This window comes from Salvia hispanica, chromosome 4 (genome assembly GCF_029641045.1).
Source record: "Salvia hispanica isolate PSC_SH4W2 chromosome 4, Shi_PSC_v1, whole genome shotgun sequence".
NCBI lineage: Eukaryota > Viridiplantae > Streptophyta > Magnoliopsida > Lamiales > Lamiaceae > Salvia > Salvia hispanica.
Genome location: NC_142695.1, coordinates 22134363 through 22204094, shown reverse-complemented (window position 1 = coordinate 22204094; position 69732 = coordinate 22134363). Strand labels below are relative to the sequence as shown.

At 38.4% G+C, this 69732-nt stretch overlaps 6 protein-coding genes, 1 long non-coding RNA gene and 1 other non-coding gene across 12 annotated transcripts; 5 read left to right on the top strand and 3 right to left on the bottom strand.

The window, feature by feature from the left end:
* Nucleotides 1-33530: 33530 nt before the first annotated feature.
* HEMG2 (Flavin containing amine oxidoreductase family) lies at nucleotides 33531-41457 on the top strand. 4 transcript variants are annotated; one of them, XM_089069629.1, is made up of 19 exons: nucleotides 33531-33674; nucleotides 33736-33778; nucleotides 34100-34235; nucleotides 34355-34420; nucleotides 34575-34625; nucleotides 34702-34758; nucleotides 35011-35081; nucleotides 35851-35887; nucleotides 36171-36236; nucleotides 36416-36456; nucleotides 38622-38751; nucleotides 39282-39461; nucleotides 39609-39683; nucleotides 39993-40116; nucleotides 40202-40310; nucleotides 40415-40489; nucleotides 40599-40705; nucleotides 40835-40954; nucleotides 41171-41457. In XM_089069629.1, exons 1-18 carry the CDS (start codon nucleotides 33596-33598, stop codon nucleotides 40948-40950), a joined length of 1563 nt encoding a protein of 520 aa, XP_088925755.1. In that variant the 5' UTR covers nucleotides 33531-33595; the 3' UTR covers nucleotides 40951-40954; nucleotides 41171-41457. The 4 variants fall into 4 exon arrangements, with proteins under 4 accessions (XP_088925755.1, XP_088925754.1, XP_088925753.1 ...); XM_089069628.1 differs by having other exon boundaries at nucleotides 41087-41457; XM_089069627.1 differs by having other exon boundaries at nucleotides 41054-41457.
* A 1585-nt stretch (nucleotides 41458-43042) lies between these two features.
* Nucleotides 43043-46112, top strand: LOC125194850 (cytochrome c1-2, heme protein, mitochondrial-like). Its single transcript, XM_048093067.2, has 8 exons — nucleotides 43043-43169; nucleotides 43786-43854; nucleotides 44279-44499; nucleotides 44623-44902; nucleotides 44994-45065; nucleotides 45289-45405; nucleotides 45533-45598; nucleotides 45694-46112. Exons 2-8 carry the CDS (start codon nucleotides 43795-43797, stop codon nucleotides 45808-45810), a joined length of 933 nt encoding a protein of 310 aa, XP_047949024.2. The 5' UTR covers nucleotides 43043-43169; nucleotides 43786-43794; the 3' UTR covers nucleotides 45811-46112.
* A 1471-nt stretch (nucleotides 46113-47583) lies between these two features.
* Nucleotides 47584-50475, top strand: LOC125194849 (Leucine-rich repeat protein kinase family protein). Its single transcript, XM_089056206.1, has 6 exons — nucleotides 47584-48970; nucleotides 49052-49176; nucleotides 49307-49550; nucleotides 49637-49836; nucleotides 49902-49994; nucleotides 50069-50475. The coding sequence occupies exons 1-6, from the start codon at nucleotides 47584-47586 to the stop codon at nucleotides 50300-50302; spliced, it is 2283 nt and encodes a 760-aa protein (XP_088912332.1). The 3' UTR covers nucleotides 50303-50475.
* A 553-nt stretch (nucleotides 50476-51028) lies between these two features.
* LOC125194380 (uncharacterized) lies at nucleotides 51029-54389 on the top strand. Of its 2 annotated transcripts, XM_048092565.2 has the most exons (8): nucleotides 51031-51931; nucleotides 52025-52812; nucleotides 52882-53089; nucleotides 53159-53323; nucleotides 53397-53570; nucleotides 53663-53821; nucleotides 53897-54010; nucleotides 54092-54389. In XM_048092565.2, the coding sequence occupies exons 1-8, from the start codon at nucleotides 51380-51382 to the stop codon at nucleotides 54323-54325; spliced, it is 2394 nt and encodes a 797-aa protein (XP_047948522.2). In that variant the 5' UTR covers nucleotides 51031-51379; the 3' UTR covers nucleotides 54326-54389. The 2 variants fall into 2 exon arrangements, with proteins under 2 accessions (XP_047948521.2, XP_047948522.2); XM_048092564.2 differs by having other exon boundaries at nucleotides 51029-51931; nucleotides 53663-54010.
* Nucleotides 54390-54448: 59 nt separating this feature from the next.
* On the bottom strand, nucleotides 54449-55848 carry LOC125194382 (P-loop containing nucleoside triphosphate hydrolases superfamily protein). The gene is made up of 4 exons (XM_048092566.2): nucleotides 55460-55848; nucleotides 55231-55371; nucleotides 54910-55086; nucleotides 54449-54792 (listed from the first exon to the last, which is right to left on the bottom strand). Exons 1-4 carry the CDS (start codon nucleotides 55781-55783, stop codon nucleotides 54643-54645), a joined length of 792 nt encoding a protein of 263 aa, XP_047948523.2. The 5' UTR covers nucleotides 55784-55848; the 3' UTR covers nucleotides 54449-54642.
* Nucleotides 55849-59396: 3548 nt separating this feature from the next.
* Nucleotides 59397-61334, bottom strand: LOC148927480 (uncharacterized). Its single transcript, XR_016129060.1, has 2 exons — nucleotides 61276-61334; nucleotides 59397-59816 (listed from the first exon to the last, which is right to left on the bottom strand). It is a non-coding gene; the product is annotated as an uncharacterized LOC148927480 (long non-coding RNA).
* A 2989-nt stretch (nucleotides 61335-64323) lies between these two features.
* LOC125196417 (uncharacterized) lies at nucleotides 64324-65965 on the bottom strand. The gene is made up of 6 exons (XM_048094925.2): nucleotides 65701-65965; nucleotides 65555-65632; nucleotides 65401-65476; nucleotides 65253-65326; nucleotides 65100-65170; nucleotides 64324-64530 (listed from the first exon to the last, which is right to left on the bottom strand). Exons 1-6 carry the CDS (start codon nucleotides 65743-65745, stop codon nucleotides 64488-64490), a joined length of 387 nt encoding a protein of 128 aa, XP_047950882.2. The 5' UTR covers nucleotides 65746-65965; the 3' UTR covers nucleotides 64324-64487.
* An 817-nt stretch (nucleotides 65966-66782) lies between these two features.
* LOC148927479 (signal recognition particle RNA) lies at nucleotides 66783-67081 on the top strand. Its single transcript, XR_016130044.1, has one exon.
* Nucleotides 67082-69732: the final 2651 nt, after the last annotated feature.

The window sequence follows — 69732 nt, the reverse complement described above, 5'->3', positions numbered from 1 at the left end:
GGAACAAACATGCCGCCCAAATGATTAAGAAGAGACATTTCAAGAGTGTTGGCATTGCATGAAGTACAAAGGGCCACAAGACCATGAATACACCCTTATTTCAAGGAGACAAACGCCAAACCACAAGAGAAACCCCTAGGAATTGGAGCTCAAAACCGTCCTATAGAAAAGAGATCTAGTATGGAGAGAATGGGGCCGGGAGTTGAAAGAGGTCGATACCAAAATTTCAAAGTTTGAGAGTCTCATCATTAACCTCCACTTCAGATCAATGGCGCTCTTTGCACCCTGGCTCATCATTAATCTCATTTTTCAAAGTTTCGAGTTAATGTGTTTTATTTTCTTGTATTCTATTCGTTTATTATTCTTGAGATACTCTATTGTTTAGTTGTTTGAAGAAAATGGAGTTGAGATGCTACTTTTTTGCTTTGGTACTATGTTGCTTTTTCAGCTTTGTTCCTTTAGGTTAGTTTAGAAAATGTGATATCCTTTTATTTCTCATGCATGTCTATTCCATTTTAGAGAATTTTGGTCTAGAATCGTCAAAGTTAGGTGCTCTTGCTTGTTTGTTCCACTTTTGAATTATAGTGTTTATTTGTTTCACGTGTTATGTCAAGTTAGATGCTCTAATTTGTTGTTTTTATGTTTTCCAATCTAAATGGTCAATTTATGTAGAATCCCATATTTTCTCTTTCCAAGTCAAGTATGTAGCTCTTAACCCACAAATGTTGTGTGGCGAAACGATTTCCAAAACATCTAGGCATAATGTTGCTTCTGATCCATCCATGTGTGATTTGATTCTTAATTTACTGTACTAGGCTATAGTATTTCATGGGTTAATTGTAACACCTGTCCTTTTTATGCCCTAAGACTTTTAGAAAATTGATAAGGCTAATTTCATGCATTGGTAATGGGGTTAAATTCTGTAATTTCCCAGGTCTGACGAGTTTTTGTAAGCCAGGTGTGTAGAAAAAACGCCATGTCCAGGAAGAAGAAAAAAACACCTGGAGAAGGAGGCTGGCAGAGAAAGCGAGCAGGAAAGAAGAAGAATTCACCAGACGGATGAGCATTTTTGGACAAGGGCAGAATGGGAAGAACAAGTAAGAGTCTAGAAGCTTCGTCCTTTATAATTAAGAGTACGCGGTTTACATGAAAGAAATCCATCACCTTTAGCTCTTAGCTTAGCTTTCTCACTCTCTACTCACACACAATTGGGGAAAATCAATTTGGGGGTTTACGGTTCAAGATTCATCGGTAGTTGTGTAACACCGTCTCTACGGGAGGCGAAGATACAATTTATTTCCCGCTTTTAGTTTACATTTCCGAATTTTCCGATTCTTCACTGTTCGAAGCTCGGCCGTATTTTGTTAAATTTCCGTTGGATATTGCACTCTTTTGCTATGGAATTTACTGCTATGGTTTTGTTTCATGTTATCGCTGCATTTTCTGTTTAATTTGGATGTTTTTGTGATTGATCTGAGTTTGGAGTTGGATTGTGTGGAGATCGTAGTTGATCGTTTGAATCCGGTTGAAATTGTGTGAACGGAGATGGGGATTGCTGTGGTTTGCCGAAGGAAGCTTGGATTCGGAGTGGATGAAGCATCCAGTGTTTGGATCTATTCACAACTGCATGGTTTTGATGTTTAATTTCTGTTTTCTCATTTACCTCGTCTAGTAATAGTAGATCTGCTTAGGTTTTAGTATTGATCGCATTAATCGGTTTAATTTAGCTTGCTCTATTTCGTTCTGTGTTTTTGCTCTGTATTTCCTCTACATTTCGTGATCAAGGTTTTTGAGAAGATGAAGTCACTGTTAGTTAAGCCTTTAGTTAGTTAATCTGCAGCTTTTCATTCGTACCCTGCTATTTTGGGAAATGGTCCCCACGCTCTGTTTTTCCTCTGTCTAGGCATTTTAGGAATTTATTCACTAGGTCTGGTAATTGTTTTAGCTGGAAAGTGATCTTGAGTACGTCTGGTTATCATCATGCATGTTTCCGTTATTTTTGCCTAGGTCTAGCTGTTAGAATAGAGCATTTCATTTCCCGAGTCTAGGAATCTAATCTCAACCCCAAAAATGCGTGGCAGCAGCCAAAAACAGTGTCTAAGTCTTCTTGCATGTTTACTTACGCTTCCATCTCTGTGGGATTCGACCCCTACTTCCCTAAACTAATCCTTTTAGTGCAGTGGGTTGAGGGTTTTGAAAGGTAGGAAGTGATTGTGTGCCCAACGACAGGTGATTTCGAGGGTTCTCTGAGTTCCTAGACCCCGTGGTCTAGTGGATTCTCTGGATCTGAGAAGTTTGAACATATTGACACACTCGCACAAGAACATTCCCAGCATTTCTTTCAAATGGCGCTGTTGTCGGGGATGGATGGCGTAGTTTGTTTACGTGTTTAAAGATTTGGCGTATATAGTTTTAATTTCCTTTTATTTGTTTTTCCTTTACAGTTTATGAGCAGAGGCTTACGGTTTAAAAAATACTTTCCATGCCCTCCGGATCTCGCTCAATAGTCACACTTTGAACCCCGATACCTACACAAATGGATAAGAAGCGTGTTAAATCAAGACGAGACGATCGACGAAATCACATCACATCAAACGCGCCTATCAAACGACGACTCACATTTTCCAAACGACGGTTGTACTTGGTGAACGTCTTTTTAAGCGACAAGACATAATATTCTTGCCATTTTAGGCATAAAGAATGATTGACGTGACATGACGACTTGCCTCATCTGGCAAAAAGTCCATGACCCTAGGACAATATATTTCCTTCTTAAACCAAGCTTTTAACCATGCAAAACCATGCATCTCTTCCTCTATAAATACAACACAACTTCATCACCTACACTTTTGCTTCACCACTAAAATCTCTAAACAAAATTTCATCTCAAGTAATGATGCTAGTAAGTGCTTGATGAAGAAGGATTAAGTCTCTACACACTACATTCCTCTTTTTTCTCAAGGTATTTATTTATGTTTAACCATTTGATTTCCTAAGCTTTACATCACATTTGCTTTTTCATCACACCATGTTAGTAAAATTCATCCAGTTATTCTCATCTTTATCAACATTTATAGGCCGAGCTTTTCTCACAATTTGTCATGCTCAACTTAGACTTTGAACATAAGACTCATATTCAATACTCTTTCTATACTTGTTCACAGCATTGAACCAACCTTGAAAATAAGATCTCATGTCAAGTTTTACAAATAAATTCGCATGCTTATCAACCGTTTTATGCTAGAGACAACCAAATCTTGAGCAATTAGGGTGGCCTTATGTGAATCATTTCGAATACTTAGCTCTTAAGAGTACTTCATAAGCACCGAGCTACCCTAAACAGCCGCCACTACCTCTGTCGGTGCCGTTGCTACTGTCTCCGGCAGCCACGCACACCTCGCTGCCCTCGTGGCAGCCACACACGCGACGTTGTCACAGTGGTAGCCATCGCTGCTGCTCCTCGGCTTTGTTCTTCGCGCCGAACTCCCGCCGCCACTGCCCAACTGCGGCTGGTCTTGCGCACGCCGGCGAGGCGACGACACCCCGACACTAGTTTGACCAAGAATGAAAGAGGATATGAGTTTGTGTGTGTTAAAGTATGGAGTGGTTTGTGATAAATAAACATACCTGAAAGTGGACGGGGATGGCGGAGATCCGGCGATGGGCAGACGCCGACGACGAAAGCTTCTCTCCGGAGTGCAGCCAAGTCACCATTTGGCCGAGAAAGAGAGAGAGAGAAAGATCGAAGAGAGACCGAAGAGAGAAGGGGGAAAGGACGCGACCGGCGGCCGGTGTCGCTCACTGGCGACGCCAAGGCCTGCCGGGAGAGAGTGGCGAGAGAGTGCAGAGAGAGTGAGAGGAACGAGATGTTGAGAGAGAGAAGGGAGGCTAATTCTTTTTAGTACAATTAGGGCACCACACTTTTGGACCTTCTTGTGGGTTTATCTTTTATGTTGGGCTCCTCCTTGTTATGGGTCAAGTGTAGAAAAGAAAAAAATATAAGAATGAGTTGGCCTATTTATTTTGTCTTTGGGCCTAGGTGAAAGAAATGGACTTTTATTTAATTAATGTTTTACTCTCCTTAATTAGTTTCTTAAAGATAGGAATTTATGAGCTCAATGAACGCTCTCCCAAATAATTGCCAATTACATTTAAAGTCTCTTATAAAATAGAGAGCCATAAGTTTAATGGAATGAAGTTATCTTGATCGAACCCCGAACATATGATGCATATTCTATGTAGGATCCTTGCATGTCATGCACCTTATATATGTTCTTAAGACTAATTGAATCAATATCCTCTTTCTAGAAGGGTTTGTTCGTGGAGTTTGATTTCCGAGGTCGAGCTTGTGTAGAGTTTTACTTGGAAGCTTTGAGGTGGGCTTTATTTCCAACACATTAAGAGTGGATAAAATTATCAAATATATGAAATAATTTTTGTTTGATAAAATCGTACTTACTTTCTTTTTAAATGTTATCGTGCCATAAATTATTTATTTTATGATGCCTATTTGTTTGACGATGCCAACTGAATGAATGAATCAAATTCGGACTCCAATAGGACCAAGATCCTATTCGAGTTAGTTTATACAAAGGAATGGACCGTGATTCATTGTAAGGGTTGGCCAGTCAATGTGATCGTGGAAGGTGGCCTCCTTCCCGACACACAATGAACCATCAGATATGACGGATTACTGGAAATGAACTTAGTCTGATCAGACAATATTTATGAAAATGAACTTAGTATTCTCGGGCCTTTAAGAAAAACCCACGTGTGTTACTGTGATGGCATGACAATGATAACTTTTCTTATATGTGTAACTTTCGGCAATGTGTTCACTGAGAACCCCGTACTCAGCCTTGCATGTATTTCTAAATGTGCAGGTTGATCAAGTGATGAAATGGTGGCTGAGTGGAGTTGGTGGTCGTCTCATCTCTTCCGTAGGATTTTCATGGCATGTGTCTTCATACATATGACCATGTGGTTACAACTCCTTCATGATCAGTAACGAGTGACCTGTGATAAACACTCTTTTAAATCCTCATGATCTTTCGTTGTCTTGTGAACCTCATTTTATCTTATGAAGAAGTATATGTGTGTCTTATTGTTAATTCTTTTATCCCCTTTCTATCCCCTATTCTTAATTCCCTCCCCTAGTCACGATTTACCGAGCAATGCTATCCTTAGCAAGGTGCGGTCGTGACAGAGTGGTATCAGAGCATAGGTTTTTTGCTCTGTAACCGTGAGTCCTTCTTTGAAAAGAAAAGTCCAGAATTGATTCACTAGACTAAGTTAGTAAGACCGACCAAAATTCAGCACTTACTTCATCGCCCTCAACCTGAAGGAAGGTAATTTATTCTTCTTGTGAGATGTTTTTTAGAATTTTAATCAAGCTGATGAAATGATCACTCTTGAAATGATAACTTAGAAGAAATAAGTATTTGTGTGATCCTCGCTTTCCCGAGCGATGCGTTCTTTTATGTCAACTAGTATTAACACTCGTGCTATGCACGGTGATTTTTATTTAATGTAAACAAATTCTGAACAATAATTTAATAGAAATAAAAACCAATATTGTTATGTACACTTAAAAAAATGTACTTCTCCCTTCTCACTCTAAGCGAAGCTTTTCTTATTCGTCACAAGATTTTATACGCTTTTATTTTGTGAATTGAATGGATAAGTAATAAAGTAAGACATACAATAAAGTAGAAATAATTGTGTTTCCATTTCAGAAAATGTGTTAATTAGAATAGAACATATCCCATTTGTATACTAACTGTTAGTATGCCTTGAATCTGTACTGTTTGTCGCTAGCCATACGGGAGTCTCTTTATCTTAGTAGGTCTACCCGTCGTTTGTGTGTCTATAAATATAGGCGCAGGGCACATAACTATGTGATCCGAAAATAATTTGAATACAATTCGTTATTTGTTTCCAACCTGTGGATGTAGCCAACTCAATGCTTTTGTTTTGTCTAGTTTATACAATTTCTCTATTATGTCACAACACTAACACTACGACCCCATTTATAGAAAGTTGTCTCCAACTCATTATCCACATACATCAATTTGTTTACAACTTATACCACTACAGCCCACCATTACAACTTACTAAACACTAATAATATTATGGTTCTCACTGTCCACTAACACCACTTAAATTATAGTAATAATTTAAGCACATAAAGTCCTTTATTTTGTTTTATTTCATACTATGTACTAATTTTGAAAGTGTGCAGTTGTTTTCTTGTTGTTGAAGTGATTTACAATTGAATTGTCAATTTATCATACAATTTTTTGCAAGCATTTATTTTTAAAGCACGCAAATTTTTAAATGATTCGTTCATTTACTCCACATGTTTCAGAACTTATGTATCATCTTAAAGCATACTAACTCAAATGAAATTATGAAAGAGCGAATTGTTTTTTTCACGTACTATAAAACACAAATCACTGCAACTCTGTAACATTATTAAAATTTGAATCTCAAATTACAAAATTAATAAGAATAAAAACTATCAAGCAAAAGAGCATAGTCATACACATTGTATCGGAGAAGTAAATATAAAAAAAAAATATGAACAAAACTATTGGGCAAAGTAAATTATCACCGGCCACCAAAAATAATAATGATACGTCCAACTGTTAAATGTCAAATATAGAAATAAAACATTAAATAATAATTACATAATAGAAGTAGTACTTATTACACTAAAAATTTATATTGGACTAACTTCGTATTAGTAAATTCTAAATGGACTAAGGTACGTGGAGGCTTAAAAATAAAGAGGTCCATTAGACTGCATATAAAGAAGAAGTGTATTGTGTTCAACGATTACACAATATTTGCGACACCTCTAATCTCTGAATACCTATTCCCACAAAAAAACTCACTAATATTTTAGAGTTAATCTAAAGCTGTATACTACTTTTTAATTTTTATGTCTTTAACTGCTACGAAGAAGCTACGAGCGTTGCACATTGTTTAGGAGTCCTATACCTTAACTAATGTGCAATTATATTTTTGATTGATTGTAAATTACGAAATTGATCAAAAGCTGATAAAATCTATCTCAAATGCTTTGCACAATACTTAATATCTGCAAAAGAAGATATATTATGAGAAGTTTTTGAGCTTTTTCACCATTCATAAAATAAAATTTAACCAAAAAAATTTAAAGTTGAAATGACGGTAATAGCTAGTAAGTCCCCATGATCTGACAGCTCTTACATGCCATATAAATTTCTAACTTTTGGATCCAGAAGTGATAATATATGTTTAACATATTATGTAATAAGATAATAAAATATTTCATGATGTTTAACTTTATGCCAATGTTATGAGATTCTTGTTAGAAGTACAGAGGGATATGTAAGATGATAACAAACGTTGTTTAGTACCACCATGAACTTTGTCGCTCTTTTCGCAAATTCTGTATGCCTTGATGAACGAATTCGAAATACATCTGTTCTAAATAAGCATTTCCCGATGCTTATCCTATGACAAGTTGATCTCACGCTTACAACCTGAGGCACAAAGTTCTTCGATAATGAACGCTAACCCCGAGGTGTACGGCTTTGGCCAAGTGCACCCTTTGATTTCTCATAAAAGAAGTATCATTGTGTATACTTAGCCAACGTTCTCCCTTACTTATTGTTTCAGTAAAACATCATGTGTAGATGAATCAACGGCAGACGGCTCGCAAGCAAGTCACACCCTAGGCTATCGATGATGATGCGATACTCACCTATCAATCCTACAGGCCTCGTCATGGGAGGCACATAATGAGAGTCTTATGCAGGTTTTATGAGTTGTGGGAAACAACTCACAAGTATGGCATCACTGGGATTGACGGCATGCGTCATCCGATCCCCCTACTACCTGACGATTAGGAGATATGGACAACCAGGTTAGCAGATGATTACATTCATCGTCGGCCCGACACCCTAGAGGATGAGGGAGACTTCCCAGGCTTCCTATGTGCCATTCTTGAGCAGTATGTGCAGTACCAGAACGTTCCGCCAGCCTCCCCTGACATCCTAGCACCGCCCCCACCTCAGTGGGAAACTCCGACCCTCCCTATTGCTGAGCCCCAATATGAGCACGAGGCAGGACCTTCACGCACATGGAGATGGTTTTACCCCTGGGCTACGACCGACCCCAGGGAGTTTGCTAGTTTTCCTAGCCAGGAGCATGACCCCACGTGGCGGGGCAAGGCCCCCATGATCGCTGCCCCAGACGACGATGAGTACCTGATAGAGTATCAGGCAGATGATGAGGTATCTCCACAAATGAGGAGTCCTTTTGAGCCCAGAAAGTTCTTGGGGGTGCCTGGCGGGCTACCCCACCTCGATGACGTGGACACCGACTGGGACTGATACTATCGGGACAGCTACGCTGACATCATTAGGGCTGAGATACACCACAAGGTTTGGGCAATCCCGGACGCTGCGAAACCTCCTCCCGTGCCAGGGGTGTTACCAAAAGAAGTCGCAGATGACCCGATTGCGATCAACAGCGACGAGGACTTTAAGGGAAGCTCGGGGTTGAGCTCTCTAGGCTCGGATGACGACTAGTAGAGTAGTTCTAGTTATGTACCATTAGCAACGGACCCTTTAAGAGGTCGTCCTGATGCTAGTTATTTTATTTTATTTTCTAGTCCCTTTGTGATGTGAAAACTATTTCATCCTATGGTTTCACGATCTTTTTCTATCGATCACTTAGAAATTGAGACTTTCGTATGTTATGTAGGAGGGTCAGTTATGTAAAAAAAAAGTCCTCTCTAGAGACAATTTTGGCTTGATATGTATATTTATATATGCAGATGTTTTATGCTTCCGATCATATCCTGTTTATATGTGATGTTATTCTTCCTCTTGTTATTTATCTTCAATTTGGATTGTGTACAAGAGACAACACGTGATTTTGATTTTTTTTATGAGTCTCTCAATAATAATTTTTTCTATAGAATGCTACCTAGGAGGGTTGGACGTCCTAGAAAACGGGGAAGGGGACACAGTGGAAGAGTGCCCCAAATCGACGAAGGAAATCATGAAGATTGGCACGAAGTTACGCCACCCCCTCCATCTCCATCTCCACACCCGCCTCCACCACCTTCACCTCCCCCACCACCACTTATGCAAGTTCCGAGAATTGAACGCAGGATTGAAGAAGTCATTCTCCGACATAATCTACCAATCTTTAACGGACTGGGCGACCCGGTCAAGGATGAGACTTAGGTGCGTGCAATGGAACGAATATTCAACTTCTTGCAATGCACAGATGGAGAGCGCATGACATGCGTGACTTGCCAATTGACCGTATCGACCGATTTCTAGTGGGAGGCACGTAGAAAGTGCTGGGGTTTGGTGCCCCTTGCACAACGGAAGACTTGTACAAAACTAATAAATCAGATACGGATCTATTTGACCGATTATGCGATTAATCAATTCACATGTTAAACAGATAATTGCATGCTAGAACGCAAATAATTCATGCTTAGACAAATAGAAATCCTAAACATGATTTCTACGATTTAGGGTTACCGATTTTGATTCTCCAAAGAATCGTCGATTGCTCGCGCCTTCTCCACGTGATGATCTTCAATACTAGACCACAGAACTTCTGACTGGTTCCCGAACTGTATCTCGATATCAGGGTGGGCTGATCTTATCAAAATACTAGGACTCGAATAAAGAAGACAGAAAAATCTCACGGAGGAGAGCTGAGAGAATTTTCGAGCTCCTCTAAAAACAGAGGGGGACGAAATTTCTACTACTAATTAATTGTCATTCTGTCTCTCATTTATTCTCCTATTTATATTAAGTTCATATTGGGCCAGTCAAGGATCTATGGAAGGTTTTGGATATGGACTCCCCCAATTAACTTTTTACTAATTAAATTGAACCCACAATTTAATACAAGCTTATATTGGAATATTACGAGCAACCATTACAGAAGTAATATTGAACTCTCCCCATCCAGATCCGAAATTACAAGTAATCCCGGTTTCCGTTATTTATATTATTTATTTTCCGCGCTTAAGATATAAATGTCCATTAATTAACAAATGTCTGCTATGGACTTAATTAATTAACATCTTATTAATTCCAAGAGTGGACTTAGCAAGAAATATTTATTTATTATTCATAGAGCGATAAAACTCCAACTGGCCAGTTTTCCGAGTAATAAAACCTTGTTCGAGCTCCTGTTGAGGACATTATCAAACGAGACTCACCTCGCGCACGTTTCAACATAATAGTAATCCTAGAACCGCTAGATATTAATCACCACTACCCAATATATCAGGATTTATTGGGTTGCGAAAACCCCGCACCATTTGATAAGTCAAAGTAGTGCATAATCAATACCATATACTCAATACTAACATATGTAGATTAAGAAATAGTATTTTATCAAGACCTAGTCTTTCAGTAGATAGCATAAAGACACGTCTTGCTGTTAGATCCGTTCAGTGCTATACTACACCAATGTTATCTTATTTCAATAAGGCTTAGAAATATGCGGACTGACATTGCAACCTTTCACGATAGGTAGTCTAAGCCTATCTAGGTTGTGAAATTCTTCTTTTTCTTTTGCAAAGCATTGCATAGATCTGACCGTGTTACCTTAAAGTGGACGACGCCCACAACCAGTCTACTAAGCAAAAGACTTAGACTTTGTTTACTTCTTATGCATTTAAATGTTTGTAAAACATCTTATAAATGCACAAACAAACACCATGTAATAATAATAGTGATTCTATTCATGCGAGACTGCTCGAATAATACTGAATCGGGTTAAAAGTGGATTATAGAGTTTTACGTATACAAGCAAGATTCTATTCGAGCAAAACTTGCTCGAAACATGCTTTTCAGTATACCAAACCTAACAGAAAGACCATGACCCCGGGCCAGATTGTGAACTTAACCTGGGAGCGGTTCAAAGCAGAAATGTGTGATAAATACATTCCTAAGAGTTACCGAAAGAAGAAGGAAGTGAAATTCTATCAACCTTAAGTAGGGAAGGATGTTAGTAACAGAGTATGATAAAGTTTTCTGCGAGATTTCCCGATATGCTCCAGAGCAAGTTGACAATGATGAAAGGATGTCAGAGAAATTTTATGCCGGTCTGAGGCACGAGATTAGGATGGTGCTAGCTAGCCACGGGGGATTGACCTATCTGGAGTCCCTGAGCAGAGCTTTGAATATAGAGCCAGCAATGCCCAACGAAAGGAACACTTAGACTGCAGCCCCAGTGCCCTCTCAGAACCACCCACAAGGGTCCAAAGAAAAACGCAAATGGGAAGGTATCCGAGGTCCTCAACAACAGAAACGGCCATGGCAAGCACAATCTCACCACCCCACCATGACGTTGGGAGACAAAATGCCCTGAATCCAACTTGGGGTTATCAGTAAAATCTGAGACCATGCTCCAAATGCAACAAGGTACACATGGGGATCTGCAGAGCAGGGACAGACATTTGCTTCGAGTGTGGAAGGAGTGGCCACTTTGCTAGGAACTGCCCAAACAAGACTTCTGGAGTAGGGGCAAGATCGAACCAGCCAGCACAACGCACACAGATGCAACCTTGGCAACCACCACAGTTACCTCCTCCACCACAGCAGCAGCATCCTCGACGACCGAGTCTCCAATCACAGGCCCGTGCTTATGCTTTTAGACAGAAGAAGCCAGAAAGGGACCAAGGAAATCTAGCAGGTATGGCTGCTGCTCGGTGTACCTATCATTCTCTTATTGGATTCACTCGATCACTCATTCCTCACAGGGATGTTAGGACCGAATCTCTCATAAGTTATTGCCTTACCACTGAAGCGACGGGTTATGAGAGTTTTCTCCTTTCTACACTTCGTTTCTCCCCCCCCCCCCCTCCCCTTTTTTTTTTGCTGGATCAGGTTACTATTGCTTCCTTCCCTTAAACATATTTCCCCTGGACTTCGTCCAGCTTATACCTCCTTTTTTTTCATTCATTTTTTTCCTTTGGACTTCGTCCAGCTTATTCCTCCATTTTCTTCCCCTTTTTTTCTTTCTCTGGACTTCGTCCAGCTTATAACTCTTTTACCTGGACTTCGTCCAAGTTAACCTTCATAACCCAATTCCCCTAGTGGTCTCCTTCATGACTCTTCTCCCTAAGCATTCAGTGGCGGCCCCATTAACATGTGTTAGCTCAAAATTGTTTTAGGCTTATAACTCGCTCTTATAGTGGGGCTTCACAACTAAGTCAGCTAAGGCATCTTCTATCGTTCTTACTTCATCCAGATTGACCTCGGCTTATTAAAGGAAAAGGCCTCTAAGTTGAATTACATCATATCTTCAATTACTCTCACCAAGGAGATCATGCCGTATTATATTCACCAGCTCATGCGACACAAACAAAACCTTGACTTAACAACTCTTAACATGCTAAACAAAAACACGCATTGACTCCCCTCCCCCTCCCACTTCACTCAAGCTTGTCCCCAAGCCATCGTCGTGAAGGGGGAAACAGGATAGTCAATTCAACGCACAACAAACAATATAGCCAAATAGAACTTCTCACACTTAGACCGAGCATCGTGCTAAGTGGGAGAAGACAACAGGAAAACAGAAAACACAAACTTCTCACACTTAGACCAAGCATTGGGCTAAGTGGGAGAAGGTGAACACATATAGCAATTATTAACAGAGACACAGATAAAAAAACACAGACATAAAGAACAAAAAAGTACGCTAATACAGAAATTAAAAGTTACTTGGTCATGGGGGCAATTCACTTCTGGGTCTGGCCCCCTCGAGAGCCAGACTGGGGTGGGATTTCGGGTCGGGTCATCTTCACTTTCTTCTTCGCCGGCAGCTCCGGCTCCTCTTCCTCTGATCGGACACTGGTTTCTTTAACGACAGGGACTTTGATTTGGATGAGATTAACACTGGCTTGGACGCGGATGGGGTGACCACTTACTTGAGCGGGTGTGGGGGTCGCTGGAGGGAAGAACTGCCTTGGCCGGGCTGCTTGACCTCACTGCCGGATCCAGGAAGAACCTTCTGCTGGGTCAGGGGGAGTGTCTTTTCCAGCCATTTTAACATTTTCATGATCAGCTCCACAACCTTCGTCATCCGCTCATTCTGCTTGGAGGACTTCACCGCCAAGTCTGCAATGTTCCCTCGCAGGGTCTTCACCTCCTCTCTGTTCCCGCTTAATTCCTTCTGCATCCCACCAAGCTCTTCTCACCATCTCCTTTCTCATCACTTGCATTTCCTTCCTCAACTCCTGTACATCTTTCCTCAACTCCTCGACCTCCTCACTGGGCACAGCATCCACCGCCTCCATCTCCGTTTTCACCTTGTCTCCTACCTCGTAGAAGAAAGTCTCTTTGCTGTGAGCTTGGAGCAACCCTTTGTTGAAAAAGTATTCAACGCTGAAAGTCTCCGGGGGCTCGCACATCACGACCAACGGAGCGGTTTTGGCTATCTTCATGTTGATGTTTCGTTGGAGGTAGGCGCCGAGGAGGTGGCAGGTATACATATGTCGAGCAGGGTTGCTTGTCATTTGATGACATGCTTGAGCTAACCAGTAACCTAGATGCACCTTCACGCCTTTCGCCATGCACCAAGTGAAGTAGAGGTCGGTAGTTGTCAGAGCTGAATTTGCCGTTCCCATTAGATTGTAGCTAATAAATGTCTGGGCGAATCGGAGGATGCGGTCTTCAATGTGTGAGGCCTTGGAGTAGCTGGATTTGAATGTCCCCGCGTTAGAGTGGGTGACCAGCTCCCATGCTGCCTGTACTTTAAACCCTGGTGTGTTCTTCGGTACGCCGACCATCCTCTCATTCCAGATGCCTTCGTCATCTTCAGCCTTGGTAAACAACCCATCCTTAATGACCACTCTCTGATGCTCATTTCATGTTCTTCGTTGAAAAGCCTGAATGTGATGGAGTCCGCGTCGAGGTCAGAAGTGTTCTTTAGTCGGAACGTTGAGAAAAACTCCTGAGCTAAGTCCACTGGCACCTTTGTCTGGTTGTGCTTCAATAACCACTCGAATCCGATTGCGTATATACACGCGCGGAAATCCTCATCGCATGCAATCATCCTAAGCTCCTTGGGATTGTACTGCTTACCTGATTTCGTCATCTTCCATGCGCTACATCTCTCTTTGTACGCCGTGGCCCGTTTCTGATCGTCGAAGCGCCTCATCGATTCCAGCAGTTCCCTAGTCAGCCACACCTCCGGGCGTTCATGGCTAAAATCCTGGTCAGATTCTCCAAGTTCGGAATCGGACCCAGGAGTAGGCTTGGCCTGTTCCTCGGTGGAGGGAACTTCGGTCAATGGGGAAAGTGGCTCCTCAACCTCCTTGACGGAGGGAGCTTTCCTTGACCGCTTTGACTGGGTCGCAGCTGCTTTTCCTTTCCTCGTCCTTTCCTTGGCCAGGCGACGATCCTCCGCCTCTTCAGCTTCTGTCCCTCGGGCAGGGAACTCCTCTTTCTCAGAATAGACCAAGTCATCCACTTCGTCTAGTAGACTCCTCCTGGCCCTTCACCCCTCTGTTCTCTCGTCCACCCGGGGTTCGTCTTCTTCCTGGTCATCCACCAGGTCCACAATCAGATCTTGCCCTTCCTCGACGGGCTCTGGTACTCTAGTAGTATCTGGGTTTGTCTCTTCCAAAAGCTTTTCCGGGGTTTCCCCCACATCATCTACCATTGGGGTCCCCCCTCGATATAAACGGGGGATTCCCCCCTGACATCACTCGGGGTTGCCCCCTCCTCTATCGGTTCAGGGGTCGTTCCCCTAAAATCCTTTGGGGTTTCATCCCTTGTCTCCATAGGGGTTTCCCCCTCAGCCATCATTTCTAGAACAGGGGTTTCCCCCTCAACAATCTTTTCCAAAACAGGGGGTTTCCCCCTCAGCAACTTCCTCTCGAACAGGGGTTTCCCCCTTTTTCTCACCCTCAGAGTTAGGGTTTTCATCTCCTTGTCTCTCGGATTCCACCGTCTCATCACCATCTTCTAGTCCACCATCTGCCGCTAGTTCACCCGTCTCCTCCCTCTTGTCCGCCTCCAGTGTACTTGTGCTTGGAGCGGTTTCCGCCTTTTGAGGGCCAGAGTCCGGCACTCTGGTTATAGCTTGAGGTTCTTCGTCATGGGGAACCGCGGGTTGTGCCGTCGAATCCGCGGGAATCGTCGGTGGTGGTATGGCGGCCACGGATGTTATCAGGCTGGCTGAGAATAGAGCGTAAACCTCTTTCGCCTTCTCGACGCTTCCCAATTTTTGCGTTAGTTCTGCCAGTAAAACCGCGTAGTACACCTCCGGCTGCGAACTTCTGGTGGCCTGAGTTGGATCCATCACCGTAAATCTGAAATCAAAAGAAAACTAGGTAGGAATCGGGTTAGGGTTTGTATTTCTTGAGAGAGAAACAAAGTAGAGAGAAGGGAGAGAAAATGCAGTTCCTCGTTTGTGATTATTGGAGAGAGAAACTGCCGGTTGGCCTTTTTGGTGAAAAGATGGTGCGGTTGCAGGCGTAATGTAAGCAACCGTACACCTCCCATAAATATCGGCCAATTTGAAATTCGAATTATCTCCATCCCTCCTAAAATTCCTTCTCTAGACTCTCTTTCCCTAGCTGATTTCCCTGACCACGATTTTACACTTAAAAAGAAATTGAAGACTCTAGACTCCTAGGTCGAGGATGAAATACTAGACAAACGTTTTTCCTAAGGAGTCGGTGCTTCGAAAATATTTTTGGAAGATTTAAATTTTATATATATATATATATATATATATATATATATTTGGATTTTTCCTATGTTTAAAACGCAATTAAACTATTTACACATTCCTTTTGAGTATTCCCGAGATCCACTGATTCAGTGTATATATTTAAAATGTTAACCAATTTAACTGACCCAGGAATTCATCGAGAATACTTCCTTGTCTGACTAGGTGATAATAGGGAGTGCGCGTAGTGGCACTTCCTCCACTACATACAACTCAGAATTATCCCTATAGACTTTCACTCTATGACCATTAACAAGAAAAGGTACAGAGTTAGAGGCACTTCCCTGGATCTCTACAGCTCCATTCGCGCGGAGGCCGACAATGGTATATGGACCGATCCACTTAGACTTCAAATTCCCTGGCATCAGCTTGAGCCGGGATTGGAAAAGGAGCACCTTCTGTCCCACATGGAGTTCCTTGACCCGGAGATTTTTGTCATGCCATAACTTTGTCCTTTCCTTATACCACATAGCAGACTCATAAGACTCCAGCCTCAGTTCCTCCAGTTCTTGTAAATGTAACTTCCTTTCTTCTTCACAAGCCGAAGGCTTCATATTCATCTCTTTTACTGCCCAGTACGCCTTGTGCTCTATACCCACGGGTAGGTGGCACATTTTGCCAAACACCAGCCTATAAGGCGAGCCTCTTACTCTAGTCTTTCCTTGATGGATTAACTGTCTTCTCCAATATTGCCTTGATCTCGCGATTAGAAATTTCTGCTTGCCCGTTAGACTGAGGGTGGTACGGGGTAGATACCCTATGGTGAACACCATATTTCCTCATCAGAGCCTCGATGGTGCGATTAAAAAAATGTGTTCCCTGGTCCGAGATGATGGCTCGAGGAACTCCGTATCTGTTGAAGATATTAGTCTTCAAAAATTTTGCCACCTCCTTCGATTCACATGTTGTGGTGGCCTTGGCTTCTATCCATTTAGACACATAGTCTACTGCAACCAATATGTATGTGTTCCCGCAGGATGATGGAAACGGTCCCATGAAGTCCATCCCCATACGTCGAAGATTTCGCAGACAATCACCGGGACCTGGGGCATCTCGTCCCTCCTTGAAATTCCCCCTGTCTGTTGGCACCTCTCGCAACACTGACAAAACTCGAAGGCATCTTTATTAAGCGTTGGCCAATAGAACCCACTATCCAAAACTTTCCTTGCTGTTTCCTTGGTCCAAAGTGACCTCCACACGCTAAAGTGTGGCAATAATTTAGCACATCTCTTTGTTCCCATTCGGGAATGCAGCGTCTGATCACTTGATCTGAGCACATCTTCCATAAGTACGGATCATCCCAAAAGTAATATTTAGCTTCACTTTTAATTTTTATCTTCTGGGCCCGGGAAACTTCTTCTGAACTTGGCACCTCTCCCGTGACCAAGTAGTTTGCCAAATCAGCGAACCATGGTTCTGCGTTTAGTGTTCGCTTACCCTTGTCGGATTCTCCTAGACCGGTTAATGCCAATACTGCCTCCCAACTGATTGGTCTAGGAAATTCCCCTAGATGATACAAATGCTCTTCAGGAAAAGCATCGGGTATGGCCTCTTCCGTTTCCCCTTGAAAAATTCTACTTAAGTGATCGGCTACTCTATTCTCTGTTCCTCTTTTGTCTCTCACTTCCCAATCAAACTCCTGCAAAAGCAACACCCAACGGATTAACCTCGGCTTAGACTCCTTCTTAGCCAGTAAGTACTTTATTGCTGCGTGATCTGTGAAAACTATAACCCTCGACCCACGAAGATAAGGTCGGAATTTTTCAAACGAGTATACGACAGCCAACATTTCCTTCTCCGTGGTATCATAGTTCTTCTGAGCTTGATTTAGAGTCTTGGATGCATAGAAGATCACATAACTTTTCCCGTCTATCTTCTGCCCTAGGACAGCTCCCACAGCGAAATCACTCGCGTCGCACATTATCTCAAAAGGGTGATTCCAGTCTGGTGCCCTGATTATTGGTGCTGACACGAGTCTGTCCTTAAGCAATTGAAAGGCCTTCTTGCATCCTTTGTCAAAGACGAATTCCACATCGTTGTGCAACAAATGAGTGAGCGGTTGCGCGATTTTCGCGAAATCCCTGATAAACCTCCTATAAAATCCCGCGTGACCCAGGAAGCCTCTAACTTCTTTTTGGTTTGTGGGGTAAGGTAACTTTGATATCACATCTACCTTTGCCTTGTCCACCTGTATTCCTCTTTCAGAAACCACGTGACCCAGGACAATACCTTCAGTCACCATGAAGTGGCATTTTTCGAAATTCAAAACTAGGTGCTTCTCCTGGCATCTTTTCAATACTAGGTCAAGGCTGGTCAAACAAGTGTCGAATGAATTCCCGTATACGGTAAAATCATCCATGAATATCTCAATGCATACTTCAAGCAAATCCGAAAAAATACTCATCATACACCGCTGGAACGTTCCTGGTGCGTTACACAACCCAAACGACATTCTTCGGTATGCATACGTACAAAAGGGCATGTGAACGTGGTCTTCCCTTGATCTTCTAGGTTAACGTAGATCTGGAAATAGCCACTGTATCCATCAAGGAAGCTAAAATACTGTTTTCCAGCCAACCTTTCTAACATCTGATCAATGAAAGGTAGGGGAAAGTGATCCTTCTTCGTGGCCTCATTCAGCTTCATGTAGTCGATGCACATCCTCCACCCCGTCACCAGCCTAGTGGGCACCAACTCGATCTTTTCATTCTTGACAACCTGTATTCCAAACTTTTTGGGCACCATATGGATAGGACTGACCCACTCACTGTCCGGAACGGAGTAGATGATCCCTACAGAGAGAAATTTCAACACCTCCTTAAGAACTTCCTCTCGCATGTTCAGATTCAGTTTCCGTTGCGCGTCTCGGTGAGCCTTTACACCATTTTCTAAACGGATGTGGTGCATACAGAGATCAGGGCTGATTCCTACTAAATCAGAGAGGGTCCATCTTATTTCCTTTTTGTTCCGCCTGATCACTCCCAATAATTCTTCCTCCTGCTCCTTGGTCAAGTTACTGTTGACTATTACTGGGAATGTCTCGTTTTCTTCCAAGTAAGCATATTTGAGACCTGGTGGGAGTGTCTTCAGTTCCTTCTTTGTGTCATTCGTCTCCTGGGGCAAGGGATTTTTTTCTGCAATATCAGGTAATGTCTCCTTCCCAGACCCAGGAGAATTCTCCAGACTAGCCACATGGGCTGATCCCCTTGATCTAGCTGACTCGGGACTTTTGCAAAACTCCATGATGGCTTCTGTTAGTTCCTCATCCGTCAATTCCATTGTATTCATTGCTGCACACCACCTTACAGCTTCTCGGTCGATTAAATGGCTCAACTCCAAGTTGTCAATTTGTTCCTGTATCAATTCCGTCTCAAGATATTCTTGGACCAGGGGGTTAATAACATCTATAGCATACAAATTCTCAACATCTAATGGCCTTTTCATTCCCTCATCTATGCTAAATGTATATTTTTCCCCATTATAGTCCAAGCAAATCGTTCCATCAAAGACATCAATAATGGTCTTGGCAGTGCGTAAGAATGGTCTCCCTAAAAGCACGCCACTAGACTCAGCAGACTCATTATCATTCATTTTGATAACATAGAAATCAACAGGATATAGAAAATCATGCACCTTAACTATGACATTTTCTAACACACCTTCAGGACAAATGCAAGTTCTATCTGCTAACTAGATTACCACCTTGGTAGCGACCATCCTAACCCCTGTCAGTTTCTTGTAGATCGAAAGCGGTAAAACATTTATAGACGCCCCTAGATCACACATGGCATGCTCGACTCTGATGTCCCCTAGAGAAATGGGTAATGTAAACATACCTGGGTCTGTGCATTTTGAAGGCATCCTTCTCTTTTGTATCACAACAGACACGTTCTCCCCGATCACAATCTTCCCGTCTGGCTTGGTCTTCCATGCTATGAATTCCTTGATGAATTTTCTAAAGGCAGGCATCTTCAGGGCTTGCAAGAAGGGCAAGTTGATTTCCAGCTTGCTAAAAATTTCCATGAGGTCCTCTGTATCATCCTTCTTTTTCTTGGCTTCCCCTAGGTATGGAAACGGCTTTGCTCGCTTTACCGCATTTGTGGAACTCCTAGCTAAGGTTTCGCCAGCTTCCCTACTTCCTTCCTTACTTACTAACTCAGGCTCTGGATCTAGGAAAAATGGATCAGCTGCTCGAGGTAAAGATCCCTCTAAATCTCCCTTCTGGAGGTCATCCTGAGCATGAACTTCTCTGGGTCTAGGGCTATCCCCTTGAAACACTTGACTTTCCTTCCCCTTACTTGCCTGTGCGGCTACTTCTTCGTCGATCTCCAGCGTCGGTCCTTCATAGCTCCTCCCTGATCTCAAGGTGATCTGACTAATGTTTGCTCGATCAGGTGGCTTGACTGTGGCAGGAAGTTTTCCTTCATTTCCCCGCATCTCATTCAAAGCAACCGCGATCTAAGACAGTTGTTTCGTCATCATGTCCATGACTGCTTGGTGTTCCAACTGAGCGTCTTGCAATTTGTGCACCATGTCATTGTTGGAATGCAAATTATTCTGCATGAACTGCTGCGAATTCACTAGGTCATGGACCATGTCATCCAAACTTCTTTGCGGTCTGGAGTTGAATTGATTCGAATTCGACCCTTGACCTTGGTTCTGTCCCTGGTTCTGCCGATAATTCCCTTGATTTCCTTGGTGGTTATTGTACTGGTTGCTAGACCCTTGATTTCCTTGGTGATTTGGTTGAGAATTCTAATAGTTTCCTTGGTTATTCCTCTGGTGAGGTGGCAGATAGGAGCTCCCTGGATTGCTCTGATTTTTGCTTTCCCAATTATTATGGTCTTGATTCCTGTATCCCAATTGCAGTTTCCCCTCTTGATTCCTCTCTAACCAGTTGGACTGCCTCTCTGGAGGGTGTGCATAATTTTTGATCTGCAGTGGGGCCGGCTGACTTTGATCATTGTCAGTCCATCTAAAATTGGGGTGAGTCCTCCATGGGACATCCTTTTTCCTTCCTTGGTTCCAACTTCCATCCGGATTCCAGCTCCCCGTCGAATTCGCCTGGGCTTGCCACTCCCCTTCACAAGGTTGACCGTAATAAGGTTGAAGTTGCCTTTCCTCTGGACCAGGGGGTTTCTCATTTTCCGATGAAGCATGAGGGTTGTACTTCTCAATTGCATTTAACAGTGCTTTCTCCAATTTATCTATCCTGTCCTCCACTTTCTTGTCATCTTGTTCTGTTACTGCATTGGCCGATCCCCTTGTCAAAATGCTCCGTGGGTTATCATAGGCCTTTTTCGCCTCGATCAATCTTCCCAAAGTTTCTCTGGCTTCACTTGCTTTATTCTTGGTAAAATTTCCCCCGCTCGAGGAATTCATCAAATCTTTTGATTCAGGGTTTGCACCTTCGTAAAACAAATAGTAAGTCTCTGCCTCAATCATCCCGTGGTTCGGACAAGCATCCAACAGTCCTTTAAAACAGGAACAATAAGAGCTCAGAGACTCATCATATTCTTGCTTGCACTCCTGGATCTCTTTCTTCAAAGTGTTCGTCTTGTTGGACGGGAAAAAATAATCCAAGAACTCCAGCTTGAAATCCTTCCATGTGTTGATCGAGTCTGGTGGGAGCCTCAACAGCCAAGTATTAGCCTCCCCCTTAAGGGCAAACGGGACTACACGCAAACGGTAGTCCTCCTCAGTCGCCTCATTGGGTCACTTTTGGATGCTGCACAGCTTACTAAACTCGTTTAGAAATTCGTAAGGACATTCATTCCTTCGTCCAGAGAATGTAGGCAAAACCCCGAGCACATTTGTCTTAATATCGATAGATCTCCGGATCGGGATCCACTAAGTGTGCCATATTTGCGTCTTCCTCTCCCTCGGTCTCGGAATGCTATGTTTCTGTGGACAACTTCGGGTCCTCTTCTCCTGACGAGTTCCACTCCTTCTCACTTTTTGATTCGAACGGGAATGGGTCTACTGTCCTTAACCCTGATCTGGTAGTGACAGTGGACGTAGACTCCTTGACTTGCCACTTGTATCGGGCGTTTCCTGACCCAGATGAACTAGCCCAACTTCTAGAAGGGAAGCCTATGTTCATAAACTGTCAAGAAAAACAAAATAACAGAAATTAAACTATTTACACCAAATCCTCAAACGCATAAACAATTTATGCCATCCATCCCCGGCAACGGCGCCATTTGAAGTAGCTGGTAGTAGACTGTGTGCACAGTAAGGAATATCAAGCTTCCTGAGTCCAGCGAATCCACTAGATCACAGGGTCTAGGAACTCACGGATCGTTGAAAGATCTCGGTCGTCGGACACACAGAATACCTCTTCAAAACCCTCAACCACGTATACTAAAATTAGCACAGGGAAGTAGGGATCGATCCCACAGAGATGAATGCGCAAATAAACATGTTCAAAGACTTGGGAACTATTTTTTGTTGGCTGTTGAGCATTACTTCCTAGACTTGGTAATAGAAATATGTTACCCTAACAGCTAGCTCTAGGCAGAAACAGGAAACATGCAGATAAACCTGAACAAGCGAGACAATTACTAGATCTAAGAAAACTACTTCCTAAATTTACCTAGACCTGGGAAAACAACTGACGGTGGGGACCATTTACTGAAAAGGTAAAATGCAGATGAAAAGCTGGAAAACAACTAACTAAAGTACTAACTAACAGCTACATCATCTTCTCCAACAATTGGCATGAAACATCCAGTAAAACAGAGTGAGAACGTAAATCGACACGAAGCAGACAGAATTAAAAGCAGTAAAAACGAAGAACAGTTAAAACTAAGGCAGATCTACGGCAACTAGACGAAGCAAAGTAAAAAGAAAGCAGAAAGTTCAAAATCCATGCAAAACTCGGTTTCCCCTGTTCAGATCCACACTTTGGATGCTAAATCCACTCCGGATCCAAGCATCCGAAACAAACTCCGTCCAAAGTTATATCCATAACTACAGATTCGCCGATTCACCACAGATCAACAACAACAGCACAAATCCACAACCTATTTCCCAGATCAAGCACAGAAACATCCAAACAGAGAATAACATTCAACCTCTGAAATAAAACCTCAAAACACAGAATCAACGTAAATCAACACAAAATGAACACCATCGTGACGTAAACTAAATGCATAGATAAACGGTAAGTAGCAAACAACCAATCGACTTCGGAAACGTTGAAGTTCGACGGAATAAAAGTGCAAAAACTGAATGTAAATGATTGTATCTTCGCCCTTCGTAAGGACGGTGTTACCACTGACTTTCTCCGAAGATGAAACCTCTAACTACCCCAGAATCCCCCTTTTCCCAAGTGTGTGTGAGTGTGTGAGCTGAGAGCTAAAATCATGTATATTTCGTGTGTTGCATGCTCCTCTATATATAGGCGTGGAAGTGGGTCCAGCATGGGCTCTCTTGTGTGAATAGTCTTCTTTGCCCTCAGCTTTTGACTCCCTTCGTCCAGCCATTTTCTCCTCGAATCCGCTCACTTTTTCCGCCTTTTTCCTTCGCTGGTCCACTGCCTTCTGCTCTTCCTGGACCTAGCGATTTCCTTCACACACCTGGCTTAAAAATTGTGTTAGACCCAGTAAAAAGGTGACTTTTCATCACATAACCGATGCATGAAATTAGCCTTATCATTGTTCTCTGATAATATCTTTTTCACCATACTGTCTTTGCTGCGTACTTGATTTTAATTAATTTCATCCCCATATGTGATTGCTTAGCTTAATAAATTCATGTGTCCCTTGAGTTAGCCTTCACTGGAGTAATAAAAAATAATACTCATAGGCATACTCAAACTTACAATTAAAGCTATTAGGAAGATATTCCTAAGGTAAACACATATTCAGAAGATGACTTACTCGATCACTGATTAGTCATAAAACTAAGACAGTGTAACCTCAAGGACATTACATGAATGACTGGTAAACTAGAATATAGTTACTAGTCTTTCTCAAGCACTAGGGTATATTCATTACCTCAATCAAAATCCTTTGCCATGGTTAATATGATATACACTTACCATGCATAAGCACAACTAATATCAAACTTAGTACACATTATAGCATACATGAGACAGCTATCTCCGAAACTAGTCTCATAATTCTTAATCTCACTAAGCGTCAAACGACACTTGACTAGAGACAAGACAATTCCATCTTGAAAGGTATAAACCTTTTCATGGAATTTCTATTGCTAAAATGTTCCAAGCAATGTGTAGATATAGGACTACTAAGAGAATCTCAACATTCTTTCTGGCAATCTTAAAAAGACTTAGATGCTAAGAATGTAATTAGTTTCTCTTAAATCCTTTATCTTAAACTGGGCAAACAACCAGTTTCCTATGCCAGATGTCAATCTTAGATGTTTGCAACTTTGTAGATTTCATCATCGTAGAGTACCAATAATACCACATTTAATGCACTTTCAACTTCCTGGTGCTTACAGCACTGCTATGGGCAAAAGTAAAATTTCAGACATTTGACAATTTTGATAAAAACACATATACTCTGATTTAGATGCTTGCCTAAGACCACGAAGGTCTTTATAAGCTTCCAATCATGTGTTTCATGCCCTTAATTACATATCTATTAGGACGTTCTAGTAGAGGATTTCCTCAAGACTTCTATTTATAGAAGGTTGTCTTGACAATCATAATACATACATTCTAATTTATGTAAGTTCTAATAGACAATAGGATCAAACAAATCCTGGAACAACGACCGCGAGAACATTGGTATACCCCATTGTCATTGTCTAGCTTTTTTAGATCCACATTTACACTTGCAAATATACTAGCTCCCACTGACTGACACAACCTATAGCTAGTATTGCAAGTCTTGTAAAACATGTTGTCTATCTTAGATTGTAATATGGAATCTATCACCTTTTCAAAGATGATTATCCAAATTAACCAATACTACATTGTAGTTAAAGGGATTATGTTCAAGTTGATCTAAGACTGAGTCTTACGACACTCTTAGACCCATGAACTTGTTGTGTTCCAGTGGAACGCTCCCACTACGACATGGTTCTAACAATCTTAGGTACTGAAGTTGATTTTATTAGTGCAAAAGTTTCTAATGGTATGACTTCTTGGTAATGTGGAAAATCCGATATATCTCTCTTTATTTTGAGAGTTATCATGTTGTTAGGCTTGTAGTTCATCTCTTGATCTTCATACAAGAATTCTATATTTGAAGATTACAGAACTTATAACCTTACATCATTTGGGACAAACCTTAAAACATGCCTCAATACTCAACTCCAATTTCTTGGACACTTTTCCAACACGTGTTGGAACAACATTACACCTTGAGATGTGCTAGACTAGAGACGCTCTAGTCCACAACTCGTGTTTTGTAGAAGGTACTGATGTTGGTAGTTTCTTTAATGTTTATCTCATCAATGATAAGATTTTAATGAGTACAACTCATCACTTAATCAAACTTGTCTTAGAAAGACTTTGATTCCTTCTTACATAATTATCCCATTCATTAGATGAATGCTTGGATTCGTTAATGGAGATTAGACTCCCACTACTGATCATAACCCTTTGCTCGTCTTCTTATGGTGTAAATCGTTAAGACTGGCTAGTCTTTCTATGTTGCACTTCTATAAGTATTTTGAATCAAACGATTCTAACTCATAGTGCATCAAACAGACATTCTTGACTTTCAAGCTATTTAACAAACAAATTGTTAAAATCTTAATAGTCTAGATCAGTTCGAACAATTGCTAAGTATTTTCTTGGCCTTAAGACTAAGAGCCATATATACTTTATCATTCAATGATTAAGAAGTTGATGTGTTGTTGAATACTCAACCTTGTCGCACTTATATTATTTTAATACTATGATGCCTTAAGCATCAACCATAAAACAATAGTTGAGCATTAATAGCTCCCACTGCAACAAAAATCTAACTGGATCAAGATATCTTACTTAGAAGTTGCATTGTCATGTAAGTCATTGTCCTTCTATAAAATAGGTCAAACAAACTCACAAAGCATCTTTTCTCGCTTTAAACAAACTTTGATGACAATTCAGGCTCTCCCATTTTCATATCTAGTCTTTTGTTCAAATGAACTAGGTCTTAAGAAAAATGCAGCCTTTATGAATTCGTCATCTATCATGTTGCTTTCCTCTAACAGTAATATAACGACTATTATTCTGAAGATTTTCTACTTTTCAGTTAAACCTTCTTGTAGTCATTTCTTATTACTTTAGGCGATGACTTGTGTCAGAAACTATTTGAGTGATCAAAAGATCCTCAAAACATTCTGTCACTCTAGGATATTCCAATCGAATCATCTTGACAGATTCTATTGATATCCATCTTTCATCGTCATTAACCAAGACTCGCCGAGCTACTTAAAGGAAAATAGCTTGACCTTATTCCTCAAAGAGCTTGTCAAGTACCTACATAATGCATTCCTGAACATTTTTCGTGGAATTATGTCAAGGAAATGGAGGACATGAATCATTGAGGTATAAACTCCGAGCTTTCAACGATGAGAATCTTATCCATTTTCGTTTCCGGTCTACATAATTTAGGCATTCGAGTTTACTTTCTTTAAGGATCGCACACAAATATTGAATGACATAATGAATATTTAGCAAATAAACTTATTATCACATACTTATGCTCAATACATAATCACAAATAACCACAAAACAATTATGTATCTTACATCATCAAAATTAAAAAATTGTACCCTCCAAATGAGGTTTATACGCATTAAAATTTTGACAATTTTACTGGTCACAACACCGACGAATAGTCCAGAGACCACAAGACATGGCATGGCCGTCTAATGTTGCCTAAGCACGACCATCAGATTTAGCATTACAGAATTTTTTCTCTACAACATACTCCCATGACAATGTTCATGTGCCGATGACAAAATCAAGCTATCTCATAAATTCTGGTTGAACCCTGAAACTCGCAATTCCTTAGGATTATTGTCACCACAAAGTGAGTGGCAATAATATTGGGAACCACTTTCTAGTTCATTCTATTTATTGTATGAGAAGTCCGCCCTTATGAACTTACTGTTTCGTAGGATTATTGTCCCCACAAAGTGGGTGGCGATAATATTAGAAACTAGCTTCACAAAATTTGGCAGACCAACCGATGGAGACCGTATACAACGCACTTGTTGTAATCATCACTTAGATATTTTGTATGATTTTTGCATAATTATCTCATAAGCAGATAAAACTAATAATCCACTTAAAAAAGATAAACACCAAATAAACAAATAAATCCATTTAATGCATGGCATTTAAACACACAGGATAATTAACGACAATTATTTAATCTAGTCAAGGGGGAATCAATTAAATAATTAAGTTTTATCTTGGATAATGTTTATCCAATTCATTTAGGATTTATCAAGATAGTATTAACTATCTAAACCCATTTAGGATTTTTCTAGATTTTATTTCGATAAAATCAAATCCTACAATTCAAGATAACGTTGATATATGATTATCATTATTTAAATCATACTAGGATATTACTAGATAGAAACAATTCCACAATTATCCATAAGATGAAAATAAAATCATATCAACAAAGATTTATACAAATCTTAATTCTATTTAGAATAGACATCCAGAATATATCTAACATTTCTTAGGATTTCTTAGATAAATGAATTTATCTAAATCCAATTAAACAAGGATTTCTTATATATCATCTTTATCCTAATCTATCTAGGATATAAATCCAAAAGATAAGGATAAATTGGATTAATACTTATTTTAATCCATCTAAGATTTGTCTTAATAGAATAAAATCTATTCAAATCCATAGGTTAAATTAAATTAATATAAATGTTTATCCTAATTCATCTAGGATTTATCTTGGAATAAATCCATAAAATAAGATAATACTTATATTATATTTATTCAAATCTATCTAAGATTTAACTAGGAACAAATCCATATAAATCTATAAGATAAGAATAAAATATTATATTATCATTATCCAAATCCATCTAGAATTTATCTATGAATAAATAAATATAAATTCATAGGATAAGAATAAAATAATGTTATAATCATCTAAATCCTATTAGGATTTGTGTAGGGATAAATTCACATTAATCTATAGGATATAGATTAAAATTAGATTGTCATTGTCCAAATTTAACTAGGATTCATCTAGGAATTAAATTCCTACAAATCCATAAAATAAGGATAAAATCTATTATTAATCCATGATTTAATACAAAATCAAATCTAATATAATATAGAAAATCCACAAGATATATTCAAATCTAATTTCCAAAATAATCTTGAATACTTTCCAAAATTAATTTCAAGGGTTAGGAAACCCTAAACTAAATTTGGAAAGTGAAGTCACGGGATGAGGCGTCGAGACGTCACGCATAGGGAAACCCTAATCTTGCGCCGTCGTACTCCCACTGAAATCCGCACCTCTTGCTGCTCGAAACTCCACCCACAGCAGCTGCTGCTACGTCATCGTCGCTGCTGCGTTGCTGTTTTATTGGCTGCTCCTGCAGCTGCTTCTGCGTCGTCGTCGCTGTTGCGACGGCGCCTTCGCAGCGGCTGCTTCGTCGTTGCCTTTCGTTTCAGCGGTTCATTCTTGACATCTCCGACGCCGCTGCGTCGATGTCATACTGCCGAACCTTCCACTCGCCCGCGATGGCGAACCACCACGGAATGAATTGAGTGGAGATGCGATTTGAATTTACATACAAGGTATGTATTGAAAGGCATCACCAATGAATGTAATCATTCCGCAATAAGACCATGTATGTAATCATTATAATAATCATATAACGACATATTGAAACAATTCATGTAATGATTACCAAGAATGAAATAATTCTCCCAAATTGATCAAATCCCACAGCACACAAGATCACGCAGCTATCGGGTTCTTCAATCATGCGTTATGCTCGTAAATTCAAAAATAACAACAACCACGCAACGAAGAAAACATGCATTCAAACAATTCACATAACATGAAATTAATCCACATAATCAGAGCTAAAAATTGGTTTTGATACCAATTGCTGGGGTTTGGTGCCCCTTGCACAACGGAAGACTTACAAAACAAATAAATCAGATACGGATCTATTTGACCGATTATGCGATTAATCAATTCACATGTTAAACAGATAATTGCATGCTAGAACACAAATAATTCATGCTTAGAAAAATATAAATCATAAACATGATTTCTACGGTTTAGGGTTACCGATTTTGATTCTCCAAAGAATCGTCGATTGCTCGCGCCTTCTCCACGTGATGATCTTCAATACTAGACCACGGATCTTCTGACTGGTTCCCGAACTGTATCTCGATATCAGGGTGGGCTAATCTTATCAAAATACTAGGACTCGAATAAAGAAGACAGAAAAATCTCACGGAGGAGAGCTGAGAGAATTTTCGAGCTCCTCTAAAAACAGAGGGGGACGAAATTTCTACTACTAATTAATTGTCATTCTGTCTCTCATTTATTCTCCTATTTATATTAAGTTCATATTGGGCCCAGTCAATGATCTATGGAAGGTTTTGGATATGGACTCCCTCAATTAGCTTTTTACTAATTAAATTGAACCCACAATTTAATACAAGCTTATATTGGAATATTACGAGCAGTCACTACAGAAGTAATATTGAACTCTCCTCATCCAAATCCGAAATTACAAGTAATCCCGGTTTCCGTTATTTATATTATTTATTTCCCGCGCTTAAGATATAAATGTCCATTAATTAACAAATGTCTGCTATGGACTTAATTAATTAACATCTTATTAATTCCAAGAGTGGACTTAGCAAGAAATATTTATTTATTATTCATAGAGCGATAAAACTCCAACTGGCCAGTTTTCCGAGTAATAAAACCTTGTTCGAGCTCCTGTTGAGGACATTATCAAACGAGACTCACCTCGCGCACGTTTCAACATAATAGTAATCCTAGAACCGCTAGATATTAATCACCACTACCCAATATATCAGGATTTATTGGGTTGCGAAAAACCCGCACCATTTGATAAGTCAAAGTAGTGCATAATCAATACCGTATACTCAATACTAACATATGTAGATTAAGAAATAGTATTTTATCAAGACCTAGTCTTTCAGTAGATAGCATAAAGACACGTCTTGCTGTTAGATCCGTTCAGTGCTATACTACACCAATGTTATCTTATTTCAATAAGGCTTAGAAATATGCGGACTGGCATTGCAACCTTTCACGATAGGTAGTCTAAGCCTATCTAGGTTGTGAAATTCTTCTTTTTCTTTTGCAAAGCATTGCATAGATCTGACCGTGTTACCTTAAAGTGGACGACGCCCACAACCAGTCTACTAAGCAAAAGACTTAGACTTTGTTTACTTCTTATGCATTTAAATGTTTGTAAAACATCTTATAAATGCACAAATAAACACCATGTAATAATAATAGTGATTCTATTCGTGCGAGACTGCTCGAATAATACTGAATCGGGTTAAAAGTGGATTATAGAGTTTTACGTATACAAGCAAGATTCTATTCGAGCAAAACTTGCTCGAAACATGCTTTTCAGTATACCAAACCTAACAGAAAGACCATGACCCCGGGCCAGATTGTGAACTTAACCTGGGAGCGGTTCAAAGCAGAAATGTGTGATAAATACATTCCTAAGAGTTACCGAAAGAAGAAGGAAGTGAAATTCTATCAACCTTAAGTAGGGAAGGATGTTAGTAACAGAGTATGATAAAGTTTTCTGCGAGATTTCCCGATATGCTCCAGAGCAAGTTGACAATGATGAAAGGATGTCAGAGAAATTTTATGCCGGTCTGAGGCACGAGATTAGGATGGTGCTAGCTAGCCACGGGGGATTGACCTATCTGGAGTCCCTGAGCAGAGCTTTGAATATAGAGGCAGCAATGCCCAACGAAAGGAACACTTAGACTGCAGCCCCAGTGCCCTCTCAGAACCACCCACAAGGGTCCAAAGAAAAACGCAAATGGGAAGGTATCCGAGGTCCTCAACAACAGAAACGGCCATGGCAAGCACAATCTCACCACCCCACCATGACGTTGGGAGACAAAATGCCCTGAATCCAACTTGGGGTTATCAGTAAAATCTGAGACCGTGCTCCAAATGCAACAAGGTACACATGGGGATCTGCAGAGCAGGGACAGACATTTGCTTCGTGTGTGGAAGGAGTGACCACTTTGCTAGGAACTGCCCAAACAAGACTTCTGGAGTAGGGGCAAGATCGAACCAGCCAGCACAACGCACACAGATGCAACCTTGGCAACCACCACAGTTACCTCCTCCACCACAGTAGCAGCATCCTCGACGACCGAGTCTCCCATCACAGGCCCGTGCTTATGCTTTTAGACAGAAGAAGCCAGAAAGGGACCAAGGAAATCTAGCAGGTATGGCTATGCTTCTCGGTGTACATATCATTCTCTTATTTGATACTGGTGCGTCGCACTCCTTTGTATCAACATCTTGCGTAGATACCTTAGATATCCCAACAAAACGTTGAACATAGAATTAGGGTATCTTCACCTGTCGGAGGAATGTTTGAAATTAAGTGCTTATGCTCAAACCTAGAAGTTTCTTTTGGAGAACATCAATTATTAGTCAACAACATGAGTGTTATGCCTATGTCGGGCATCGACATTATCCTTGGGATGGATTGGCTAGCTGAAAACTATGCCACCATCACGTGCAATCAACGACAAATCTCTTTTCATTCTCCGGGAAAGGACGCCACTAACTTTCACGGGGTTGCCTTGGGTAAGCGAAAATCCATAATCTCCACGCTACAAGCTGCAACGCTTGTACGAAAAGGCCACCCGACCTATCTTGTCTACCTGACCGAGGAAAGGAAGGAAGAGAGAAATATTGAAGATATAGAAATAGTGCGGGAGTTTCCAGATGTGTTTCCCGACAATCTACCTGGCTGACTCCCAGATAGGCAACTGGAATTTACCATCGATCTCGAACCCGAATCTGCGCCAATGTCGAAAGCTCCGTATCGAATGGCTCCGAAAGAATTGGAGGAACTAAAGATCCAACGACACGCCGATAGTTCTAGAGAGTCTGCTTGATCAGTTCACACATTTCACAAGCGTATACACGAACGTGGATAGGTTTAGACAATCTACTTATCAGCCATATGATTAGTTTGAAAATACGATGTGTAGCTAGGATTTGTTCTCTAGTTATTAAGATTTAGTTATATATCGATCACTTTTCTCTCTTGTATTACTACTTACTTATTTCTTATTTTTTGTATGCATGTAGTTTTTGTGCCCTACAATAAACCACCATTTATTTCACTATTTTATAAAAATTTGTTATGGAAAATATACTGCTACTATATACTACTACTATTATTTAATAGATTGAATTGATACTCTCCCGTCCCATGTTACTCACAATATTTATTTAAGACATGCGATTAAAGAAATGATGTTTAAAGGTTAAATGAATATAGAATAAAGTTGAAAAAATAATAGGTAAGAGTGAGATTGAGAAAATAAAGAAAGACAATAGATAAAGTTTTTATAAAAAAATAAATAAGTGATGTTTAAAGGTTAAATAAATATAGAATAAAGTAGAAAAAATAATAGGAAAGAGAGCGAAAGAGAAAATAAAGAAAGACAATAGATAAAGTTTTTATTAAAAAAATGGTGCTAATATAAAGTAGAATATGTTACAAGTAGTTTGAGATACATAGAGTATATATCATTAAAAGTATAAATTTAAAATGTATATACGTTAATTATGAAATACTCCATAATTAATTATCAACGAAACATTAGTATAAAATAAAATATGAAAGGTAACTCTGAACTCTAATTGTATTAGTTAACTAGTTTGAATTAATAATTTTAAAATTATACTCCCTCCGTCCCAGATAATTCGTCCCAGTTCATTTTTTACACTCATTTTGCAAAAATAATAATAAATAGTTAAAGTGGAGAAAAAGTAAAGTAAAAGAGAGAATAATGTAGAGAATAGTCTTATCTACATTATTGTTTCTCTTATTTTACTTTCTCTCAACTTTACCTATTTATTATTATTTTTGCAAAACAAGTGTGAAAAATGAACTGGGACGAATTATCTGGGACGGAGGGAGTACTAAAATATAAGAAGTAAAATAAAAAATAATATATATATATAAATAATTTATAGTAAATTTTACTAAAATATAAGAAGTAAAATAAAATAAAATACTATAAAAAAAATTTTATACTAGTATATTTCTTCAAATAATTTACTAAGTCAACTTGAAGATGGAGGAGAGATATTATGTTAAAAAAGAGTTTTCTTTTTTGATGCACTTATCCATTTTATAATACTGTATTAAGAGATATAACAATTGTTTTAAGTGATTTACATAAAATTAATATAAAAATATCAGTTTTTATTCCTGTGGTGGTAATTTTTATTGAAATAGAGGTAATATTAAGTTTAGCAAAAGCGAAGTTTTTGATGCTTTTTGCCAGTAATTTGATTTAAATCAAATCATAATATCTCCTCCAGTTTGAAAGAGAAATAAATAAATAAAATAGAATAAAAACATAATTTTTAGATTAGGTTTTTTTAATTATATAACTCAAAGATAAATGTTTTATCTAGTCTAGTTCTAAAAATAAAAAATCACCAATTTTCTAATAAAGATTAATAAATATTTGGGAATAAATGCCGAAGTGCAATTTAGAGAGTGAAAATCGGATTAACGGCGCAAACAAATTCATCACTGCAATTACCATTAATGCAACTTCGAATTAGTCGTTGATTATTTCTCCCCTTTCCACCCTATGTATGCAATTATCTTCTCCACCTTCAATTCCACAGCTCAAAGCCCAATGGCCTCCATTTCCAAAGAAGATAAGCAAGGTGCTCTATTTTGTAATCATAAACATGTATTCAAGAGATTATTGATTATGTGTAATTTCAGGTTCTTCTGTTAAGAATGTTGCTGTAATTGGAGCTGGTGTTAGGTGAGTGGACCTGTAATTCACTGCTCCGATTGCTGAATTTTGCGTTTTGTCATCATTTTCGAGAAATGCAGTTAATTTGTAGCTTGTTTAACACTTTGTTCGACAAAAATTTCCAGAGGCTGCGGTGATCATAACCTAATTGAATTATTTGAAGTGATTATTATATTGGTTTGGAAGAAATAGTAGTATATGAATAGAATGGTTGTATGCAGAAAGCTAACATACTTTTTTCCTTTGATTTTCTCCCCCGGATTTACTTATTCCCATTCAGTTTATGAATTCTTTTGGTTTCTCTTTGTTTTTTTTGTTTTCCTTGTGAAGTGGGCTATCTGCAGCATATAAGTTGAAATTGCAAGGGTTGAACGTCACAGTCTTTGAAGCTGATGGGAGAGTTGGAGGGAAGTTAAGAAGCATTTCTCGAGATGGTTTGATATGGGATGAAGGAGCAAACACTATGGTACTCGTGAGGCAGTATGAAGTCTTCCATCAGTCTATTTTATAGGAATATGCATTCATACTCAATAGAGATGCTCTATCTTGCTGTGCTTATATTGACAAGTTCTATCTTGTGGGCAGACTGAAAGCGAGGCACCTGTTGGGTTTTTGCTCGACAATCTTGGACTTAGGGATAAGCAACAATTTGTATGATCTTTTCTTCCTTTTTTGGATTCAATATGTTAATCTTCCTCTTTACCTTTTCCTTGTTTCTGCAAGTGCTATATTTTGTTTCTTCTAACACTATGAGTGTTTTATCATTTCAAGTAGCTGTGAAATTTAATATCGTTTTATGATGCAGCCACTTTCTCAACAGAAACGTTATATAGCTAAAGACGGAGTGCCAGTATTGGTAGGGTCGTACTAACTGAATAGGAGGTGGCTTCATTTCCATTTTTGAAGCACTAATTGCACATTTTACATCTCAGCTACCATCAAATCCTGTTGCGCTTATCAAAAGCAATTTTCTCTCGGCAGGGTCCAAGGTTTGCTCCTATAATTTAACAATTTAATTAAGGACTGAAGCATGAAAGTCATTTATTGCTTGCGGCTTAATAGTAAGCTCTTCTACTCCATAGGGGAAAGATTTATTAAGCTGAACTAAACTGAGAATTTGGAACAATAATTCATGATCAGATGAGCCAGTGAACCTATTCTTGTTAATTACTTCTTGTCTTCTTCTAACGCTCCTTCCATTTTTTAAAGGTTTTTCATACAAAGTTGCTCTCTCTTTTCAGCTTCAAATATTTTTGGAGCCATTTTTGTGGAAAAGTATTAATGCATCCAAGAGGCCTGACGAAAAGGAAAGGTACCAAGAAACTATTTGAGTTAACACAATATATATACATATATATATATATATATAGGTTTGTGTTAAAATGACAACACCTCTTAAAGTAACATCATACCACCAATCCTAGCCAATCATTTGTACACATGGACGAATAATCAGCTGCCATGTGGCAATCATAAAAATTATTCAAGGGTAAATTTTCACGGACTGCAATATCTAATACGCTAGACTGCAATTTTTCCCGCCTGCAATATCCAATACGCTGGACTGCAATCTATAGAGTGTTGTCATTTTAACGCACCCCTGTAGAACCTAATTTGGACCGTTGATCTTTGAATAATCTGTTGTTGTAACCCAAAGTGCAATGTTGTAATAAACAAAATCTATGTCAAAATATATAAAATGCATTGTTGTATGGTTATACGGGAGGGATGGTTTATACTTGGTCCTTTCCCTATATATATATTCCTTCCAGTTGCATGTCTCCGATCCTTCACAGTTAGTACATGATTTATACGGGAAACTGCAGAAGTTCACTTTGTAATGAACTGGTTGCACATTTTCTTTTGTGCCCATATTTATTCTCTTTTTGATAAACATTTTTTTAGTGTTGTTAACTACTAACATTTTGGGATACCTACGTCTTTGGATAATTTGAAATTCCATGTCATCTTAACACAGTTATTCTATCATCTTTGTGATAATCTATTAATTGTAACATATTTTAGTCATTTTGCTGTAATTGGGAATAGCAAGCATGATTAATATTTGCTTGTGTCTGCAGTGTTGGTGCTTTCTTCCAACGACATTTCGGGAAAGAGGTAATACTCATAACATGGTGTACTCTTTTCTATTTATATTTTTGCAAATGAATATGAAACTAACCTCTGAGAATTATTCATATATATTTGAAATAAAATCCTGAAATGCCGCATGTTATCATTCATTCCAGCAAGGACTTGTTCGCCAGCAAACTTTAAAGAATCATATCTTTTTTGGTTTTTCCCTTCTTGTGTTGTGCCTAATTCTACTTTTGGAGGAAGTTATATCATCAAGTGTGCTGGTTGGTTAAATATTGCTTGTGTATGACGTAATTTTTTTCAGGTTGTTGACTATCTTATTGATCCTTTTGTTGCTGGAACTAGTGGTGGAGATCCCGAGTCTCTATCAGTGAGTACTTATAAATTTCTATATCGTTTGATGTATTTCTTGGAATTTCAAAATCAAATGAAGACAGGATTGTGTCTCAGATAATTAAATTACTTCAAGTTGTCAGTTTTTGTTTCTCTTGCCTTCCCTGATATTCAAAACTGAACCTGATAGAAATTCTCTCTTCTTTACTGGACCAGATGCAACATGTATTTCCAGAGATATGGAATCTTGAGAAAAGGTAAGCTTCACATAGAGTTTATTTAAATTTGATTTTTTGCAAACAGTTGAGTATGTTTCAGGTTCGTAATCAAAGACAAACAAATTGTTTAGTTTAGGAGGACATTGTCTGCAACAGTTTATAAAATACTTCAATTAAGAGATAAAATTTACACTAGTGATGTTTATATCTTTAAATATAGGAAATGTGATGAGCAAGCAGAGCAAACATTTTCAGCTGCATAGGTCTTTCTTTGAGATTAGTATCAATGTTGGTGATTTCCAGTAACACTATTTACTGGCTTCACAGTTAGCTGGTTCAAATTAGTTATTCTTTTAAGGGATATTGGTAGGAAAAACCATGAACTTTAGACCAAATCTGCTTCACGAGGCGTGCGCCCCGCGCCGATGCCCATGTCGGTGATGCGGTGGTAGAACTTAGGGATTGATTGACGGTGTCGGTGGCCATGGGCATTGGGAATAGAGTGAATTTAGGAGATGGGTTTGGGGTATGGCCATATAAGCAGGTAGACGAGAAGGGTGACTTTTTCAAGGGACCTTGAGAGATTTTTTTGGAGAAAGCAATTTCAACTTTGATGGCCAGACATGGAAGTCCAGAGGCATGTTGCCAGCCATGAGTTCAACACCAAATCCCTAATATATGTAGCCATCTCTGCCCAAGGAGAAGTTAACAGTTTGAACCGGCTGTGAAGCTCCCAGTAAGAGGTTCAAAACTTTCTCCAGTGAAAACGGCTGTGAGTCTCTAAATTCCTTGAGCCTCCTTGAATATAGAAACAGTGACTTTGAGGGAGAGGGGGGGGGGGGGGGGGGGAGAAACAAAGAGTGGGGTGACTGCTGAGGGAGAGAGCGGATTGAGGACTGAGGTGGAAGAATTATGAATGCCATACGATAGATATCCATAGGACTATAGGAGGAGAGGAGAGGAGAGGAGAAGAGAGGCCCATGAGACTTATATAGTGGTTTCAGTTCTTCCTTTACATCGATGTGGAATAGTTATATTTTATTCGTAGTTTCAATTTCCAACACTCTCCCTCAAACCCTTCAAGGTGAACCTTGGAGGGGTTGAACTGGAGCAGTCCTTTTTCGGTTTTAGTCCAGTATATAGTTATACTACCGGGTTAGTTAAATTTGGCCCACACGCGGTGACCCGCTGATACCATGATAGAAATTTATAGGGTTCCATCCTAAAACCAATTGGTAATGGGAGGAGAGGTCTATGGTGTTGGGTATCAGCGGCACTCCCGGATCGACACACAAACGGAATTTTATTAAACTCTCGACAACGGTGTATGAAACACCAAATACACAACACGATGTTGTACACAACACCAACACAACACAACACTACGACTCTTGGAGGACACACCTCACAAGACACCTGAGGACACACCTCTAGCTCTACGAGGACACACCTCGCACACTAACTCTCGTGCACACTCACGCACACTTAGCTCTCTAATTGTGCACTCACTCTTTTTGTGTACTTACTCACACGCTTCATTCTTGTACATTACATATTCCTATATTTATAGTAGTACTAAGTCGGTTAAGCACCGACTATCTAAACCTAGAGGATTCTAGTTACTACTAATTGATTTAATAATACAAGCATGACCACAAAATATCTCCTAATTAATTACTATTAATTAGTTCAACCTTTACTCTTGATTTCCCGAGAATCTTCGGCGAAGTTGGTGATGACTTATTTCCAATATATGGGACCTATATAGTGGTTTCACTTCATTCTTCTCTGATGTGGGATATTTATATTTTATTCTTAATTTCATTTGCCAACACCATACGACAGATATGATTAACTATGCCGCAGAAGACAAAATATGCCACGTCAATTTTAACGATTGCCGGAATGACCAGCCATGTGAAAGTTGCACAAAGCCTAAAGTTGCTGATATTTTTTACCACTTTTAAAAGTTCAGGCGAGATGCTTGATCTGGCCAAAAGTTCATGGTTTTCAGACCAATATCCATTCTTTTAATTGCGGCAACCAAATATAAAATTTAATCCTAGATAAGTAAAACCATTTTTTTTAATGGATAGCTGCAATTAAACAAGTGCTAAAACAAGCCCACTTTCTGCATTTTAATCGTGCTAATCCATCATATATATGTCTTTCAACGCTGTTATGATTTTTTCTGTGATTTTCAGGTATGGTTCAATCATATCTGGGGCTATTCAGTCTAAGTTATCTGCCAAAAAGGACACATCCGGTGGAATGGACTCATCAGCAAAGAAGAAGCAAAAGCATGGTTCATTTTCGTTTCTAGGTGGGATGCAGGTAGACCTATAGACTATATCATCAATCTTCAATCTAGAATTCTTTTTCATCTTTCTTGGTAACCAAACTTTTCGATTGCAATCAACAAAATTCTATGCTTGCAATTAGGCTATGAGTGGTCAGGATTCTTGCTCTATCGTATTACATCTAAAAGCTGTCCAGAAAAGCATACATGAAAGCATCAACACATTGTTAGCATACTCACATAAAGAGGGCTAAAGCATTATGTACTACCAGAAATTTTGCTAATACTTTCAGACATACAGAAATTATTGTTACTTGGTCAAAGTTGTGCATCTAAAGGGTGCACACCTCTTTAGCTCTTAAATAATGTCTTCACGCTGGTCTCAATCTTGAGCCTGAAGCATGGATTTTTTGACCTTGTTGAAATATCCTCTTGGAAGTTTAATGCAACTTTAAACATTGTATGATTACTTGTAAGAATAGTTATTTGATAGTATAATATCATCTCAACCTTTTCACGCCAATGACTATGATTGTAATGTAAGTGCGGTTTTGACTGTTCACAGACACTCACCAATGCATTGTGCAATGAACTCAGCAAAGATGAACTTAAACTTCAATCGAAGGTGCTGGAATTAGCTTGTAGTTGCAGTGAGAAGTCACCTCAAGATAGCTGGTCAATTTCTTATGAATTGAACGACAAAAAGCTTTCCAGTGAGAAGTCCTTTGATGCATTAATAGTCACGGTAAGTGCATATGCTTGAATCAGTTATAAACGCTGTGAATTTCCAGTATTAATATAATAGAGTGGACAAGCAGTCTTCTATTACTTACCTCCACTATCAAGGTATCAGTGTAACATGCTTTGTTCTGACAAGTTCCTCAAAATTCAGGCCCCTCTTTCTGATATTAAACAATTGAAGATTACCAAAAGAGGAAACCCGTTTCTCCTAGATTTCATTCCTGAGGTATGTTCTTTGTTTGCATCGACAACGGTGATCGATAACTTGTTCAAATATTTCAGCAGTCGGAAGTTCTTTATTCAGTGTAATGATTATAAACTTCTCAAATTTGATTCCTACTGAACAAAAGATTTTAAAGAGAAAAACTGCAGAACAAATTGGACAGTGCTGCCAATTATGATATTATGGGGTCCAATTTCTACTTTTATCTGGCTTGACCATCATTAGTTAGTTACAGGGTCATCAAGAGCCTATCTTTTATACCTACTGCCTTCAATGGAAATTGGTGTTCATATGCCACTTCACTATGAGCAGGTTAACTATTTACCAATGTCTGTCATAATCACGACATTTAAGAGGGAAAATGTAAAGCGACCACTTGAAGGCTTTGGTGTTCTCATACCCTCGAAAGAGCAACAAAATGGCTTGAGAACACTCGGTAATCTGATTTTTTTAGCTTCATGAATCATGATTTTCTGAGTTTACTGTCCACTTATTTATGCTATTTAGTTTCCTGCTCACAGGCACTCTCTTTTCATCAATGATGTTCCCAGATCGGGCACCATCTGATGTTTATCTCTACACTACATTTGTTGGTGGAAGTAGAAATCGGGAGCTAGCCAAAGCTTCAAGGTGTCAACAGCTTGAATACATAAATATTTTCAAGTTTACCTTAGTTTTTAAAAACCTTTTTTCATCTCTGTTATCCACTATTCTATTACTTCTGTCTGTGGCAGTGATGAACTGAAGCAGATAGTGACATCTGATCTTAGACAGCTATTAGGTGCAGAGGGAGAACCTGCCTTTCTGAAGTAATTTTTCTTAACTCGGATCATCTAGCTGGCATTTGAACTAAAGAGTTCTTATAGTAAAGGAACCATTATGGGTCTGTTTTATTACCGGTTACGTGCTTGATTGCAGTCACTATTATTGGAGCAAAGCATTTCCTTCGTATGGGCTTAATTATGGTTCGGTCATACAAGCTATTGACAAGATGGAAAAGGAACTCCCTGGACTTTATTATGCCGGTAAGTGTTCAGTTTATGTTATTGTTCCCTCTACTTTTTTTATAAGCTGGGAAAACATCAGCTACATATGAAAACCACTTTGGTAAATTCTGGTATAATGACAATTTTCTGTTGTGTTTCTAATGCTAGGAAACCACAAGGGAGGATTATCAGTAGGCAAAGCAATCTCAAGCGGTTGTCAAGCAGCTGATCTTGTTATATCATATCTCGACTCTACCTCTGATGCTAAAGGGAAATCGCAATGAAGAGGTACATTCCTTTCAAATTGTGTGTACGTAATAGCTTGACTGCAGGTTTTGCTTCCGTTATCTTGAAGTAAACAAATGATTTCATCGTTTCACTTCAAAGATCAAGCAACCTGCCTGATTTTGATTCCTTCAGAGATTTTTTTCTCTCATTATATTTCAGAGCATCTGTAGTGGAATGATGTTCAACCCAGTGAACATTGACTTGATCTTGATATAGCATGTTGCTCATCGGAGGGCAAGGCTGGCCACGAGCTGCAATCGGGGGGGCCCTGCCAAAAGGGTTTACTTGTATCGTCTACCCAAACTGTTCTACTTTGTGATTAACATTACTTTCTTGAACTTGCTAATTCTTGATCTGTTCAAGAATTGTGGAATGTATCTACTGTTGTGTTAGTAGACGACAATGATGTTAGTCTGGTGCTTTGGTTTGTTCTTTATATACTCCCTCCACCCTACAATAAGAGTCCTATTTTGCCATCGACCCACAATAAGAGTCTTATTTCACTTTTATCTTAAATAGTAAGTAGGTCTCATATTTCACCAACTTATTCTACTCACATTTTATTATAAAACTAATATATATAAGTGAGATTAACTTATTAATTCACTTTTCTTTACATTTCTTAAAACTCGTGTCATAACCAAATATGACTCCCATTGCACGATGGAGGGAGTATTTAGGAGTACTGCGTCCGTCTCAAGTAAGCTGAGTCTAAATTTTTGGGCATAATATTTATTAAATTGTGTTGATAAGGCAGAATAAAGTAGGAAAGATAAAGAGAGAGTGGAGTGACCTAGGTGATAGAATAAAGTAAGAGAAATTTGATATTTTATTTTTAAAAAAATGACTTTAACTTAGTTAGGAAATTTCAAAAAGAAATATCACTCAACTTAGTTGGGACAAAGAGAGCATTTGTTATTTTGAATCATGGCATCATCTTCTTTTTTCGTTATCCCACGTTGACAATTAATATTGAACATAGATATTTTATAAAATTTATCCGATTAAAATATTTGACACATAAAATAACCAATCATCTATTCTACTTTATCCTCTTTATCTTTCAAGTCATTCACGGTAATGTCCTTCAAACTCGCTCTATAAATTCGTCCATCATCATCATTTTTCCCTCTGTCATGTTAGCATTTTATCTTCCAGCCGCAGCACTTGCAATAGTGTCTTAAATTATGTCATTAGAAATCCATATATTCGCATTTTCACTACTATTTTCATTTTTTTGAAAATATTTGTGCTATCAAATAAAATAAAATACTATATCCGTCTCAACCTAAGTGAGACGTTTTATTTTCGCACGTATTTTAAAAAATGATATTCCATCCGTTTCCTAAAAAATAGGAACTTTGGAAACAACACAGATTTTAATGCGAAAATGGTAAAGTAAGAGAGATGAAGAGAATAATGGAGTAATAGATAATTAAAGTGGAGCATAAGTAAAATAAGTGAGAGAATAATACACTATACATTATTTTCTCTCACTTTACTTTCTCTCCACTTTAACTATTCATTACTCATACCATTTTTTCAAAACAGTTGCGGCAATGAAATGCTCACTTAGGCTGGGATGGAGGGAGTAGCAAAATAACACAAATTAAAGTCGGGGATCGCCGGAGTTCCATTGGAATTTGTTGAAAAATCATCGAGATTCATGTTTTACTTTCTTTAGAGAATAAATGAAATGAGAGATGATAAAAGAAATTGGAGGGAAGGGGTGATAAATGATGTAAAAAATAAGGTATTTATACGGTGGAAATAGTGTAAAAAAAAGAAAATTAAATGAAAATCGTCCATAAACCTGGATCCATGCACCCTATCCCAAGGGCGGAATGGCTAAGCACGTTCATCGTCCAAACCCGAGCAATAGCACCCATAAACCCGCCCGATAGCTTAGGGCGGCGGAGGGAGAATATATTTTGAATAAATTAAAGTTTAACGATAAATTTGATAATTTAATATATTTAAGAAACTACCTAGGAGTAAAAAACACATTCTTAATGATTTTGGGTTAATATAGAAAAATAAATACGGAGTAAGTACATTTCTTAATGTGTATTTTTGAAATTCGAGAAATCGAAAAAAAAATGCATAGATAATTAATGAACTAAACTCACACTACAATATCTTTTGGACAGGTGAATTTTCGCCGCCGTGGACTCGGATCTCATATTCGCCGCCGGGGAGATTTTCGTTTTTTTAGGTGAATTTTCTCCGTCAATCTGCTATTCAGCTGTCTATTTCATTGTATTTTCTCCTTATATTTTATTTCACTCCTGATTTTCGCCTTGCATTTCTACATGTTGGTAGGTTAATATTTCAGATTCAATTCGGTCTATGGTTGTTTATATGATGATGCCTTTGTTGCTTGTGTTTTGAGACGATGAGTGGTGTTCTTCTGTATGCGTGCGTTTTTCGTGTTTGAATGTAGAAATGATTGGTTGAATTGCAGTCAAATTTAGAGCATACCACCTCTCATTTCCATCTTCAGTTATCGGTACTGGTTGTTTGTAGAAATACTCAATTAGGGTTGTTCTGATTCGCATGTGGAGTGATGTAGTGGCATTGTTGCTCATTTGGTGAAATGATGGATTTCTTGTGTTATTGAGAGTGGTAATATGTTTGAATAGCGCCGGCTGTATGCACGCATTGGATAATCTCTCCACTTAATATTTCCCTAGAAGGAGAGGTTAAATATGGTTAATTTCTATCATAGTTATTCAAAATCTTAAGCTTATCTTAGCTTTGTGTTTTGGTCCTTCAATGGTTATTTGTTGTTAATGAGTATCTGCCAATCTGTTCTTTTATTTCGATAACAGAGAGATAAGATGTTTGGGGGCAGAGCTCTCCGTCGGTTGCTAAGAGAGAGACTTCAGTCGCAAAACACCGTAAGCTTATCTTTCTTGTTTAAATTTTATATTTGTTCAATCTAGATAGTTTCTCATTTTCTTCAATTTGATTAATATGTAAGGTTGGTGAAATCCTGCCTCTGGTCACAACAGTAGATATTGAAAATATGTGCAAATCTGCTCATGATTGAAAGTTGACTGGGATTTGTTCCATTCCTACTGGTCTTGTGCACTGAATGCATCTATTCATTTCCAAAATTTTAACTAATCTATTATCCTAGTCTATGGGAAACATGATACACAACTTCTTCTCTCACAAAGCCTTGGTTCAAATTTTCTATTTCCTGACACGGAACTAAGAAATCCTTTCATATTCTTTGGCATAACCAGCATCTAGGAAAATTCTTTATTCAGTGCTAAAGAAATATTAAAACGGTGAATCCAATTATTTTTTTGCATTCAGGTATCTCCAGTTTTGTCATCTCTTATTTCTAAGAAAGAGCAGGAAGCAGTTGGATCTGCCACCACCAAGTCCTGGAGGGTATTGGCTCTATGTGGGGCAGGTGTCTCAGGGTTGTTAGGTTATGCAACAATAGCATCTTGTGATGAGGCTGAACATGGTTTGGAAGCTGCCACCTATCCTTGGTCACACAGTGGCATTCTAAATTCATACGACCATGCTTCGTGAGTTAATCTGCTGCTTTTTCAACTTCTTTTTTGTACACTGTATTTATAAGATATCTTTATTTCTGCATTTTCTGTTTCCAAATTGCCTTATATATTAAATTGCCTTCTCTATGTTAACAGGATTCGTCGTGGTCACCAGGTGTATCAACAAGTTTGTGCCTCCTGCCATTCAATGTCCTTAATTTCATTCCGCGACTTGGTAGGTGTTGCATATACAGAAGAGGAAACTAAAGCTATGGCCGCTGAGATTGAGGTAGTTGATGGGCCAAATGATGAGGGGGAGATGTTTACTCGTCCTGGAAAGCTCAGTGACCGGTTTCCTCAGCCATATGCAAATGAACAAGCAGCTAGGTTTGCTAATGGCGGTGCTTATCCTCCCGATTTAAGTCTTATAACCAAAGTATTTTCTACCTCTCCCTCATTTCTTTATCCTTGTAATGTCATGTTATCATCTCTGCTCTGCTTATATGTTTTTCTTTTTCCTTCTTTAGGCTCGTCACAATGGCCAAAATTATGTTTTTGCCCTATTGACCGGATATCATGACCCTCCTGCTGGTGTCACAGTAAGTTTCTCTGGTTCATACTATTTGATTTACCTTGGCAAATTTCAATATAATACTGAAGAATTTGTGTCTAAGACTCTAACCTGATCCCAACTTAGTATAGGGTTTATTGAATGAGTTTTTATTTGACTCTAGTAAGGTTGAGTGGCAGGGAATGTCTCTTTATGCATTTGGTTACCCTTATATATGGGATTCTAAATGGTGAAAGTATTTTCCATTTTAGATTCGTGAAGGATTGCATTATAACCCTTACTTCCCTGGTGGAGCTATTGCTATGCCAAAAATGCTTAATGATGGCGCTGTTGAGTATGAAGATGGTACACCCGCAACAGAAGCTCAGGTAAAATCCCTGATTATTTCCTTGCACATTTTGGTATCAGTCTTTCCATTCATGCATAGGTCTGAGATATAGGTCACATTCCCATTTCCCCTATCGTCCTCATCTCTTAATTTGTTATCTTTCGTAGATGGGTAAAGATGTTGTCACCTTTTTAACATGGGCTGCAGAGCCTGAAATGGAAGAGAGAAAACTGGTAAGGCTTCAATAACAAATATATCAAAGACTTTAAACACCATGAGCTTTTTACCTCTTGCCTAACATATTGGCATTGCTAAACTGAAACCACAGATGGGATTCAAGTGGATATTCGTTCTATCACTCGCGCTTCTTCAAGCTGGTTATTACAGGCGCATGAGGTGGTCTGTTCTCAAGTCTCGAAAGCTGGTGCTTGATGTTGTGAACTAGATTTCCTCAACTTTCGTGCTTGAGGAACAACTATCTGCTTGTCTTTGCGCTAGTTTATTCATGAACAGACAGTTTTTTTTCCAGGCTACGGGCAGATTTATAGCTTTTCCGATTTTGGTGGCGAATAATGTAATCTTACTAGCGAAAAGATTTATTGTTTTTTTTCCAGGTAATGTTTGGATTTCTGTATGAAAAATGAGATTTAGAGAGCGAGATTCCCTGAAAGTGAAACTCAATGTAATAACCGAGTAACTTTTCAGTTACACATTCAATCATTTGTATGATTGATATGTTTGAAGGCATTCATTGTCTTCCCTGTGATTCATTTTTTATAATGACGAGAGCGTAATCACTCCTTCCAACTCGACATCATAGTCTATATTTGAGTGAAAACAAATAATACATCAAACTTGTGTATTTACTAAAATTTGATTAACAGTGATAATTTAATAATTATTACTATCATTATACAATGATAGTGACTTTATATTTATATAGTATAGTAGTAATGGTTTTAACACGGTATAGTAGTACTAGTTTTAACATATGATTTCGCGAATAAGAGCATCGTAACCCGTCTTGGCGAGATGAGACCGGGGGAGGGGGATGCGTTGCAAGTGTCCCCCCTCCCGGCGAGAATCACACATGAAATTTCCGAACATTCGACAATCAAAAAATTAAACGAACATGAAATTAGTCGAGTAGAGAATACGAAATCTATAAAATCTTTTACAACAAAATCATTGACTTTGGCTATGATACCAATTGACGGAAATATTCAATCAAAGAACAATCCAATCCAATATTGTATACAGTGACAGAAATAGATAATGAAACACAAGGGGTCGGATACATATAACTACTAATACTCCATCCATTCCATAATAAATGACACACTTGAGTAGACATGATTTTAACAGATGTTGTTTTGTGTGTAAGTGGAGAGAAAATATATTTATATATATTGGCGTGAGAGAAAATATTTAAAAAAAAGAAAGAAATGTAACATCCTTTGTACGACAAACTAAAAAGAAAAGTATGACATCTTTTTGGACAGAGAAAATACTACATAAAATTAATGAATAATTGTATTTAGAAAACACACTATAACCAAAAGCAATATGCAGATTATTTTGATATACTACTATATTCAAGCCAAAATACAATTATTTACTGGTACTTTTATTTTGGTTGAGATACAGATAACAATTAATACTAAATAAAATAAATAAATAATTTTGTTTAAAAATCTCACTATACACAAAAGCAATATGCAGATTATTTTTCCAATAAATACATTGAGAGATTTATTATTTTATTGATTAAATGAACCAAATATTCCTATTATGCGAGCAACATTATATAGCCTAACATATATCCAATTACTAGGATCAGCAATCAGATGATGTGAATTTTCCAAATCATAACTACACCTTATTTCATGACAATAATCTGTCTTTGTTCATAGATTTGTAAGTTGGATTTTTAACAGTAAACTATTTTTTGTTTTTCTTTCCTTTCCCACTTAGTCTCAATGCTCCATTCCATATCACCTCAGCCATCAATGCCAAAGCTCCCATTTTTGCTACTCTCATCAATGCTGATTATTCCCTTCCAACCCCCTCTCATTATCATTTGAACTTGTTTCAACTCTTCACTATTTATGTCAAATTCTATCTGTTAATAAAAGCTTCAAGTTTCACCCTTTTGCTGCCTTTACTTTTATAGAATCCACCATTCTTCTCTTTCTTTCTTTCTTCCTTTCCATCTTTAATGTTTCCTCAATATCTTATCTCCATGAAACCATCAATTCTACAACAAATAGGGTGTTCAAATTACTATGTTTTAGTGTTTCTTTCATGGCTGCTGTTTGCATGTAGCACAACTCATCAGCTGAGAAGTTATGAAACTCAGCTTCTTCTTCAGTTGAGGAAGCATTTGGAGTATCCTCTACCTCTGAGCAATTGGGAAGATCACAAAAATGCTGATTTCTGCAATTTGTTCTCTTCAGCAAAGCTCACCATCAAATGTGAGAATGATTCTGTCACCGAGCTTCGGATCATGGGGGACAAATCTGCAAAGGTCAGTAGTGAATTCAGAGGGTTTGCAATTCCAAATATAACATTGTCTCAGAGTTTCTCTATGGATTCTTTCATTACAACCTTGGTAAGGTTGTCTAGCTTAAAGGTTGTTACTTTAGTGTCTCTAGGCATATGGGGTCCACTCTCTGATAAAATCAATAGATTATATCTGCTTGAAGCTTTAGACATGAGTTCAAATTTCTTGTTTGGTTCAATTCCTTCTCAAATGTCAAGAATGGCTAAGCTTAGGACTTTGAGCTTTGATCAGAACTATTTCAATGGCAGTGTTCCCGAGTGGTTGGATTCGTGGCCGAATCTCACTGTGTTGAGCTTAAAGAACAACAGATTGAATGGTGAGGTTCCTTCTGCATTGTCAAGAATCACAACATTGATTGAATTAGTTTTGTCTCACAACTTTCTCACTGGAAAGTTACCTGATCTGAGCAAACTCTCCAGTTTGCAGTTGCTGGATTTGAGAGAGAACAGTTTAGATTCTACATTGCCCCCTCTGCCAAAAGGGCTGGTTAATGTATTTCTAAGCAAGAACTCATTTTCTGGTAACATACCCGAACAATTTGTTAACTTGGATCAACTTCAGCATCTTGATTTGTCGAATAATAATCTTACCGGGACCCTTCCTTCTCTTCTGTTCTCTCTCCCCAATATTAGTTACTTGAATCTGTCATCCAACACTCTTAGTGGATCACTTCCCGAGCATCTTAAGTGCGGAGAACGACTTAGTTTGATCGATCTTTCTGGTAATAAAATGGTAGGCCAGCTTCCTAATTGCTTGGCAGATGAAAGAATAGTCGAAATTAGTGGGAATTGTTTCTCAACTGATGCCAGGGATCAGCATTCTGCATCATACTGCAAAGACGTTAGTAAGGGCGAAGGACGGTCTAGAATGAGGGATATAGTCCTTCTGGCCGGAATTATCGTTGTAGTGATAATCCTCTTGCTTGTTGGTCTTATGTTTTTCTGTAAAAGGCACCGAACACAGCATGCAGTAGTTCAGCATATTGCACCTAAGGTTACACAAGACGATCCACTAATTTCCCCCGATCTCCTAGCAAGTGCCAGTATGTTAACTTCTCTGCACTATAGTTCATCTATCCTTTTTTGTTTCTAAATTTTGAATTTTATGTTTTTCCTTTCATCAGCGATACTTTCGGAAGTTGAGAATCAAAGTTCTCCACCCCATAGGGTGTTTACTTTACCAGAACTTAAAGAAGCTACAAAAAACTTTGATCAGTCCTCTTTCTTAGGCCAAGGTTCTTTCGGAAAGGTAGGCTGCTTAGCCAATTATGGAGTTATTTTTTGCCTCGGAACATAGGCTCTTTGATGTGATTTTGCATATGTTGGAAAAGTTTCATAGTTTTAACTATCTGTCTTACTCCTCTTCCTTCACTTTACAGGTTTACAAGGGAAGGTTAGAGAATGGAAGCTTTGTTGCTATTCGATCTTTAACTCTATACAGAAAATGCTCGATTCAAAACCTCAAGCTGCGGCTTGATTTGCTTTCAAAGCTTCGCCACCCTCACTTGGTTGCCCTTCTTGGTCATTGCATTGATGATGGAACGCAGGAAGACTCAACGGTGCGTAGGTTGTACCTCGTGCAAGAATTCGTTCCTAATGGAAGCTTCCACTCTCATCTCTCAGGTACTATACGCATCGCCAATCTTTTTATACGAGACATATGTTATTAACTTAGTAAACAAAGGAATTTGGTTGTGTTGTTTGTACAGAGAAGGTCCTGAAGTGGCCAGAAAGACTGGCTGTTGTAATCGGTGCAGCCAAGGCCGTACATTTTCTTCATACCAGGGTGATACCCCCTTCTCTGAGCAATCGTTTAACGACCAACAGTATACTGATAGACGAGCATGGGATTGCAAAGCTTAGTGATTATGGAATGTCTCTCATTGCAGATGAAACTGAAAAAACTGATGTATGCTCCTCCCTTCACTTTTGATTTCATATTAATTCTTGTAAGCAGCTATGTATCTTTTGCAGGACGATGTTCACAATTTCGGGTTCATATTACTCGAGTCACTGGTAGGTCCTGTTGCAAATGGAAAAGGCGAAGCATTTCTGCTAAATGAGATGGTATGTTTATGTTGCTTCCTCTTAATGCATTTTATGGTTTAGGTGTTTGATTTTTTCTCTCCCTCGAATGGCAGACATCGTTCAGCAGCCAAGATGGTAGGCGAAGGATAGTGGAACCAATCGTGCTAGCCACGAGCTCACAGGAGTCGTTGTCCATTGTGATATCCATCACGAACAAATGTATATCAGATGAATCCTCGGGGCGGCCCTCGTTTGAAGATGTGCTGTGGAACTTGCAGTATGCTGCTCAAGTGCAGGCCACGGCCGATGCTGGCCTGGATAGCGCATCGCATCAGAGCTTCGGCTAACCTCTCCTCCTCTTTGATTAACTTATTCTAGTAGGGAATGTAAATTTAGAGGTTAGAGAGCTGAGTTATGTTATATTGGCAAAAATGTAAATGCATTCTTTTTCAATATTTGATTTATACATTGAAGAAATTAGGTGGTGGCTCTTGATGGATTAGTTAGGCATTTAAGTAAACTTGGCTTAGAAATTTAACAGCCCAACAAGAATACTAGTGTAGATGTTGGGGAGTTTTCAATTTACCATTATGTAAGTTGATGAGCATTTAAGGTTACATCAACTCTAACTTTCTCACCTTCCATCACATTTATACTTACTATTTGTAGAGAGAGAGGCATGATTTCATACTCTACCAACTCTCTCTCTCTCTCTCTTGCTGGTAAGGTATTGCATAACATAATTACTACTCCAACCAAATAAAAAAATATCCAAGTTTAGGTAAGAAGAATAACATGTAGCATCCATAACATAATTAAAATGAATTTTATGAGTAAATAAACACAAATACACACAGTAAGAGTGGGAAGCACACTGTATCATCTATTATCCCAAAGATTTGTTTAGTGATTTTATGGGAGACAAATGCTAAGTGTGATTACTAATGAGACAAAATATTTACTGTAAATTGGCACATCTTTTGATATGGTTATCACATGCTTGCACAATTACTCCATTCTTGTTTTTTTAATCAACATATGTACAAACAAAACCACATTCTTCAGCTTCACCTTATGTTTACCTCACTCAACCCCTCTCTCTCTCTCTCTGTTGTTTATATGAGTTTGAGTGGTCGAGTTCTCACTGTTATCTCATTTTCTTTCTCCTTTTTAAATGGTATTGCTACATTTGTGCCATTACTAACTGCACCATTTTCTGTTACTCTCTTACAATTATCTATATTTATTTTTCGATTTTGAAGTTTTAACCGTTTAAGGTTTAGTTTATGCGTCTTCATCTCCACGGATCAATGTGGCATTGCTTTCATCTTTAGTAATGTAATTCATTCTAGCTAGCTACAATTGTGCAATAAAAATCACTTCTTTGAAATTGTGATTGTGTGCACATTGGTTTGATGTAAGAAATGGTTTTAGGTGTGAGTATGAAAACTGAGAAAAGCCCTTCGATTGAGGTTGACTACGTTGTTCACATAGTGGAGGTGAAGCCATGGCCTCCTTCTCAGTCTCTGAGAAGATTAGGCTCTGTTGTGATTCACTGGGAGCATAGTGATGGGAGCTGTGGCTTCACCAATCAAGCTGTGCCTGGAAATGGAAGAATTGAATTCAATGAATGTTTCGGAGTTAGGGAAAATGGGGATTCTTGCATTGAGTTTAATCTCTATGAGCCAAGATGGGACAAGGGTTTGAAAGGGCAGCTGCTGGCAAGTGTAGTTCTTGATTTGGGTGCTTATGGTGTTGTTGAGAAAGGTTTGAGCATTACCACTCCCATTCATTGCAAGAGGACTTACAGGAATGCTGCTCAACCTCTTCTTTTCCTCAAAATCGAAGCGGCCTCCTCCTTGCTGAGAGAGTCTGTTTCTTCATTGATGAGTGAGGAATATGCAGAAGAAGCATCATCTACTACTGATCATGATCAATCTTCCCCAAATGCCGCTTCCTCGGCTTTAAACCAGAAGGTACATTGCTTGCTATGTATGATCACCTTTTCTCTATTCACAGCTTTACTTGTTTCATTTGTAATGTACTAGTTCACAAATTGTTATATGCAGATTGCAGTGAATGGTAGTGCAAAAGTTGGCAAAAAGGAGCAGGCCACTGAATCCTCCTCGTCCGTGGATTTGTCGTCTGATATTGAATGGATATCGAGAAGGATTGGATCTCACAGTTCTGCAGTGAAAGAAGCAGACAAAAGCCTGAGCTCCAATCACAGGGAAGAAGAGGGGATTGTTGCAGCTGGTAAAAGGGATGCGAAAATCCGGATTACCTCTGAGGCATCGATGATAAAACAAAATTCTGGATGTGGTTCATCTACTAGTGCAGAGGAACTGCTTGTGGATGGAAGAACAAACTCTCCACCTCTAAACAAAAGCCATGTAAAACGAGTGGAAGACGAAGAGGAAGAGGAACAATTCGAGAATGAGGTGCGAAACATATATCCTCAAGTGGAAATGCACAAGGGAGTGACATTGGAAAATGGTGTGGCTTCTTCAACCAGAAGAAACCATCACGTAACAGGCTCGATAAGCAGTGAGCGCAAGGTATGTAGAATGGAAACAAGGAACCTTGTTTCAGAAGGGAGAATTCAGCAATTGGAAAACAGAATAAAGATTTTGGAGGGAGAATTGAGGGAAGCAGCCGCCCTTGAGGTGAGCCTTTACTCGGTCGTTGCAGAACATGGAAGTTCCATGAGTAAAGTCCATGCTCCAGCGCGGCGCCTCTCAAGGCTATATTTCAATGCCAGTAAGCAGAACCCAAAATCAGGGAGAGAAAGTGCTTCTGAAAGTATTGTGTCTGGATTAGTTTTAGCTGCCAAAGCATGTGGTAATGATGTTCCAAGGTATGCCTTTCATCATTCAATACCTTCCTTATTTGCCCTCATGTTGATGTGTGTATGTTTTGTATATAGATTGACTTTCTGGCTGTCCAATGCCATAGTACTAAGAGCGATGATCAGCAAGTCGTTTGGGGACAGTACGATCCAGATGCGTAATTCTGGAAAGAAGAAATCATCAGCAGTTGCAAGGAGAGGGGGTGAGAAGGAGAATCTGGTGGATGCACTGGAAAAGGCACAAGGATGGATATTTTCCAGAATCATAGAGTCACTGTGGTGGCAGGTATCGTACGAACGTTGTTGCTGGCTTTTCACTGAATGAAACCAATCTCACTAAGCTCTCTGTGTGTAGACTTTTACACCACACATGCAGTGTGGTGGTAATGGAACAAGGCAGCAGCAAGGGAACTTCTCTGTCAAACTGTGGAAGAAGGCTTTCAAGGATGCGTGCGAGAGGATATGCCCTGTTCGAGGTGGAGGACATGATTGTGGCTGTTTACCTATTCTCTCCAAACTGGTACTCCACTTTACTTGTCAATATATACTCCATTGACATCAAAGCTAGAATTTGACATGATGATGATGATTAGATTATGGAGCAACTGGTCGCGCGCTTAGATGTGGCTATGTTCAATGCCATCCTTCGAGAATCAGCCGATGAAATTCCAACTAATCCTCTAGCAGACCCTATCACTGATGCTAATGTGCTTCCAGTTCCACCTGGAAAACCTAGCTTTGGTGCCGGCGCACAACTCAAAAATGCGGTACGAATACAACAACTGAGATAGATATATGGATATTTCATTGTTCTTTCTGTTCTTGCACGTACGATACTGAATCTCTGATGCTACAACAGATTGGGAATTGGTCGAGGTGGCTGACTGATCTGTTTGGGATGGACGGCGATGACAAGGACGAGGCAAGATCACCAAAACCTTTCAGTCTGCTAAACGCGCTCAGCGACCTAATGATGCTTCCCAAGGATATGCTATTGACCCCATCCATTAGAAAAGAGGTTCTCATTCTTTTGCTTTGCCTTGCTTTACTTTGTTCATTCATTTCTTCTGATTATATCGATTGGCCACTTCAGGTCTGTCCTACATTCGGCCTACCACTGCTCACCCGGATTCTCAACTCTTTCATCCCGGATGAGTTTTGCCCCGACCCCGTTCCTGCAGCTCTTCTTCAAGCTCTCAGTACACAGGTCTTTTTATTATTTTCTTTGCATTTTTACTTGACATATTCATCATCAAATTCTGATGGTTGTATTACTACCTGAGTATAGGATTTGGAACAAGACTCGTTAGTGAACCTTCCGTGTGAGGCAGCACCTATCGTGTATCAACCACCATCACCTGCTACTGTCTTGGCCGGTCGTTCTGAGCTCAACAAATCACAGACAAGCGACGACGAGCTCGACCAGCTCAACTCACCTCTCAAATCCCTCACCCTCCGGTCGTCAGTCAGAACCCCAAGTTGCGTTAGGTATCAACTGCTTCGGCAAGTATGGAAAGAATAGCCACTGTACTGTACAAACACCCCAATATTTGCAAGGTCTTAAATCTTTGTTGTTGCTTCTGCCACCAATAGAGAGAGGCTTTGTAGTAGCAAATTCATCTCAATTTCCTTCAACAACAAAGAGTTTCAAATATCATCATATATTCTATATAATATAATGCCGAACAAAGTTTGCACTAATTTCTCTATTACAAATATCTTGAAACAACAAAACCAAAAAGTAAAAAAGAAAAGCAGGCACATAGCTTTTCATCTCTATCACAAAATTGCATGAGCTTGACAAAAAAAAATATTCAAGATGTCGACAAATGGCCAAAATTAGGCAGTCAACTTGTGGGATGAATTGGGAGCCATGTGCTGCAGCTGCAATGCAGCCAAAAGGCCTTCCCACGTATCTGCAGGAGCACCTGCCACTTGGAAGTTCACAAGCTTCTTCTGTTGCTTGTAGTATTCTTCTACAGGCTTCATCTGCCACAAAAAAAACCAACCCCATTTTACTTACTAAAGATTTCATTTTTAAAACTCTGCAGAAAATCAAGCTCTAAATATTCACCACCAATCAATATCTAGAGGTGAAGGATGTACCTGTTCCGCATACATGGCAAGTTTCTCCTTCAAAATGCAGTCAGAGTTGGCCATGGGATTTAACTCTTGAGAAGGCAAATACATGCCATTGTCTAAACTTGTCTTCTTTACCACAAAACCTTCCTTGCACTTGAGATTCAGTACCATATCTATATCCGCAATTTGATCCAATATCTCCTGCAAAGCTTAATAATTTGAGACCCCTTTACACATTAGAACAACAAAATCTTTTTCTGAATTTCTAATTAGACTACTTCGATGCAAAAGGCTATAATTTGATAAGGAGAGAATGATACTGAGACAAGGAGGGGAAGAACTGACAGCTTGAATGGCGGTTCGAGGAATTCCGTCCAAAATGAAGCCGGTTTCACCTCTGCAATACCCTTCCTCTAGCCTTTTCGATAAAAGCCCAAATATCACATCTTCTGGAACTAATTTTCCTTGGTTCACTGCGTTTGCAATCTAGTTCAACACCAAAAATCATCAATTTTAAAAAAATAGCTTCAATCGACAAATACAAGGGCGAAAACAACAAGGAGAGGAATGAAACCATTTTATAGAGAGGCGAATTAGGGTTGAGCTCCTGGCGAACGAGAGATCCCATGGATATGTGAGGCACGTGGAGAAGCTTGGAGAGGCGTTGTGCGTACACGTGTCGGCGAACCAAAGGATCGCCCATGATCACCCACTGCACGCCTCTCCCCGGCGTCTCCCAGCCGTCGGATTCCTCCATTCCTCGGCGGTGCGGCTCATCGGCATCGTAAGAGTAGTAATAATCGTAATCGAGCTGAGCGGCAGCTGATCCGTAACCGCGGCGCAGCGGAGAAGAGAGGCGCGCAGCTAATGCACCGAGGCGGCGCGTGAGCAATGACATGGTGGCGAGGGTTCCCGAGAAATGGTAAACGGAGAAAACACAAAGGCAGCTAAAGAGGGTTTGTGGAGGGCACGATTTGGGGTTTTAGAGCAATCCCCGATTTTCATTTGCCACTGATTTCATCCCAATATTACATCTTCTGCCACCGTCCCACCTTTTGGGAGAGGGACCATACTTTTGAGAAATTGATTTAGGTTAAAAAAACTCATAAATAACATATACTCCCTCCGTTTCCTCATAGTTGCGTCATTTTTCCATTTTAGGGAATTTCATCATAGTTGAGTCATTTCCATATATGGTAACTTTTTTCTCTTTCTTACTTTACTCTCTCCTATTTTCTTCTCTCTACTTTATTCTCTCTACCTTTTTCTCTTTCTTACTTTTTTATCTATTTATTTAACACATTCAACATTCATTTGTTAAACTCTGTGCCCAAAAATTTCGCCTCAACTATGAGGGAACGGAGGAAGTAGTACTCTTAGGGAAGTGATCACTTGCTAACTCATCATTTAATTGCTAAATACAACTAATTTAAGATTATAGGATTTTAGAAATCTTGTGGTCTACAATTTTCCATGTGTAATTTTTATTTTTATTAATTAAATAAAAAAGATAAAAAAAACTATCGAATTAGGGTTTTGGATGATAATGTCAATATAGTGTTTTGAAAAAAATATAAACACAATGCTTTGAGAATGTCAACACAATGCTTTGAGAATGTTAACACATTGCTTATATTGACATTTTTCATGTATTATATTGACATATTTTATATATCATATTGACATTTGTTGCTATACGAAAAAATTAAAAAATTTTGAATTTTTTTTTAAAATTTTGACATCGAAACATATGCAAGTGAGATCTCGTTAGAATCCCTATGAAATTATCTTTAGTTTGATATATGTTGTACGAAAAAATAATTTAAATCGAGAAAGTTATATGCGTTTTTAAGTTATGGGATATTTTTCAAAATTTATTTACAACTAATTTGTTGTAAATTGACCTTAATACCCCTATTGACGTTTTTTGTTGATTGTATTAATATTTCAAGGTTGATGATCTAGACCCTTAATTTGAATATCTAATAGCTATTATTTAGTTGTAGTTAGCAATTAAGTATTGAGTTAGTAATATAACACCCCCTAGTACTCATATATTCCCTTTGTCCATCAAAAAAAGAGTTTAATTTGTAGAAATCATTGAGTTTTTAAAAAAAAATTTGTCCAAAATAATAGTCCCATTTATAGATGGTATGAGTTTTAACAAAAAATTACTAGTAAGTAAGATAAATGTAAAAAAAAGTAGGTAAAATATGAGAAATATGGGAAAAAAAATAGTAGGTAAAAATATAGGAGATAAACTTTCTATTCCTAAAATGACAAAATATGACTATTTTTCATGGACGTAGGGAGTATGAAATTGAAAAAAAAAAGAATAAAAAAATAAGTAAATAAAAAAGATATGGAGAAAAGTGGGTAAAATATGAAAAGGTGAAGAAAAAGTTAGTAAAATATAATAGAGAAATTTTTTTATTTTTAGAAATGTACTCCCTCCGTCACATGTACTTGCGCTATTCCATTTCGGCTCGTTTCAAACTACTTACATCATTTCTAGTTTAAGTTATAACTAATGTATTTAATTAATATGTTAGATTAAGTTAAGAGCCCCTTATTAAGTTATGTTTCATTACACTTAAAATTCTTATTTAATTATACTAAAAAATAATCCCAAATTTACAGTCTAAATTGAAAAGTGCGAGTAACATGAGAGGGAGGGAGTAATTATTTTTCACGGGCATATCAAAATGCAAAATTAGACTATTTTTAATAGAACTAAGTTATTTAAATGAAATAAATACAAGTTGTGGGCATAAATGAAATGAAAGAAAGTTGTAGTGCTATAAATAAAAATTGGAACATCAGATTGAGATTTAAAAACGCATGTGAGGGTAGTTCGGGAAAGAGAGGGTATATGTGGTTGGATGGGGGACACGTGGAATCGAGATTCTCGCTTCCTAGTTAAAGATGGGTGGTGCTTTATCGCATCCGACGGTTGTGGGCGTATCCACTTTGCGTGGACATTGTTCAAGTCAATATGAATTTGTTACTAAAATTTAAAACATGAAAGGCTTTTATTCAAAAGATGTTTTCAAATATATAGATAATAAAATAAAGATCTAGTAATAGTTTATACAATTCCACATAATGATTTCATTGATCATCATTTATCTTTAATAATTCTATAAATAATATTTTTTTTATACAAATAATTCTATTATGATATGTTATGGAGTATATATATATTTATAATTCTTGCATTTTATAAGCTCTTACAAAATTTGAACTCCAAAATTGTTACTATGTTCTTTAAAATAAACGTACCCAAACATTCTTAATTGCATGCATTTAAAATTATTTTAATATATAGTGAACTTTAAAATTAACTTTTGAAAAGTAGTGTTTATACCTTTTACGCAATGACTCTTTGTTTTTATGAAATCTCTTTCTTTAATTAGTTCCACTCTAAATATCATTTATTTTATATTATCAATTTAACTAAATGTGTGTCAAATTCTATAAACTAGGCTGCTACATTCAGATCCGAACACGAGCTACATCCATTAAAACTCGATATAATATGAGTTGACTCAACACCTAGACTTAGTATATTAAAATAATGTTTCGAGTTTGTATGGTGTATGCATAGATACTCCAACATGTTTACACTCTTAACCCTAATTAGATGAAATAACATTAAATATAATAATTTTATAATTAAATATTGAAAATATATAGTACAAACAAGTCTAAGGTTTCTACATTATAGGCCGAGTAGTGGAATATGCCATCACAATAGGTTATTCTACCAACCCCTTGCAGATGAAAAACATCTTCATGACATAAATAAGATTTAGTTACCTATCGTGAAGGTTGCAATGATAGTCCGAAAGTTTTTTCTCACCTAATAAAATTGACGACGTTAGTATGGTATATCAATTAACAAGATAGTTAAATCTTTATTGCTATCTCCTAAAATATATTACTCCCTTCGTCTCAAGAAAGATGACCCATTTCTTGGGTGGCATGGAAATTTATACACATTTATTTTGTGTGTTAAGTGGAACGAGTAAAGTAAGAAAAAAAGAATAAAGTAGAGATAAATGTGTTTCTATTTTTAGTAATGTGTCATCTTGGTTATGACAAATTAAAAAGGAAAGTGAGTCATCTTGAGCGGGACGGAGAGAATATATTTATTAGAAAGTTAGTAGTATTTCTTAATCGTTGTTAAATGTCATTTAATCAGACGCTACTTTGACCTATTCAATACAGTAGCAATCCCAGCATCACTAGATACTTCATCATTATCCATAATATTAGGATTTTTGGATTGCAAAAAGTCTGCACCTTTTGATAGATCAAAGTAATATATAATCAAGGTTAAATATATTAATTAAGAAATGTTGATGATCGAGACATTCGTCTTTCAATAGATAGCAATAAAGACGTACTCTTATCTTTTTGTAAAATCGGTTCAGTGTTATACCATGCTAATATTGTCCTATTTGATTAAAGCTTGGTAATATACAGATTGACACTTGAAGCATACGTGATAGATATTCAAGGCTAGTTTATTACGATAGTAATTTGTAAAACTAAGATATGGATAAGGTTTATTACAAAAACAAGGGAGGTGAGGATAGATAAATAAATGGTGATGGGGGCTTAATCGTCAGCGCCGCCTGCACCCACCATCTCCGCCGCGGACTTCATGGCTCTCTCTCTCCCATCCCCCAAACTACGAAAACTGCCCCCTTTCATCTCCCTATCCGAATCCAATTCATTCCCCCTTTTCAACCGGACACCCCTTCGCCTCCCCTCATGCCCTCTTCCTATCCTTTCCAACTCTAACTTTTCCTCCTCCACGGATGCTCTGCTTTACGTCTGTCGTTGTGCCTCTGAAGCTGGAGACATAGGAATCTCCGATTTCGACGACCACGAATCCCCCCACACTCACTTTCCTGACAATGTTCCTGATGTTGGAACATATATACTAAAAAACATTTTTCGAGTTTTTGAATTTGATAAATTGCTTGTATATTGTAAACACTCTTCATTTAATGAGAATAATAAATGTTTTCTTCATACTGTGTATTTTACTTTAATGGGTATTGACCGTATTTAATTATATATTAAATTATATAATTAAAGCGCCGGAAAGTAAAATCAGTCTAAGTCTTCTACATTGAAGGTTGGGTCGTGGAACAGGTCATCACAGTAGGTGGCCCAACCGGTACCTTGTAGAAGTAAAACTTTTTCACGACCTAGATTGGCTTTGGCTACCTATCGTGAAAGGTTGCAGTGTCCATCCGAAAAGTCGTCTTTACCTTGAGAATGACTAGTGACACTGGTGTGGTATAGCATTGAATGGATCTAAAGTATAGACACGTCTTTGTTGCTATCTACTGTAAGACGATGTCTTGGAGATTTAATATTTCCTAATCTTTGTAATAATATAGGACACACGTTATTTAATCATACGCTGCTTTGACTTATCAATAGGTGCGGGTTTTTCGTAACCCAATATTCCTGATATCTTGGGTAGTAGTAATTAATAACTAGTATGGTGTCAGTTTTATTATTACATTGAATCGTGTGCCTGCGTGGTTTGACTATATCCCCAAGAGGTGTTCGAGAGAAGTTCTATTATTCGGAAACCCGGCCGGTTTGGATTTAATCCAAGAATAAATAGAAAAGGAAAAGTATATTTTAATATACATCTCGTACTAGACAAACTCTTGGAAATAAAAAGATATTAATTAATTTAAAGTCTATAGCAGACTACAAATTAATTAATGGATATAGAAAGTCTTAGACACGGGAAATAATATATTAAAGAGGTTAATCCGGATTGCTTGTAATCACGGATTGGATGGGCGATCAATATTTCTTCTATAGTGGCACAAGAAATATTCCATTGGCCTTATATTAAATTATGGGTTATAATTTAATTAGTAAAGAAGGTCCAATGGGGAAGGCCCAATCCAAGCCCATAGATCCCTAACCTAGCCCATCATAAACTCTATAAATAAGAATGTAAGGAGATGAGACAAATGTTATCACAAACCCTAGCCTCCACACTTGGCTTTCTTGTCTTCTCCTTCAAGATTCTTATAATTTCTTAGAGATTCCTCCCACAAGGAATTTAGATCTATAGAGTTAAGGGTCATAGGTTAGAAGATCTTTGGTCTTGCATTCACAATCAAGCTTCAAGATCTACGCGTGGAGAAGTAGCAAGCCACTTCGATTCTTTGGAGAATCATTGTTGTAAGTATTCAACAACATAATTTAAATTAAATTATGTGATTAATTGCGCAATTATATGTTTCTACATGTTCAAGCATGAAATTGAATCGACCCACATAATCACCTAAATAGATTCTTATATGAATTTATTTGTTTTGCATTTTCCGCTGCGATTATCCCCAACACCTGACACGTGGCACGTCCTTGGCCTCGGCCAAGCTATGGTATTCTTTCCTTTTCCCTACTGTAAATGACATTACTCATTCAGCTCAACACTTAGCCATTTTAGATGAGGGATAGATTTAAGGCTGTATTAAATCTAGGCCATTGAGAGTGTTTTAGATAGATTGAATCTTGACTGTTGGATCAACTAATAAGTTGACCATCTTTTAGCTTTACTCTTTTAGTCGAGAACTAGGGCTAATCAATTGTAATTCTTCTTCCACATTTTACTCTCAGCCAAGAAATAAAATCCCCAAATATTCTCTCATCTCTCTTCTTGAATTTCTTCTGCAAATTATTGATTCCAGTTGTTAACAACTGGCGCCGTCTGTGGGAACCGAACAATCGGAGTTGATTGTGTTCTATTTTAGTTTTGGAATCGAATTCGCAGAGGAGAATGGCGGCAAGGCTCGAAGCCGAGAAGTTCACCGGGAAAAATGACTTCGGTCTATGGCGGATGAAGATGCGCGCGATGCTCATTCAACAAGGGTTGTCGGCGGCGCTTGAGACGAAGAAAGAGAAGGAGACGGCCGCGGTGGATCTTGATGCGAAAGCGGTGGCAAAGCGAGCTGAAATTGCAGCAAAAGCACAGTGTGGTGGTGCTATGCCTTGGTGACAAGGTGCTTAGGGAGGTCGCCAAAGAAACCACGGCGGCCGGAATCCTTAAGAAGCTGGAGAGTCTGTACTTAACGAAATCCCTCGCCAATCGATTATGCATGAAGCAGCGAGTGTACTCATACAAGTTCTTGAAAGAAAAGGGGATCCTCGAGCAGTTGGAGGATTTCAACAAAGCAATAGATGATCTAGAAAACATCGATGTGACGATTGGCGATGAGGACAAGGCAATACTTCTTCTCAATGGTCTACCCAAATCTTATGATCAGCTTCGAGATGCAATAATGTATGGGAGAGAAGGAACTGTCACCTTCTTGGAAGTGCAATCTGCACTAAGGGCAAAGGAGTTGCAGAATTCTGGCTCAAGAAGTGTTGATCCTACTTCAGAGAGCCTGAATATTAAGGGTTTCAAGGGCAAGAAACCCTTCAAGAAGAAATTTGAAGTTCCTAAATCTTCTGGGAGTGATCAGAAGGAAAGTAGAGTATGTTTTTACTGCAAGAAGCTTGGGCATTTAAAGAAGGATTGTTTCGGGTGGAAAAGGAAGCAAGCCACATCTGGAAATCAAGGTACAAATACTTCTGTTTGTATTGAATCAAGTAGTGCAGTTGAGGTTTTGAATATAATGGAAACTATTGATGGGGCATCTTGGATCAGAAAAGAGCTAGATCCCTTAATATTTAAAGTTAATCTATACTTTGTCTCATAATGGAGATCTCTCTTTTTTACTTGTGGTCACCTCAAACTTATCTCATGCTGCTGGTCATGTCAACTGTTGATAAATTTCTCTGTTTTATCTTCCTAGGAACATCCATATTTTGCGATACTTATTATTTTATCCTGACTCTTATTTTCAGTTCTTCAATTTTAAATCACTAACTCTGTTAATAACTATGAAATCACTCTCTCTAATGATACCAGGGTACGTCTTCAAGAGTAAACTATGATTCATGCTTGGCTATCTTGATGTCCAAAACAAGTATTTTAGTTGTTGAAGGATACTTATTCGAATTTCCAGACACAATCAAAACAATTGCCAGGGCATGTGAGGAGGCCCGCAAATGTGGAGCTCTAGTTGCCATTACAGCATCAGATGTCAGCTGCATTGAGAGACATTATGATGACTTCTGGTAAATATTTTGCCACATAGCTAACTGTATAGCATATCCTCATTGGTCTGAGGTTTGTCTGAATTATAATATGTCACCTGAGATTTATTTTGGATGTTGGTTTCTTGTCAAATTAGAGACTAACTACTATTTTGAAAATACTAATCCTTCAAAACATTTGAAAGATATTGATGGCTCTATTTGGGTGTTGACGATAGGGTAATTTTATGTAGAACAAATTCAAGGAATTTGTTGTTTGCTCATTTTAGTTTGTATCTGTTTGTCAGGGACATCATGGAAAATTACGCAGACATAATCTTTGCCAACAGTGATGAAGCCAGGACTTTGTGTCATTTTTCCTCGAAAGAAAGCCCCATCTCGGCCACTAGGTACCTGAGCCATTTTGTTCCGTTTGTTTCAGTGACAGACGGCCCTAGAGGCTCTTACGTTGGTGTGAAGGGAGAATCTGTTTACATACCTCCAAATCCTTGCGTGGCAGTGGACACTTGTGGGGCTGGGGATGCCTATGCATCTGGCATATTGTATGGTTTGTCGCGTGGTGTATCTGATTCGAGAAGTATTGGTACATTAGCTTCAAAGGTCGCATCTGTAGTTGTTGCACAGCAAGGAACTCGGTTAGGGGTAGAAGATGCTGCAAAGTTGGCTGAGTCATTTGCATTACATTGCCAGAGTAAGAGCTAAGCTAGGTGGTCTGATGTCAGTCCTGATCAAATTTCCGGCTTTTGGTCTTTTGTATTAACCAAAGGAAAAATCTGTTTCGTGCCAATTCTTTGATCCATTGAACAATTTTAGCCGTTTATAGTTATACCACTGTAATTAGATGACTTATTATTCTTGTGCTTTGAGAAAGATATGTAGCAGTTTATCTCCAAGTATCAGAATGGTGCTAGTGTTTTAGCAAGCCCCAACTCTTTTTGTTTAATAAATGTTATTAATTGCTTAGTTGAAAGGTGGCCTGTGACAAGTGGGGAATCAATTCTATCAGCACAAGAACAAAAATTGCTTAATAATCCCAGCAATCAACAACACACGAATCAGATTCAAGTTCCTTCCCCCTTTACTTGAAAGAGACTATCACACTGTATAACTAGTAGAATTCGATTCGAATGCAGTAAATTGATCTTGCATGGTACGTGTAGTTAATTTTGCTACATATGGTTCAACGTGCATCGGCCTTGTTAGTTTAATGTTTTCATTTTCCTCTCGTCATGCCTAAACTGACATATGTGCCTCTGTTATTAAACAATGGACAAAGAGCGGACGAAGAAATACCACAAGATTAGGCCTACATAACTAGTATGAAAACGAAATGATGTTTTTGAACCTGTTTTCTGCACTACTTTACTTAACAATATGATACAAATAATTGTCTCATCTCTGAATGTTGACAGACATGGAGAGGGGTGAAGAAATAAAATGACTCCCTCCAAACCTCAATTTTCCTTTAAATCATTGAGTTCCATTAGTGCCTGTGACCTGCACCATCAACAAAAGTAAACACAAACCACTTACAGTTTTCATCAACAAGAAATGCCAAGCTGCAAAATGTAAACATAAATTACAAATTACGACAGAAAATTCATTATTGTTACAATTACTGTCTCTTGGCTCTTTGCTCACTTATGGGGACGAAGGAACTATGTAAGAGGTGGATCACATGAAATGCACAGCCAACAGCCATCATTATCAAATCACAGCAAACTTACGAAAGTGAATGAACAGTATTGTCTTGCACATATATTTGCAAGACCATCATAATACACTACTACAACTACTGCAATAGGCAGCACATCAAAGGAAGATGAGCACATATTAGTCTAGCTGAGAAATAAATGGATTCAACTTATCTGAAGCTTTCCCCCTTTCATATTCATTTCACTCATTCTATAGTAGTTTAGTCACCAGTAAATGTAATAGTATAGATGGCGGTGGTTAAACACTTTGGTATACCAACCACTGTAAGACCTTACAAGACTAGTTCATAATATAGTTGAGAAGAAAATCAAAATCTAAAGTCTAAAACAGTTAATCATGCTCATGCTTACCATTTTGATGTTTGGGTCATACCAAGACCATTACAAGTGAGTATCATTCCTTTGAATCTAGCTAAATATTCCTACAAAGGGAGAGGCCGATCAGAAGTATGAGCAAAGAAGCATCAAAGATTGGCAACAATAGCAAAGCCACAAAATACTAACCCATAGAGTGTACTTGTCGATCTCATAATTTCCATTCAAATCATATTCAAGTCTCTTATCTGGATCACTCAACACTGAATGAATTGTGAGGAAAGTTGATTAATTCCATTGGTGCAAAAACAAGGCAACAAAAATGCAGATAAAATACCAGAATAAGCTTCATTAATATCTTGAAATATAGAGGTGGCAGCAGCATCACCCTTGTGCTTGTCAGGATGCCACTTCTGCAAATGAAGAAGGTGAATTAGAAGAAGAGATGGAAGAGATTGGGTTCAAATAAGATGAAAGAAGTGGAAAGCAACCAAAGCGAGCTTGCGGTAATTGAGGCGGATGTTGTTGTCAGTTGCATCATAATCGAGTTGTAAGATCTTGTAGTAATCCTGAAACAAAATGATGGGAAAGTGTGAAGTGGAAAGGAAGAGAGAAGAAAAGAAGCAAACCAACCAACCTTGTAAGTAGGCGTACGGGGGTTGACATTGGAATTGGAGTCCATAAGAAGGTAGATTAGATGAAGAAAGATTCATAATTTCGTTTCATGGAAGGAAAAGATTGAATTTTGAATTTGGGGATTTCTGGTTTTCGTGGAGCTTTAATCGCCACAACCGGGTTTCCGATATTTGGAATTAAGATATTGATTGATGACGTCAAAATTCAAATGGATATGGATCGGAGAAGAAGAACATAGGATGCATAATGCATTGCTTCTTCACTCACAACACCCATCAACAATATATATATATATATATATATATATATATATATACATTTCAATTTTACCATATTCACAATTCCTATTCCATTTTCTATACTTCACCTTCTCTATTTTTGACCAAAATTGTTTCAACCTCTGGCGTCTCATCTGCTTACGGTTCTTTGCTATAATCATTGCTAATTGGTCTTCAAAATTAGACCTTTTTTAAATTTTTATAAATTTATATACATTAAATATTTTTCATTTAAACCCAGACCAGCCCGAAACCCTAAATCCAAGCCCATTAGAAGTTCAATTGGGCTCAAGTCCGACTCATTCTAAATAAAATTCACTATCATTAACACTATAAAATACTTTAAATATTTATATAGTAATTTTAATAGTAGTGGTATAAATTATTTATATTGGAAGATAAAAATAATTATTCGTATGCCTCACGGATCACTAGCTAATGAAGATTCCAGAGTAATTAGTAAAACCGTGGTTTTTAATTTTGAACCCTTGTTTTGAGAAAAAAAATTTAAATGTAACAACTGAATGAGAAAACCAATAACAATCCCTTTTTCGTAAATGAGCAAATATAAAAACTCCATCATAGTAATTCACCCACTTAAATAACGAGATCAATGAAACAGAAACTGGAATTTCCAATTATGATTATTAAGACATCAAGCATAATTGAGCCTCTCAAATGTTAATAATATGACATGCTTTATTCACTAAATTAGCAACTTCAAAGTTTCTTGTTTATCATCCCACGTCGATATCATAACATAAATTGGTGCAATATATAAATGAGTCAAATGTATAGTTAAGTCGCCGAGCCGTGTAACGATGACTTATAACCCGAGTGGGGGCATTAAATTGATTGGATATTGGCCCAAACCAACTGGTTGGGCATTGTGGTGCTTATTCTGGCCTGCCCGTTCCAAGCTAGGAGTTGGGCCACGGGTTTGTGCGAAGGCATAGGCTTCTTGGCCCGTAGAGTGGAGGGCACCGCGTTAGGCTGGTTTAACAGAGCAACGACTACTTCCCGCTTGGCAGTGGAAGGATAACATGCCGGTGTGTCGCTTGCCTATTTAAGTCAGATGTGTTGGCCCAATTAAACATCAATTTTTTGTTTCATACTCATTGGCCATATATATTTAATGTATAGAGATATAGTTATAATTATATTTTGATATAAATATTTTAATATATATCGTATTCCCACAACGGAATCGTCGATTGATCAACAAAGCAATATCAGAGATTGTGCCACGTTGTTCGGTTTTCTTGCCATTGGTGTTACTGTTTTTGCTTGTTTTAGACTGATTATGTTGTTTGTGATAATTGGTATATTTTGTTGTTCGGTTTGGTGTTTTGCTTCTATTTCCTGCTTGGGCATTAGCAGTATAACTCTTAACTGCTTGTCACGAACTTTGCTTGCTATATGTTGGCTCGAACAATTTTCTCTTAATAGAAAACAATGGGTACGTGTTGGAAATTACTTTCTGTCTATTTATTTTTAACTTCATATTCTTGTTGGTATAAAACAGGAAATTGAAAAGAAACGAACAAATCAAATTTAGCAACAATGGGTACGTGAACATCTTTCATACTCATCAGGCCATATATATTTAATGTATAGAGATATAGTTATAATTATATTTTGATATAAATATTTTAATATATATTGTATTCCCACAACGGAATCGTCGATTGATCAACTCAGCAATATCAGAGATTGTCGTGCTTTTCTAGCCCTTGTATTGTTTCTACGATTTCGGGTGCCCCGTTGTTCGGTTTTCTTGCCATTGGTGTTACCGCTTTTGCTTGTTTTAGACTGATTATGTTGTTTGTGATAATTAGTATATATTGTTGTTTGGTTTGGAGTTTTGCTTCTGTTTCCTGCTTGGGCATTAGCGGTATAACTCTTAACTGCTTGTCACGAACTTTGCTTGCTATATGTTGGCTCGAACAATTTTCTCTCAATAGAAAACAATGGGTACGTGTTGGAAATTACTTTCTGTCTATTTATTTTTAACTTCATATTCTTGTTGGTATAAAACAGGAAATTGAAAAGAAATGAACGAATCAAATTTAGCAACAATGGGTACGTGAACATCTTTCATACTCATTAGGCCATATATATTTAATGTATAGAGATATAGTTATAATTATATTTTGATATAAATATTTTAATATATATTGTATTCCCACAACGGAATCGTCGATTGATCAACTCAGCAATATCAGAGATTGTCGTGCTTTTCTAGCCCTTGTATTGTTTCTACGATTTCGGGTGCCCCGTTGTTCGGTTTTCTTGCCATTGGTGTTACTGCTTTTGCTTGTTTTAGACTGATTATGTTGTTTGTGATAATTAGTATATTTTGTTGTTCGGTTTGGAGTTTTGCTTCTGTTTCCTGCTTGGGCATTAGCGGTATAACTCTTAACTGCTTGTCACGAACTTTGCTTGCTATATGTTGGCTCGAACAATTTTCTCTCAATAGAAAACAATGGGTACGTGTTGGAAATTACTTTCTGTCTATTTATTTTTAACTTCGTATTCTTGTTGGTATAAAACATGAAATTGAAAAGAAACGAACAAATCAAATTTAGCAACTGAATGAGAAACATATAATAAATAGTTAAGAGATGAAGTAGAGTAAGAGAGATTATGATATAAAGAAGAGTCTATTGGAAGATAATAATGTAAAGACAATAAGGTAAGAGACTATTTTATATTACTCCCTCCGTCCCGCTTTAGGAGTCCCGGTTGATCAATTTCGGGTGTCCCACTTTAGGAGTCCCGATTGGGATAAAATAAAAAAAAATCCTTACAAAGTAAGTAAAAAAGTGTTAAAAGTGGGTCCCAACATCCACTACAACATTTATTTATTACACACTCAATTAAAATTGGGTCCAACATCCACTACAACATTTATTTATTACACATTCAATCACTTTCTTAAAACATGTGTCCGACTCAACCGAGACTCCTAAAGCGGGACGGAGGGAGTATAATTTTGGGATAACTGCCTTAAAAGTCACAAACTTTTGCCAAATTTCGGTTTTTCCCACGAACTATAAAATTGGCGTATAATGTCACGAACTTTACGATCGGTTGCAGTTTTCCCATGGCGGGTTTTCCGACTATGAATTCAGCTGATGTGGTGAAAAACGCTGGTATTTGATGATATGGGGAGCTGGAAATCCATGGTGGGGGAGAATTTGAGGGCGTCGTCATTGAGGAGGGATTGATCTTCTTGTTCTTACGGCAGCCACCTGATACGCTCGGATTTTGCATGGTTTTAAGGCCATTATTTGGTCGGTTTTAATGTCAAAGTTGCATTACATGTCAATTATTTGCACATTTTATCTATTTTGGTATTTTGACATGTTTTGTGAGAAATGTGTATGTTTGAGCCTAAAAAGGAGGTCAAAACGCGAAAGTTGGAAATCTGGCGTTTCAGGTAGCGTTCGGCGACCGCCGGCGCTCAGCGATGACAAAGACACGCCCGGCGACCGCCGGGAAGTTCGTGGCGACCGCCACAAGGAGTCAGAAGCTTCTGATCAATGTCCGGTGACCGCCAACCAAGGTGTGGCGGTCCGCCACAGAAATGCGGCGCATGACAGTTGTGTTCAAACTCAATTTTCTTGTGATCCTGAAGTCCGATATGGGCGTTCTATATGTCATATTCTTATTCTTCGAAAGAGCTTTGTGTTGGTACCAAGATCTCCTGAATAGGAGTTGTGTGGAGAAAGTTATGATCGTTCTACCAAAGT

What these genes read in the sequence shown, in the direction of transcription:
- HEMG2 (XM_089069629.1), top strand. Translation starts at nt 33,596, where the DNA reads ATGTATGCAATTATCTTCTCCACCTTCAATTCCACAGCTCAAAGCCCA. An exon ending in AACGACATTTCGGGAAAGAG is followed by an intron (nt 35,888 to 36,170) that starts GTAATACTCATA and finishes AATTTTTTTCAG; the next exon opens with GTTGTTGACTATCTTATTGA. An exon ending in AAATGGCTTGAGAACACTCG is followed by an intron (nt 40,117 to 40,201) that starts GTAATCTGATTT and finishes TCCTGCTCACAG; the next exon opens with GCACTCTCTTTTCATCAATG.
- LOC125194850 (XM_048093067.2), top strand. Translation starts at nt 43,795, where the DNA reads ATGTTTGGGGGCAGAGCTCTCCGTCGGTTGCTAAGAGAGAGACTTCAG. An exon ending in GACTTCAGTCGCAAAACACC is followed by an intron (nt 43,855 to 44,278) that starts GTAAGCTTATCT and finishes TTTTGCATTCAG; the next exon opens with GTATCTCCAGTTTTGTCATC. An exon ending in AAATGGAAGAGAGAAAACTG is followed by an intron (nt 45,599 to 45,693) that starts GTAAGGCTTCAA and finishes CTGAAACCACAG; the next exon opens with ATGGGATTCAAGTGGATATT.
- LOC125194849 (XM_089056206.1), top strand. Translation starts at nt 47,584, where the DNA reads ATGTTTCCTCAATATCTTATCTCCATGAAACCATCAATTCTACAACAA. An exon ending in GCCAAGGTTCTTTCGGAAAG is followed by an intron (nt 49,177 to 49,306) that starts GTAGGCTGCTTA and finishes TTCACTTTACAG; the next exon opens with GTTTACAAGGGAAGGTTAGA. An exon ending in CATTTCTGCTAAATGAGATG is followed by an intron (nt 49,995 to 50,068) that starts GTATGTTTATGT and finishes CTCGAATGGCAG; the next exon opens with ACATCGTTCAGCAGCCAAGA.
- LOC125194380 (XM_048092564.2), top strand. Translation starts at nt 51,380, where the DNA reads ATGGTTTTAGGTGTGAGTATGAAAACTGAGAAAAGCCCTTCGATTGAG. An exon ending in TAGAGTCACTGTGGTGGCAG is followed by an intron (nt 53,090 to 53,158) that starts GTATCGTACGAA and finishes CTCTGTGTGTAG; the next exon opens with ACTTTTACACCACACATGCA. An exon ending in TTCAAGCTCTCAGTACACAG is followed by an intron (nt 54,011 to 54,091) that starts GTCTTTTTATTA and finishes ACCTGAGTATAG; the next exon opens with GATTTGGAACAAGACTCGTT.
- LOC125194382 (XM_048092566.2), bottom strand. Translation starts at nt 55,783, where the DNA reads ATGTCATTGCTCACGCGCCGCCTCGGTGCATTAGCTGCGCGCCTCTCT. An exon ending in ATTCGCCTCTCTATAAAATG is followed by an intron (nt 55,372 to 55,459) that starts GTTTCATTCCTC and finishes GTGTTGAACTAG; the next exon opens with ATTGCAAACGCAGTGAACCA. An exon ending in CTCGAACCGCCATTCAAGCT is followed by an intron (nt 55,087 to 55,230) that starts GTCAGTTCTTCC and finishes TAAGCTTTGCAG; the next exon opens with GAGATATTGGATCAAATTGC.
- LOC125196417 (XM_048094925.2), bottom strand. Translation starts at nt 65,745, where the DNA reads ATGGACTCCAATTCCAATGTCAACCCCCGTACGCCTACTTACAAG. An exon ending in CCCGTACGCCTACTTACAAG is followed by an intron (nt 65,633 to 65,700) that starts GTTGGTTGGTTT and finishes ATTTTGTTTCAG; the next exon opens with GATTACTACAAGATCTTACA. An exon ending in TATTAATGAAGCTTATTCTG is followed by an intron (nt 65,327 to 65,400) that starts GTATTTTATCTG and finishes CAATTCATTCAG; the next exon opens with TGTTGAGTGATCCAGATAAG.